Consider the following 72,089-nt stretch of genomic DNA (forward strand, 5'->3'; position numbering starts at 1 on the left):
GTTCTTTATAGTCTTTTTATGATTGCTAGGGACTCAATTCAGGCAAGTATGAAATGACAGAAAATGTACTGTATGTGTGTGGTTGCTCGGAGGCAATAAGACAGAATGAGAGCCACAGACTGGCAGAAAATTGCTGCCCTATCTACCGGGGGGCTTTGGCGAGAACATTTCTCAGTTGAATTTGCAGTGCTGCTGATAATGTCACGATTAAAGGCAGATAGGTTAATCCACCAAGCCTCTGATTCTTGACATTTCATGATATGAAGCACAGGCCGCCTGAGGGGAGGATCACATTTGTTTAAAGTCTCAGACGAGCAAAACACTGCTCAGATTCTCTCATCTCTTCGAGAAAATACAGACTTTGAAACGTCTTAATGAAGATGTCACAGTTTCTTCTCTCGCTGCTGATCTCTCAAGAGAAGCTAATTAGCAACCACGACCTGATCTCACTTTGACATTCTGTATTCACTCAAGCTGTTGACTGTGACTCTTATCTTGATGGAGTTTTGATTTGTTTTCCATTTTAATGAAGGTGCTCTGTATCTGATGGATGCTCTGGAAATGGAAGCGGAAGTTCACTTTTGCACAACAATAACAACACGAGCGGCCCGCCACTGCTCATTCAATCATCTAAACAACAATACAAACAAACATCCGCACACTTCATTAGCATTTCAGAAATCAGGAGCTTTATATAGAAGCGGATGACAAACAGGAAAAACATTAATTGTGAATACAGTAAATAATGCAGCAAATCTTTTCTGAGATCAGGGGACTAATTTAGCTACAGCTGAGAGGCCACCTGTTGACAATTCCTGCAGTATATGACAGAAGAAAATGTGCCTCAAAGGAAATGTAAAGATACATCATCTGTGTTACACGTATCTGAGGAATGTCTGCCTGTTATTAAAAACTCAGGAATCAGGAAAAGTCGTCATCAGTGACCGAATCCAGACATACACGGCATTCCTTCATCAAACTCTTCCTGTAAACAGTCAAGTGTTTCCTGTCCGGTGGCAGATGTGACTGTATTGCTGCCCTCTTGACTGTTGTTGCCCGTGTGTTATGTTGCCAGGTCTCGCTCCACATGCCTGGATCCTCCTCTGGCTTACGCTCACATCACAGCACACCGTCCACTGATACACTCTGAGGAAACACCATCTGTTACATTTTCATTACAGGCTTTGCTTCAAGCAAAGACAATTAAAGCTAAGAGAGTGCAAATGTTTAAGCCTGTACTGCCAACTTTAATATGTCTCACACATTCTTATCCATATCCATAGGACGTTTTAATGACTACTAAACCCACAGTCATAAATTATCATGGGCAGCACCTGGATTCAGCACATTCTGGATATTTGCCTCTGTTTCCGTTTTGGTACCCAGCTCATGCACATTAACTGTTAATTTGAAATAACTCTGCAGGCAGTTTTCCTGCATTGCTTTAAAATTATTCCTGAATGTTGGATTAAATTGAATTCTGAATTACCCCTAACTACTAAGTGGGCTGGTAATGGCACTATAATCCGCGTTATCTCTCATTATGCACAATTGGAAAGAATTGCTTGTGCTTTCTTGCAGTGATCAGTGAGCACCTTTGAGAAAATGCTGTGAACAGATTCTTTTAAAAGCACTTGGGCGAATTATCTTACAGCTAAAAAAAGGACAGGCTTGGATAAGCATCTTTAGCCCCCGGGGGCTTGGCCACCCCTGAGGTGAGAGGATTGCTTCACATGAAGTGAAGGCTTCAAGTGCTGCATGTAAAAATGGAAGGTGCTCTTGTTGTTGGATCTCAAGTGGGTGGCACAGACATGTTGCCCTCTGGGACCCAGAGCCTTAGGGAGACAATGGCTGGGCTGTGTGAAGCGGTAGCTGGAGAGTTGAGGGTCACAGGGCCCCCTCTTCTCAGGTCTACACCACTAAAGTGACTGTTTAGTGACAACACATAGAAAAGAGGTTGTGTGGAAGACATGGTGAGGGGGGTTTGGGGAGGTGTCTGGAGGTTGTGACCAAAGGCGGACCATCCATCATGTGTCACTGCAAGCCTTTGAGGACGTAAATCTACAACCCTAAAGTGAACTCGTGTCATATAATCAGTAGTTTACTAGATTCTTAACTTGAATGGTTGGTGCATTTTCTTCATTCACCTTCTTATATTTCACAGTTGTGTTGGTTGCGTTTATTGGTTCTACTGTTGACGATTGTCGACCAAGATCAGCGAATCCGTGTCATAGGGTGGAGTTCAAAATGTTGCTTTACATATTGTGTTTGCGTGGTTTAAAGTATACAAAACGTACGGTCCTTCCAAAACGATTTTCTTCTCAAGAGGGGGATGCAGAAACTTGTCGCCTTGATGTTGCTCTATGGCTAACCGCGATAAGAAAACTTGTTGTAGTTCTAGTGCCTGCATACAGTTCTCACAATTCAGAGCAAGAAATGCAACCTTTCCTGTTTATTGTCTGATAAACAAATGAAAAAAAAAATATGTTGACGTATTTTCTAGCTGTGTAGGGTGGTGGTCTTCTTGTGGCTTTTGTTAGTGGAAAGAATATAATCGGTATAACAAAATAAAACAAAGGCGCTAAGGGGCTGCGAAACAAATAGCACGAGTGGAGGGATCGGGCAGAGTCTGATAAGTTTTTTCCTGTGACTACTCCCAGTGTCACGGACGCTAACTTCAAACGGCGCGAATGATTTAAGCCATACCTTTAGTGAAATGGGCCGCCAGTGCCACTGTGGGTAAAGAATAGTGTGAGGAAGAAAGGTCTTTACAGCTGGCTTAGATACAAAAGCAGGAAAGCATGAACCTCATCTCACACCTTCCCTTCTTTCATCTACTTCCCCTCATAAGCTGGTATTTTGATTCCTGGATTCCTGGCAAGCGGCCCTGTTTGCAATTCAAAGAGTTTTCAACAAGAGCATCTGTTTGGGTATTATCATAAACCTGCATACATCCCCCCACCCTTCACCTCCCTACTCCTCCTCCTTCACCCCCTTCGCTCCCTCCCTCTGCCACCTCCCAGCCCTCTCTTTCCTTCAGCTGTGTGCACTTGCATGTGTGCATGTTTGTGGAAAAGGGGGTGGAGAGGGGTGGCTGACGGTGGAATAGGGGGGCTTTTCCGTGACCCACAGAGTCAATGATACATAAGCCACATGACCAACTAGCCTCTTTATCCAAGGCAAACAGGACTCGTACACACACTCAGGCACGCACGCACACGCCGACAGACAGACCTGCAAGCTGACTTCCAGCACACTCACAGCTCTACTGAACTTGGCTCATGCTGCCGTTTCTCTGACACAAGAAAAGAGGAGACACACACACACACACACACACACACCTCCGTGGGAGAGCTCAGATAAAGACGTGCCTTCAGTCTTGGAGTGGCGCTGTCACACACTGATATACAAATACGCATTTAGACAAATACACAGGCACAGTCAGGGAGCCACATACACATTTCCACAAATTGACACACTCACTTCTTACATACACATACACAGGAGAGCAAACAGTCTCTCTCTCTCTCTTTCTCTTTCTTGCTCGCTCAGCTGCTCTCCCTCTCTCTCCCCCTCTCCCTCTCTCTCTCTCTCTCTCTCCCTCCCATCCACACACACACACACACACACACACACACACCACTACAGTATATCAGCGAGTGACTAGCGGAGAGCCAGAGGGGAGTGCAGAAATGAATGTGAAGATCCTGACGCTGGTGATTGTGCTCTTGGTGTCTCTGCTGTGTTCTGCCAGTGCTGGTGAGTACAGGAGCGGCCAGCCTCGTCGCCGGTCACCTCTTTCTGCTTTCTATTTCTCTCCTGTTTGCCTTCTGCTCGTGCAGGCAGCTGTAGTTGATCAGTTACCCAGCATGGTTAGCCTTGTGTGGGCTCTAAAAGGCAGGAATATCAGCACCTGGTTGTGTACAGTACTGCACTGCAGTGGTTATACTGTATGCTATTGTACTGCCGTGGCTTTTATGGTAAACTTGAATGTGCTTTCTAGCTTAAGATGTATCATTTTCCTCCCTGTCTCACCTTGATGTAAGCAGAGTCTGTGACTTGCAGATGAAATATTAAGAGGTTTTTTATTGATGGACATTCATGTGTGTGTGAGAGAGAGTAGAGCTGCTCCTGAGTGATAGATAAGCTGGATGTATGAGTGACTGTTGTGGCTGTTATGAAATGTAAGATATGCATGGCACATGTTCTGTAAGGTGGAGTGGCAAATGGAGTGAATCTGATTAATTTATGGCTTGATGTATTCCATCTGACCCAAGTGCTATATGATTATTACATGACTTTGATTGTGCAGCAGGGCAACACAGCACCTATATATGCGTGTGTGTGCCTCCTGTGGTGATGATAATGAGGACTGTAATTGTTGTACGCATCAATGAGGGGAACACAGATCCCAGATGCATGGATCGTCTCTTGAGGGGCTCAGTCTTGATGCCTTGTCACAGTAAATTTCCGTAAAGTGCTGCTGCGTCTTTGTGGCCATTGTTGGACTAGATATCAATGCCACTATGGACCTTAAATGTCTAATATGTGGAACAAAAACATTGACTTGGGACAATTATACAGGGGCAGGACATATTCTCTCTGATGGCTCATGGGAGCAAAAGGGGTTTTGAGAAATGTGGCTGGGGGGGTTTAGTTTGGAGAGCAATGGCCAGTCTGCAGATGTGATGCAGGTAACATTGTGGTGTGAAAAAACAACAGTTGGGCCTGTGTAAATGTCTGGACCATTCTTGGGATTATCACCTACCTACCAACTACACTGGCTTAGAAGACACACACACACACACACACACACACTCACACAGGCTGTGTTTATATGTAATACTGTATGTGTAAGATGCAGATCAGACTCCATGTTATGGGATATAGATGGTATATTATAAGATGTTGCATAGACTATAATTATAAGATGCTGTGTACACTACATGTTGGAAAATAAAGGCCTAATTATATAGACAGTAAGATAAAATGCTGTATAGGCTGTATGTTGTGGTTGTGAGATGCTGTGTAGACTTTATGCTTGCAAGATGCTGTCCACTCTGTATCGATCCACGGCCACAGCACTCACAGTTCCCATGCTTCCCAGCACATTCGTTATAGCGACATGCTATTTTTGTCTGAGGCTCTCAGCACATGAGTAAATGGGAAGCAATTATCTAGCATCATGGTCAGTGTCATTTTTCACGCCCTGCGTGTGGCTAAGCATGTTCCACGCCTGAGAGCCCACCGTGCTACACCAGCGTCGGGGAAAACAAGGCTGCTGTGCCTCAGGCTTTCATGGGAGCTTATCCTTCTCAACGTTGTTCAAGTCATGCCGCTTATGTGCCTCTCTGTTCCCTGGCTGCTACTGTAGTATGAGAGCTCCATTGACAGAGAGGGAGAGAGAAAGGGATTGAAAGAGAGGAAGGGATGCAAGTGTGTTGCGGCGATGATGGGTGTGGGGAGGGATGCTAGCTGGAGTGTGTCTGCTAAACACAAGCCTCTGCTACAGTATGCGCTGTCGCGGGAAGGTGTCGGAAGAGCCTCTGCATGTAGGCAGTGGGTGTGAAGCCTTTCATCTTGAGACAAACGCTTTTCCAGTTCAGTAGGCTTTCTCTCTCTCTCTCTCAGGCATCTGTGCGTGTGTACATGTGTGTTTGAGAAAGAAGAGAGATAAACAGAGAGTGAGACCGAGAGAGCATGTGTGTGTACTTGCAGGAAGCGATGAATATAGGGCTGAATCTGACCGATATAGGGTGGGGAAGTGTGCAAGAGTGTGAGTCTTGGTTGTATTTATGGATGTATGTGCATATTAGCAACAACTCCTGGTGCAACAGGCAATTCACCTCAACAACCTAATGCTACTTCCAATATTCATTCAGTACACTAAAAAGAGCTGTGGCCCTCTCTCTGTAATATTAGCATCCTTTAGCAGCACACTTCAATTACCCATCCTTGAAAAGCACTCTGGCTCAAGAGTGGGCTCCAGCTTTAGACATGTGGTATCCATAATTCATCCCGAGGCCGATCACTCTTCTTCCTTGTGTAACTCTTCAGGCTGGCTTATAAACAGTCCTTATTCTCAAAAACACTCTTGTGTCTGTCACAGTCTCGTAGAGATATCAAGCCTCAATTTTTCTCCGCCGTGGAAACACTCTGCCAATCTTCACCTAGAGATGCACAGGATAAAAACAATAGCAGCTGGCTCAGACATGTGCACACACCTACCTACGCCACACATTTAGACAGAAGGTGTAATTGTGCTGCCTGGGTTGCACAGGTGAGGCGGTTGCGAGCGTGAGAGGGGCACGAGGCCCAGATCAGAGCCATTATCTGGCAGAGAAATCGACTGCTTGGGAAGGGGGCGATTTTATGAGAGCTGTCAGCAGTGCTATTATTCCATATTAAACTTTGATGTATTGTTGGGGCTGGCTGCTCTGTGGCACCAGCATGCATGCATACTGTACTGTAGCCGGCTTCACTCAGATGCTCAACGGAGTGTTACAGCTCAAAGTACAGCCAAAAGAGAAGGGCTACAGCGCTTGCAGCCACTCATTAAGGCACCTAGAGGCATAAAATAGTGCCTAGCTAGGTCTGATTATTTTGTTAAACAACATCTATAGCACTAAACCAACCGTAACCAGGAAGCTTTAAATCATAATCGGGTTTTCTAATGCATAGAAGGTGTTTGTGCCTGTGGACGTGATTATGGTGGCCGGGGAGAGAACAAAAGCTGCTAAACTTTTCCAGATGTCCAGGCATAACATAATAACAGTGGGCAAACAGTTGTGTCAAAGGGGGAGCAGTGGAAAGGTTATTACGGGATTATGGAGAATCACAGAGCCTGTTTTTTTTTTTTTGAGGCACAGAAGCTTGTGAACACCAGCTGGGTTTATGACACACACACACAACACACACTCACTGGGTCAGATGAAATCCATTTCATGAAGAACCTGGATTTCCTCTTCATGCAGCATTACGAGGAAATAGAGCCGGCAGCCTGCAGTATCAGTGTAGTTTGTCTGCTACAGACAAGACATACACACACACACACACACACACACACAAAACAGTCCCTGAGATGTGTTTTGAGACGCGAGTAAAGAGTGATTTGTTATCTTCCTGGTGATTTGCAGTGTCTGAGCCCAAATAGCAGCACTAGAACTACGTTTCACAGAGTATATAACCATTTTGCCTGGGTTTAGGGGTGGATGATGATTGAAAATACAAACTGTAAGATGATATAAATTTGTCAACCGTCAATGATTTTGCCATACTATTATACCATGGTAGCAAACAATTAATATCTCTGGATGTATTAGACCATTGTGAGCAATGTTGCAAATCAATGAGCGGGACTGTTTTATGGCAATATTGGATTTATATATATATATATATAATTTCTGCATCAATGTGATCAAGTACTTTGATCTGTCAGGTATTTCATTTGATGGGTTAGCCAAAATATATGAAATACTGTTAATATGATATAGAAATACATGTACCACCACTGATTTATCCATATTTCCCAGCCCTACTAGGGTTCATAATATATAACTGAGTGTAGCTGGAGGTTTCAATGGGGAAATTTTAAAGAGGCTTTTTGTGATAAACCACTTCACATCTGTATAATATCACCCAACATGAGCTTGGTGAATGGCACTCACAATTGCTCTGGAATGAGTGGGAGTTGAGGAAGAGATTTAGAGAAAAATCATAACTCATTTGGTAGGGATATAAGGCTAACCTTTGGGCTAACACTCCCTGGAGAGCTCAGCTGTTGAAGACTTTGGCATATGTGACTGCTGGGCTGCTGTAATGTAATTCAGAACCCTTTGAATGAATAAATCTACTCACTTAGATCTTCCCTTGAGAGCAAATGCAGTGAAGGGGAGAAAAAAAGCAAAGGGGAGTAAAAGACAGGCCAAGGGACAGAAAAATAAAAGGGCGGCCAGGAAGAGAGGCTATCTGGGAGTTTAGAGGTTGTGTAAGCTTTCTATGGTGCAGGAACTCACAGAAACATTTAAATTCTCACAGCTGGTGATCTAGTCCGCCTTTACAGATTTCATATGTGGGGAAATTACACTTCTTGGCCATAAATAAGTCGTCTGTTCTGCTAAATTACTTGTAAATTGAATTCTGACTCTATTTTGATTCCTTATGCATATGTCTGGTGCAGTCCAGGCCCCCCTTAGAGTTTTGAGGGCATAACCTGGAGGTTCAGGCACGAGGTTGAGGGGTGGGGGGGGGTTGGGGTCCTGTGTTAACCAGCCCTCATGTGATCACCAGACCCTATCCTCAGGCCCGGGGTGCTCCTTACAACTTAATTAGAGCCAGATATTTTTCAAAAACTGCCCTGTTTTCCACTAGTGTCCAATATTAAAGTGATTTATGACTCTCTTTTTGAACATTAAGTGTTACATTTATGGTGGTAGTCCTGGCAGATCAGATTCCTGATCAAGATCTGAGTGGACATTTTTATTAATGGGCTGCCAGACCGCAGAATAAATACTGTGGTCTTTAGGAATGCAGGTGCTTTAATTACTTTCATGCTCAATTTGGAGAAACCCTGAGTGGAAAAATATGACTTCTGTATATTGCTTTAGAGATGTCATTTGTGGTAGAAATTCATACTTCAGCAGCTAAAAAGCTATGTAGAAGTAAAGGAGAATCAAATAAATATGGTTTAGGGTATTGTCGCCATTAACGTCAAACCTCCATAGGCGCCATCATGGATCAGTGAGATTTCATATGTAGCTAAAAGCGCTGCACAGCTGGCTGTTGTTAGGCTCTTCTAAGTCAGAAAAGGGATTTCATTGCTGTGAAGATGGCAGAGTGGATTGGGGCTATGGATGGTGTAGAGGGACTTAGGAGATTTAGGGTTCATTTAGTGATGCCCCCACTGGGATCTGCCTAAACTCAAAGCCTAAGGCAGCAGGATGTGTGTGTGTCTCCCCTTGTTCTCAGAGAATTATAAGCTATTGTGGTGCACCTCATGCGGTTTCCAACTGTCATGTACCTTATGTTCTCGCCTTAAATGAAACGCTTGAAAAACGGAAATCACAGGATCTCTTCCATTTTCCACACAACTGGGTCCCTTCTGTGACAACACACAAATCATTCATTTATGAAATCATGCATTATTCATCACAATCGTCGTGTCTTTGATCACAAGTGTTATTTTCCCTGGGAGACTATTTCACACATACAGGTCTACACTTAAATACTGGTCAATCACATGATCTGCCACCGACTAATAGCCTGAATCTCCCCGCAGACTGTTTCCTGCATCCATACAGGGCCCCTCGCTGTGTCCCTCTATCTAACACACTGTAGAGAGGAGGCCACCCGGCACTCAGGACCCCTGAACATGAACAGATGTTTATAAAAATAGAAGAACAAAACAATATATGGAATTCATAAACATGCATCCACATCAGCCAAACAGTTTATCCTAGCAGTAGATGAAAATCTCGTAGACGCAGAGGAGTAATAAACACTGAGCTTTAGCTCACCTGCAGCACCATGCAGCTGAACCTGTCAGTAAAAATCTTTATGAATTTTATGTCTTCACTATATGTGTGTGACAGAGTTGCTTCCTAAGTTTCATTGCAGAACCTTTAACCAAAGGTGCTACTTTATTACAGAACATCTGCTCAGTATAGTAATAATAAAACAATGATTTAAGAGACATGTTTCACTACACATATATAAAAGTCCTAAAAGTGTACCATACAAACTGTGAAAATTACTGACAATTCAAAACAGTATTAAATTTTAAAGAAATACACTTCAGCTGTATTTAAATGTGTCTATATCTTTTATTAAATAAAAACATCAGCTATCATCATTATAGACATATTTATCTCTGTGCTATAAAGTATTGTTGTTTGTGCTACAAAACATTAAATCTCTCTAGCACCATGTTGTACCTACTAAAAAGCTTCCTTAAAGGTTATTCAACTGCAGCTTTCAGGGGTATTGTGATAATATGGTAATTTTGTATTATACTTTTTAAAAAGTCTGCTGTCAAAATGTATGATTCCAAGCAAAATATCATTAAAAACAAACAAAATCATTTAGTGAGGTCTTATTTGACATATTTGAATAGTTTTGTCTAATGAAATGCGATAACAATGGAACAGATCTCATCGCATTAAACATCAGTTTCATTACTTTGCATGTGATTAAGCATACATTTCACAACATACCAGTATCACTAAAATAGTTACTGCAGGTGATAATAAACCGTGTGAATTAATCTATCCAGTTTATCTTTAAGTGTCGGAGCCATTGTTTTATATTCTTTAGTTTGGTTGAGAGGTAATAGAGTCTGATGCAATGTTGCTGCTATTTTCCTTTAATAGTTCTGTATATGCTGTGGGGAGAGGCGATGGTCCCCTCAGGCATCCGGAGCTGCAGTGAACCCTGCACAGTGACGTTTTTCTCCCTCTTTCTGTTTCTCTCTTTCTCCACATCTCAAATGGGAGAAAGCACGCAGGTTCACAGCATGGGGGGAGTGATGACACAGGAGAGGGGAGGGGCTGTGTTTCACATCTGATTAGCGTGCCCATGGAAACGGATGGTTGGAGAATCCCTTTGCCCTTGACATGCAATCTCTGGAGATTAGGGCAATGGTTGGTAGCCTCACCTACCTACTGTACCTGCCATGCGCATAAATTCAGCCTGCTACTGTTCACAGAAAACAGCAACAGCAGCATCTCTCCTTTTCCTGCCCTCAACCTTTCTGACAGTCCTGGAGGAAAGTTTTGAAGAGGTTATTTTGTGTTTCCCTCTCTAACTGCTCATGTTCAGTAGGCTCCAACCTGCAGTAACCTTGTAGCCACAAATTCACCCCTCCAACTTGAGTGGGATTGTGAATAAACCAACAGGCAGTCAAGTGGTGAGGGGAGTCAGTGGCTTCATTAGCTGGCTCAATACTGCTGCCGGCCCTTTGAACTCACAGCGCTCTGATCATAGCGGAGTACGCACTGATCATAGCAGAGTACGCAGTCTCACACCTCATCATTTCATACACTCTCTAATTCAGGAGCATATAGCACCACACTTCACAGGCAGCTGACTGACTCAAAGGGACATCTGCAGAAAGCCAGAAACTAGTGGGCTGCGCAGTTTGTTTTTAATTTGTTCTGAGCCCTCAGTGAGAGTGGGGGGTTGCTTTTAGGGCAGGGTAAAAAAGCTGCACTAATGGGAGCAACTTTTCATGCACTTTGGTTTCCTCATAGGAGTTTGTAAAGACAAAGCCAGCCTTCAGCTCAGCCACAAGCCTAGCATTATCACAGTACAACAATGCTGCATATCAAACAGTCCCCGACAGAAATAAAAGAAAGTGCTCACGACCAAAACAAACCCCCCCTGAGACGAACACTCAGAGGCCAAGAGCGGTGGCCCCCAGAGGAGGTTAAAAACATCACACGCACAGTCAGAGGGCTGGTCATGAATTCAGACTGTGTGCAACAATGTCTGTAAATTGAGAACCTGGTCGATTTCAGCTGACAATGTCATTCTTTTTTGCTCCAAACTGAGCGCCTTTCATGGTGGCTGCCATGGTAACGTGGTCTGAAAGTCGGCAAGCAATTGGTACCAGTTTCTGCCAAGGCCCAGACTTACTGGTAGGCATGCGATAAGCAGAATTTCCGACACTAAATGTTGGATTGTGAAAGCTGAACAACAAGGGACTGCCTCCTTGGTTAGGCACCATTCCATATGTGGTGGATGAATGTGTGGGGAGGCTATCAGGCAGCTAACAAATCCCCAGTGCGATGCTATAGCAGTGCTGGGGCTTATTCTAGGTTAAGAGAATGTTTGGCACAATTAACACATCTCATCCTTGGCTAAATAATCCTGATCCTCTAATGTGCTTATGCAGTGGGAAGCATTTTTGCCCATGACATGTCTCAGTCTGGTTGTGTGGGTTAGTATGTCTGTGGTAATGGCATGCTATGGAGGGATTCATTAGCTAAAGCTACTCCTCTGCTTTTAGTGAATGAAGGAGGGAGGCACACGAAGGAGACAGCAGGCCTGCTCCTCCAACGTCATGGTAATAACCATGGCTACACACACCAGGGTATTTATTCTTCCTCTCTCCCACTAACACAAATATTGTTTTGTTACCCATAAGGATTACACACGCACATAATATGCTACAACTACCTCTGATTTACACACAAATAATGTTGCTGTCTTTATATTATGCTGTGCATGTCAAGCAAATATTAGTAATAGTGCCGTGTTTGTTTTTGCAATAGAAATCCAATCCACCATTATATTAGAATATGTTGCTGAGGAATGCTTTATTAGTAGTGTTTAGGGCATGTTAATAAGACATTTTATTGGGAAGAGAGGGCAAGACCTGTGACTTAGTTTCTGATTTAATCCAATTATACTGCTAACAGAGAGAGAATCTCAATACAGACAGAAAAAAGTCTGCAGCCACGTTAGCAGCTCTGTCAGACTGTACAGTTGTGCAAGTGGTAACACCAGCATCAGGGTACAAAATTAACTTTTTTGTCCACCGGCCAAATAGCTTATGAATGTTCAAATGCTGGTGAGTGAAAAAAATCTACCAGCTACTTGCATATTTTACCATTAATTGACTGGTGGTTGGTGCTAATTCTGTGCCCTGACCAGCATACTAACATGCTGATGTTTAGAAGGTACCATCTTAGTTTAGCATGTTAGCATGCAAATGTTTTTTAATTAGCATTAAACGCAAAGTACAGCTGATGCTGATCTATCTATCTACTGGTAATCCAGCCAATAGTTGTTGACATATTACAGTCTGGACCAAAGTGGTGGACCAACTAACTGACCATAGAGCTTTGCCACAAGCACAATCATATGTGTAATAAACTACTTTGTTCATTTACAATGTTTTTGATGCCGCAAGATGAAGTAGAAAAACACTGTGGGCTCATACAGCTAACTCCTCTCTTCTCCTCTCGGTCCAGCACCGACCTGTCCCCACTCCGCCAGCTGTTTGTTTACACATCAAGATACAACCGCAGTGAGCAATATTTGTGTTGCCGAAGTGTCAGATAAGTGATGTAGGAACAGTAAAAACAAAACAAACAAAAAAACAAACACAGAGGAGGTATGAAATGTTTTTGAGATGCTCAGCCAACTGTGACAATGGATCAATGAGATTGCACACAATTGATTCATAATCAGTGTGACTGAGAGTGATGAGCAAGACGAGTAAACAAACAGATAAGATTCAAGAGGACAGCAAATCAATTTGCGGTGACACAGAGAAAATTAAACACAGCATGGATTAAATTTTGGTGGCCATGCTTGACTGGTGCATGTTTACATTGGATGCAACACTTTCCTCTGTGTACTTGTTGCTGTAGTTAAACTCACATGCTGGTACAGTTTAATCTCTTACGTCCTAGTGGCAGAAAAACCATTATGCTGCGGCTGCATTTACAAGTGCAGACATTTGTTATGTGGTCGTTTTGGCAGTCGATACACACAAATCAGCTTTACAACTATTAATAAGCAGCTCTAGCCCATTTGCCATGCTGTCTGTGTTCCTGCATTGACACACAGCACTGTGATATACAGTTTGCTCTTGCCAGCCATGAGGGCAGTTGATGAACTTGGCATTAAACCAGAGGACAGCCATTTCTCTTCTCTGACTGGATGGACAAGTGCTGGGAGATGTATATCTCTCCAGGCTCCACTGATGGACTGTTGCAGATTCAACAGGGATAAGCTGTCAGTATTCCACTTTCCGCTGGGCCATAATAAGACAGAGCGCCGGCCATTTGAAAAAGACAACATAACAGATATCACCTTAGGAGGTGGTGGTGAAACTAGGGCGGGGAATTAGGGAGCAGCCAACCAGCTATTCATCATTCGTCTGGAGACTGGCCAGTTTGTGACACTGTCAACTATTTTCTTCTCTGCCTCTGCCTCTACCTCTCCTGTCCTATTCTTCCTCTTTTTAAAAAAGGAGGCAGTCATGCAACCAGTAGCAGCAATAACCAGGCATTCCTGAAATTCCCCCTTTATTAAACTTTAATTAGGGAATTACCAACCGGGGAAAGAAGTGTTGAGATTTGGTGGAAAGAGGGCAAAACCAGGGGCTCCAAGGTCATCAGAAGAAGAGATAAGAGGCTTAGTGTTGTGAGACATACAGTGTGTTATCCTACCGTTTTACTGTTTTACCAGCTGAACATAAACATGGGAATGTCTCATGGGAAAAGATCAAATGGGATACTACAGAGACTGGATCCAATTTCAGAGCAATAAGATAGCTGAGATATCTTTGTTTATGGAAATGAAATATGCATTATCCAATGATAGACCTGCCATGGCAACAATCAAAAGGTCTTATCCTGATGCAACAGATGCTGCCACATTCAATCTATACGTATTCCACTACAGATGGGTAGAGATATGAAGCTAGCTGTTGCTGTATGTCATATCTGTCACATTGTGATGCTCTCCCTACAGGCTGCAAGAGTTAATCTATACTGCCAGTGTTATCACTGGGGCCTAGCTTATTTTTAGCAGCTTTCATTACACTTTTCCATCCTGTAGCCAGATTGGATGGTTGAGATTTGTCAGGAGAATCACAAGATGTTCTCCCTTCAAAATCTCGGTGCCGAGCAGTGGCTGACAGCTTTCCATAGCAGGAGACATCTAAATTGTCTCATTATGGACCTGAGTTATAACAGCCTGAGCCACCTGGAGAGGAACAGCAGATGAGTTGTGTCAGCTGAAGTACAATTACTTAACCATCTCGCATTGCAGTGTGTGTGTGTGTATGTGTGTGTAGCGGCCGAGTGCGACTCCATGTATGTATTTGCGGCACCGTCGCTCAAAGATCAGCTGCAGTTGGGCGTTGTGTAACATAGTATTTACAGCAGGTATCGCTGTAAGACATTGAAGGTGTCAGTGTGCTTTAACGCAACGGTTGTCAAATCGTCGAATAGTATCTGAAACCCTTTACCCCTCCACATCTTTCTAACGTTGGATTTGGTAACTTTTAACGCAGCAATTGGTCAGGTGTGCAGAGATGAGACAGTTTGCAGGATTTTAACTTTTCTGTTCTCTTTTCTTTTCTTTTCCTCACACAATTACTTCTGTCACTTTCTCATGTGTGCAAATGTGAATATGTTTGAAGAGATACTGACTGAAAGCGTGACCGTTCGTAACAGCTAAAACAACTTTTGCCTTCAAAACGTGGTCCAACGAATGCAGCATTGTATGAACTAGTTCTAGCAAACTGCTAGTCTACAGCCTTGTGTTTCTGTCTATTCTACCTCTTAATGCTAAGGGTGTTTTTAGGGGCGAAAGGGAAGCAGGGCCTCCTCATAATACTTCTGTTAGCCTCAAAATCTACTCAAACACAGAGTGTATTAACATTCAACCCCTTGGATTTGAAAGAAATGAGCTGAATGCCTTCAGAATGTGTGAACGTCGCTCATTCACTCTGTATCTGGAACAATAACAAAAGGATAATGTGCAGATTAGTGCTCCTAGGGGCAAAGATGGGCTTTGGATGCGGAAATATGCAACAGAGACTTTTCCCTGCTGCAAATGAATTAGCCCAGTGTTCGCCCACAAATATAGTGTGTAATGTGCTCGCAGAAGAAGATTAGTGTGGAAATGGAACTTGAGATGTCTGGCGTTTCAGGGATATACATTCAAAACATTCAACAAGCTGTCTAGCTCAGTCATGCAGTTCACCATTGTTGAAAGCTGAAAGCTAGAAACCCTTCTCTGTTTCCTCCATTTCAGTGGAAGTTGTTCTTTTAAAATTTCCTTCAATATGCCACAGCTGAAGGTCGTTAATTAAGAAAGGCTACAGAGAAACGTTGCCTTGCTTCTAATGACATTTTGAAGTCTGCTCTTGAAGAAAGCTGCCCTCTATTCAAACAAATTGATCTTGGCTGTTAGAGAAGCTGAAGTGGTTTTTTACGCAGTAGGCAGGTTTTAGAGGCAGTTTTTTAAAGTCTCAATCAGTCCACGTTCATAAGGTCACAGCTGTGCCTTGTTCATATAACCACCAGAGATATCACCACTCTGCCACACATAAATATACTGAACTAAAATTGCTGAAAATAACTTTAAGGGACCAGGGAGCCTAGCATCATCATAGCTTTTGTAAGCTGCTCAAATGCTGTATTCAGTAAACTTGCTGCTTCTCCCCACCTCTGCAGTCGACTGGGTGACTTATCTTAAGCTGCATCCTCACCCAAGACCTCGTAAACCCAAAAAAAGGTCATTCTAAGACTAAAAATGGTGTCAGTGTCTCTGAAGAGAGGAGACTGGGATGTCATAACCCCAGATGAGTGATGTCAATCAGCTTTGACAGAAAATGCCAAATGGGAATTTGTAGTTCCTCTTGACAAAAAGTGGCCATTTGGCTCCGAGGAAGTTGAACATTATACGAATTTGGGAAAGTGATTGTTGCACGTAAGGATCAGTTTACTCAACACCATGAATACTACTCGACCTGTACAGTTGCATAATAGGGTGGTCTAAAAAGGGTAATCAATGCCGTGTTCATGACATATTGAAGTTACCATAATTACAAGTTTTCGACTTGTGAACAGTGTTCACATCAACCTCCAAGTCATAATTACAACTGGGAAACTGGGATTTTTCTGAAAGCTTTTATATACCCGACTTGATAATACGGAAGTGGCTGAAAACCAAGCAAACTTGGATACCTTGCGTTTAAGTCTGTTGTTCAATGTAATTAAACTTAAATTTAATGGATATAATGTAATTTTGCCAATACACAGTATTTTAAACCCTGATCCAACACAACTTAGATATCATACAACCTCGGAGTTACCAGATGACACTCAAAAGTCCGTGACATGGGAATCTTTCCAAACCTTCCCATCCATCTGACATAGCGTGAATGCAGCATAAAAAATAACGCTTTTGAGTTCCATTATGGGGAGTGCAGGATCCAGTGAGTCATGATAACTCTTCCTCTGTTACACTCTTTTGTAAATCTCTCTTGTGAGTCCCTCAACTTTACTAAAGTGCAATACTAAATAACAAAGTACCTCTTTAATCACATCTACACAGCTCCATTTCAGTAATTTAGATTGTTTATGAGAGTAATGAATGATTACGTACATTCGATTGTTCATTAAAATTAAAAATGGATCGCTCTATAAGTAACACCAACAATACCTGGTCACTGAGATATTTAATCACTTTGACAGGACCAAATAAAAAAATCCTGCTCTGTTTTTACTCAGATTTCATTGGACTAAAAAACTTGGAATAGTGTGAAAGATCACCCATGTGAAATCTCCCATTACAAGTGCTGCAAAACATTCTCTGGCCAGATCTCTGGTTCTCCAAGAGGGGGTCTCTCAGTTTATGATTGGCCCAAAGGTTATAGAGACACTTGAGGTGGACCTAACCGTTTGGAAAAGAGGGGCTTAAGGGGATCAGGCCACACTTATTGAGAGATGACTGAGAACATCTGGGATCACTCTCAAACACACACATGCACATGTTCACACACACCTAAGATATTCACACACATTCTCTGACAGACACACACACACACACACATAGCTATTAAGCTCATCTCTAATCTTGGATCAAACACCGAGACAGGATGCACCTCTGCAAGGTCTGGTGCTGCGTGGTGTTTGTAATCTTGAGGGAGAGTGACAGAGACATGAGACACGAGGAAGGGTTTGGGTTTCCTGCTTCAGCCAGGACTAAGACTATCTGCTGGGCTTTGGGTGCACCACACTGACTTGATGAACTACAATGCTGGGTGGGCTTTAAGAGGCCCACACACACACATACATAGTTATCTGTACATGTCTCTTGTTTCCTCATCCATTACCTCTGTAATCCCTCTTAGGATTTTGCATTTTCTTCAGGCACGGATGGACTTAACTCATAATCAAAATGTGATACTTTGGGTGAGAGGAGGCTGAAGAGGCCATTTTCTGGGATCTAATTGTTCTCCCCTTCGTGTGTGTGTTCTCCAGGTCCCATGGCCTCCACGGAGCATGGCAGAGAGCTGGAAGAGGCGGCTACGGTGAGAAAGCTGGTCCAGCAAAACCCTGCGAGGGGTGGTCAGACCCACAGACCAGCCGGCTGGAAGAGGAGACGCCCACGGCCCCGTCTTTCCCACAAGGGGCCCATGCCATTCTAGAGCAAGGTGAGTTTCTAACAGTCAGGGGTGAGAAGACGCTCGTTAGGTTTTGTTGGCAGAGCGTGCCATCAAACCTGTAGTAAAACAGTCAGTGTCAGGCAGTAAAGGGCAGTAAAATTATGCGCCTATATTTGCTGTGTTTGGCTAACTGACCAACTTTCTCTCAGAGTTTCTGTCGGGTCAGAGCTGCACATTTCTCGAGAGAAAAGGAGCAAAAACATTTCCCGTTATATTAAATCATAGCTGCTGACTAGTGGGGAAATACAATTACTTAGAGGAATTTTTAAAAGGAATGATGTTGAGTCCTGAATTACTTGGCAGAAACATTTCGGATGTTTTTGATGATGAATGGGAAAGTAAAACTCTTCTAGGAATACTGGAAAATCTGTTATGGACCATCACAGCTAGACTCAACCCCACTACAAGGATGTTATTGTTGGCTTTGGAAAAAGTGCATGTCTTAACAGATTATTGGACTTTAGCCTACCAGCTTGCCTGCCTTCTTAGGTTGTTTTTAAGGCTGCGTCATTTATTTCCTCATATGGGAGCCGGTTATAACTAGAAACATAACCTTTCAGTCAATTCAGCTGAAATAAATCTTTTCTTTCCATCTGATCAAGTCAATTAAAACCTTTTACCAAAGATAATACATTTCAGAGTTGGGTTTCCCAGCTCAGCCTCTTTGCATGAAGGAATGTTTAACTCACTGTCAAGTAAAACAATCCTTCATGTGAAAATTCTTTCATCCAAAATCAGAGATAATATTTTACTTATCACCTTTTCACAGTTTGATTTTCTATGCTGAACCAAAACAAACACTGTATTTCAGCAAAAACAGATCAAGCGACATTGAGAAACTAAAACATACAACCGCCAATTAAACAGCATGATCAAATTTACAGTATATACAGATTAAAACTGTCTAAGCACTTACTAATGTTAGCATGTCTCTGTGAATGAAAGGCAACAGCAGTACAATTATGTCCGTGCATTAAGAAGCACAGGAGCCATTCACATGTCTCTCCCAGACGCTGTGAGAGACAGGGAAACTCGACAAGACACAATATCCCTGCAGGAGGTGCCGACCATACAACACTGACCTGCAAAGGGCCGCCATAAATTAAAGCCGTAGTGAGACGAAGCTGCAGCCAGAGAGTGTCAAAGCATGGTTAATCAGTTTTAAGGAAAAGGGATCAAAGCCAAAGAAGTTTGGAAACTCTTTTCTCTAAGGTTTTACAATCTATGGTGAATTATGGATCAATGTTGCTTTTTGTGTTTTTGGACTTCTTTTGAGCTCATTCTCGTTTCCCAAACGGGACTTAAGAAGCAGCAGCACAAAGGGGAAAACAATGAGTAAGGGCCAAGCCAGGGCAGTGTGCACTTGAAGGACAACATGAGTCCTCCAAATTTCCTCGGACTGCCAATAAAATGTGAGAATCCTCTCTGCGAGTTGAGTGGTCAGTGCTTGTGTTCGGTGCCAGAGTGCCGGCCACACAATAAGGGGAGCTTCAGGAAGTTGTGAAGCTCTGTAAAAGTGAACGGCTCAGTGAGTCACAATGCTGTCTCCGCAAACACCTCTTAAACCACAACATGCTGATGATTTCCCTTTCTTGTTCACTTCCCTCTCCGGCTCAAAGTTCATCTCGTTCAAGGATTTCTGTGCATACCATTGCATGCCAGTTTACCCCAACCTGACAAGCGTGTGAATCAGGCTTTGCATTAGCAGCATTTAAGAGGAATCAACGACCACAGTAAATGATTCCAAAAAGTCTTCTGAGTTAGTTCTTTTTTCCCAGGCAGGATGCTATCTGACTGGAGGAATTAATTCTCCACAAGGCCTGATATCTAGCGTCAATCCATCCATCAAGTCGATCTGACAACACATCAACTTGAAAGGCTCTGCTCTACTTCTGATGATAGGAAAAACACCTCTGGAAGCAGCTGGTGATGCATTTTGTTTCGCTCAAACACAAAGTTTTATGATCAAAGCTAGACTTCAGTGGAGACACCCAGCTGAGGACCGGTGAGACTCATAGGCAGACAGACTGAATGTGGATACGCCATTACTGGCCTAAACCTAACTGCTGCTCTGTTTAAGTAGAGATTAAGAACAATGTTGGATGTGACAGTGCCCATCCTATTTAGCAACATCTCCCCATTTCAGTGTCAAAAGCAGCTCATCTTTTATTCTCTAAGACACCTGAGGCAAAGTTTGCCTTTTCATCATTACACATTCCAGATGTGAGGGACTCCAAGAAGAAAGATGGCGACCCCGGTCATCCTCTTGAGCATCTGAGTAGACTCAGATCCGAATGTGCTATTACAACTCTTGGATCTAAGCCATGCCAGTGACAGTCTAAAAGACGACAGGATATTACAGATTTAAAGCCGCAGGCAATTTACAAAAGCCCCTTGAGACCCTCAGTGTGAGAAAACTCGGTGAATGAGTCTTCCAAAGAGTTTTCCATCAGAAAAAATGTAGAGCAGGTCTGCAACTCCTCCCATACACTCCCTCTGTGACACACCATGACTTCAAGGAGCTGCTACACTGAGATCATCCTGCAGACCCAAACAGCACAAAAGACAGAACAACAAACAGCAATATAACTCAATGGAGATTAGATATACATACATCAGTTCTCCGGGCATTACATGACTTCAGAAATATGCCATCTCGAAACAAGAGCAGACTCTTATCGGTGAATGAACCTTGTTGTCATGCAACAAGGTTTGCACTACTCACGTGAAATCTCTGGAAATTATCACAAGACAGGACAAGATAAAAGGCGAAGGAAGATAAAAGATTTTCCCATTGACAAGGAGTGAGCCAGTACCCCGATTGTAGTATAATGTTGGGCTTGTGAATCACAGTGAGATATACAATTGTTTTTCTTTTCCCCTGCCTCACTTTTCTATCAAAGATCGTGATATCTGGTTGGAACATGTCCATGTCCACTGTTTATAGTTGTTCTGGTGCAAGATAACAGTAGAAATGCCTAGAGGGGCACCCTTATTGGGGAGGAAATTGAAATTGTCTGCATGACTCATGAAATGTTTTTTAGGAAACAAAAAAAACACACGCTGACGGCACTTTCCTGTGTTATTTTCTTGTTTTGCAGGCACTGCTTTGAGCGCCCTCCCCCAGGTTCTGATTTCTATGCTCTTCCTTTGCCTTGGGGGGCCTTGCAACGAAGGGCCTACGCTTGCCCAGCCTGAAGAGTGATGTCCATAGCACCTGCTGGTTCTTCAAGCAACTCTGTCCACAAAAAATCAGGACAAGCCGCTCACCCTCAGCTCTAGGAGGAATTGGGGGCAGGGAAGGGGGGTGGGAGGTATTTAGCCCGAGCTATCAGATTCTATTTCTCTGTCTCTCTCCTTCTCTCACTCCCTAACTACTTATCTATCTCTGTCTTCTCCCAAGTGTTTTTTTTTCCTATCATTTGCTTAATAGAGCCCAATCATAGCAGTCTCCCTGTGTGTCTCAAACACTTTGCATGACATGTGGTGGAGAGGGAGCCCGGTCAAAACAATCTGAGTCTTAAAGCATCTGTCACTTCTCCACAGTGTAGTTTTCCCATCTCTCAGATTCAAGGTTACTGCAGCCGCTAGTTTCATTGCTGTGTAGCTACTTAGTGGCTTTACTAGTGGGAGAGGGCTCTAATCATGCGGAAGGGCAGTGTCAGTTTTAATAGTTGACAATAGCAAACATTAAGTTCACTTGATACTCTGGATGTCTGCTGCGAAAAGGAATCAAATGTTTCATGTTTAATATGGAAAAGCAAGAGCGTTACATCTAAACAACATCATGACTTTGCTTAATTATCATTATTAATGGTGCTTTGTACCTCCTAATGAGTGCGTCCACATGCAAAGTAAAGTTGGACTGAAAAGAGAGCACATATTGTCAAAACAATCTATTTAAGTGACAGAATAATTCCTTCATTTAGGAGATTCTTTAATCCAAAGCTATTTTGGTGTTTCTGAACTCATTAACACCTTGGGGGGTTTACTGATGCGCTCAAGGTTACTGTAACATGTCCCACCTTGGATGAGTCCTTTGACCCCAAATCCCAATCCCAATCCTGTCCCCAATCCCCAGCCTTCTCACCACACTGCTGCCCTGCGCAGCTGCTCTACACGACTGTTAACTGGCAGGGGCGGTCTGCTCCACCGACAGGCCACCTTGCCTTTTAATGAAGTGCCAAATAATAACCTTCTCCACAATGCTGCCAGGAACGAAAGAATGAAAGGGTTAGGGAGAAATGAGAAACACATTACCTCTTGTTTGAAGTCTTGATACACTGACACATTATGCATTTTAAATTTCTGCAAACAGAAAACACACGTGAGACAATGTTAGCACGGAGGAGTTAAATTAGACCAAAAAAAAAACAAAACAGACAACATCACAGCAAGCATCAGCTCAGTTAAAATGCCACCATGATCAGCCTACCACTAGTGCTCTGGCTGTGTTAATATTCAGCATAAGGCTGGTTTGACCCTGTGACCGATATCTTTCACTGACGAAATGCTATGCCTTTCCATCATACTGGAATATATTATATTACTGTTTATGTTTATTTCTGTGTTTAAGTAGTTTTATTTCTTTTTTTCTCAGGGTGCTGTGATAGAGGCTTGTACTAGAGCAGTCTATTTTGCGCATTTATTTAACAAAAACACAAACATACAGTACATTTAAAGCTTATATGAGCATATTTTCGTATACTGTATCTTTACTCTCCCTCTATGTATACACCAATATAGCCATGTATCCAGATTCAGTCATTTTCCAGATCCTTTCCCTACATTATGTTGGGTACAGTTGCCTTTCTAGTCTGCCCTTCCACAGCACAGGTGGTCGTGGCTTTGATCATTACGCTCATTAAATCCTAGAGTTAATCTTTTTCAGATGGATCTCCCCAAGGCTGGCCGGGGCCACTTAGTCTGAGCTCATTGTTAAATTGGCTTAGACTGAAACCACACCCTTCCCCCTTTCCGATCCCCAAACCCCTGCTGATTCAGTGTGTAACCATGTAACATATTAACCTGTAGAGCAGCCACCTTCCAGTCGTTTGTTGTGTATTAGGTGTGCGTAGCAACTTCCTAATTTTTTTTTCATTCGGATTTGAACCTGATTTTAAATACACAACATTACAATCAGCAAACACCCTTATTCAAGGCAGTTTTGACCAGATAAGCGACTGGCTGGTTAAACTAGATTTCCAACACTCTTTCCCTCTCGCCATGTCTCATGCAAATATTATAATAAAATGCAGAGTCTTCTCAGTCCCAGCATGAGAAGCTTTTATTAAGAGAGCATCTAAAATCACAGTGGTAATCCACCCAGCCAAGCTCACCTTGATTAAAAATGTATTAAATCCTAGGGCACTGTGAAGAGTAATAATTTCAGTTCCACCATTATTTTTTCATACCCTCTCAGACAGAGATGTAGATTTCATTAATGCTCCTTGGGTATGAGACAGCTTTTCTCAGGATGTCTCATGTATTATTGGGGAAGATAGTAGGAAGATATGAGCTGGGGATGGAAGTTCTGAGCCGCAGGAGTTGGGATGCTGGAAGTAGACTGGGTCATGAAAAGGGGTTCAAATCAATATTTCCCCATCTCAGAAGTTATTGTTACGGAGCCGAGCAACGTCTGTATCCGCACTGTTCTTCATGAATGTATCCTCACCATCTGCACCAGCCATGCTGCCCTTTCAGAGACCAGAGCAAACCAATGTTTATGTAAAGTACCCTTTGAACCTTTGTCTGGTTATCAGTTGAATCCAAAAATCAAAGCCAAATATCCCACTGATCCAAAGCCTCCGGTGTCAACTAGTCCCAACAAATAGACGTGGCTTTGCTCCAAGACTTCTCTGTATGGGTTCGCAAGGCTGCACTTTTGCAATTCCATTATGCTGCTGGAAAAATACACCCTGAAAACAAGAGTCTCTTGGTATGGAATGGTTTTCCAGTGTATTGTGACAATTTCTTTGTCTGATTCTTGTCTAGCTGGTTGTCCAAAGCTTACTTTTTGAATACAGTGTGAAAAGCTGTATCTTTTGTGGATGTAACAAAATAGAAAAGTAGTCTGCAGCACAATATGTCGTGGACACGTGAAAGCTTTCAGGCATTCTTTTCTTGTAGATCATAGCCCACAGCCCTCCCCTGCACATCAGGTTAATGGGCCTTGTGGTGTGGAAGGACAAGCACGTCCAGGCTCAAACTGAAATGGTAAACCAATACATTATGCTCGGGGAGCAAAACCATTTTCCTTAATGTTCTTTTCCAGCAAGGCTTACACAAGAGAAACGATTCCTATCCTCTCAATGTTTCCTCTCCAGTTCCTCTTCTCTGTGACCATCACAAGGCCTGAGTAATGTTCCTATGCACTTGTTAGCATGTTTTCCTGGTAGAAAAAAAAATGTTTGTTCTGAGAACTTGCCCCTTTGTGTTTAGTTCTTTTTGTCCAAATGCATTTGGCTGGGAGTGTTTAAGAAGTGGGGATGAGCAGAGAGATAGATTTGTGTTACTGGTGGAGACGAGAATAAGCTAGCAGCAGGTTATAGAATATTAGCTTAGCCATTGGTCTCTGTTTCCCAATAGCTATAGACACAACCCCTGCACTAAAAGATCACAAAAAACACAAGGTTTTTATGTTATTTATCCTATTGTCATTCTATACTCTCAGTTCTCTACCGGATACAATTCCTTTAAAGTTACACTGAACCAAACATTTCACTCATTGTGGAAATGGAAACAGAGTTGGCACACTAAACACATTCCATGATTTTACCTTGTGAATCTCTAAGCCCATCAAACTGTATCATGTTGGCCTTCAGAGTGGGTGTCTGCAGGATCAAGTGGCTGATATTCAATCCAATGCATTCACACTTTTCCACCGGCTGGGCAATCCAAAGGATAACTAGATTTTATCTCCCATGGGAAATGGCTATGATCTGTCATAATCTTGGAGCCTCAAAATGAGACTTCCTACACCCAGAATAGCACAGGCCCCTCCTGCCTTGATTGTGACACATTCTCCATCTATATAACCACTGTTTCCAAAATCAGCTACATTCAGAACAATCTGAGGAGAGATGCAGTCTGCAGGCTTTACACGCCATCGCAACAGTGTTATTAGGTCTCAAGCAGATACCATTTGAAAGACAATGTATTACTCCTGAAACTTATATTCTGTTTATGGTGTGTGCTCATATTACTCACCAGGCCAAATGTACAGTCCCTGTCTCTGTTTTGATGTTGAACTGGGCAAAAATAAATGACATAAATAAATAAATAAAACAAGTGTATCAGAAATGGTTGAAATACTGTGTACATATTTGAACTTTTGGTTTCTAATTTATAAAAGATAAGCTTTAGCTCTTGGAGTACTTATTTTATTTTTTCCTTTCATGCGTAGCTTTGTGTTTTTATTTTCTATTTCTGTAAAGTGTGTAAATATATCTTTATGATAATAAGTAATATTAAAAATCTTATTTTAAGAAAACACGGTGTGTGTCAAATCTTTTTTGGGAAATGAAAAAAGCAAATTAAAAGGTTAACATATATCATATAGGGGCTCTGTGAGGCTGTACTTAGACACGTGGTCACAATGACAATGTCAATATGCAGATGTTTAGCATGTTTACCATGATCACCAGTCAGTTTAGCATGTCAACATGCAACAATATGCTAATTAGCTCTAAAAAAAATAAAGCACATGATGGTGCTAGATGGAAAGTTACCAAAGTTATAACAATCCATCCAGTAATTGTAGACCTTTTACTCAAAACCACAAATGCGAACCTCATGTGGCACTACAAGTAGTCAGGGGATCATCAAAGTCAGCAGGATAAATTGTCTGGGAGCAATGAATGTCTGGTGCCAAGCAATCTTGTAGGGGTGAAGATACTTAAATGGAAAAGTGAGAACTTCAACCTGCTGGTGAATATCTGTACCAAATTTCATGACAATACTTTTGTCGTCAAGACATTTCACTAAAAAACAAAAAACAACAACCTCATGGTGTTAGAGGAAAAGTTAGAGGATCATCAAAGTCAGCAGGATAAATCATCTGGGAGCAATGAATGTCTGGTGCCAACCAATCTTGTAGGAGTGAAGATATTTGAATGAAAAAGTGAGAATTTCAACCTGCTCGTGGCACGAGATGAAAAGTCAGATGATCGCCAAGGTCATGAGACTGTTTCTTCCAGGGAACTTGAACATCTGTTACAAATTTCATGACAATCCTTTTGTTGTCAAGACATTTCACTGAAAAACAAAAACGACAACCTCACATGGTGCTAAAGGAAAAGTTAAGGGATCACTAAGATCAGAGGGCTTCATCCTCTGGGGAACATGAATGTATGTACAAAGTATGATGGCAATTCACCCAAAAGTTGTAGTCCAGTCTGGAACCAAGTGCTGGACCAACCCAGACTGCCAGTGCCGCTAGTGTGTGGTTGTGAAAAAGGTGGAGAATAACAGATACAAGTTAAATACAGTGTACAATTGTTATAATGGAGTGAAATGTAAGGTTGACATTCATCCTCTCAGTTCAGCACAAGGAGTGACACAACCTAGTAGAAACATCAACAAGCCAACACACAATAGTTAAATGCAAATGGGATGCTCTGATCAGAAAAGAACAGTCTCCTGCTTACTCAACAGAAATTCTTGAGCACAGATGCTTTATTCACATTTTTTCAACTATTTTACTTCATGTCAACCCCTTGTTTGTGTATTCTACATTTGTGTAGTCGAAGCTGCCCTGAAATTCTACAAAAAACAAAAACAGCCATGTTTACTGCCATTTCCAGCAGATATTCATGCGCTGCTGTAGCCTATGCACATACCTTTGGAAATGTAAATCAACTCCTCATCCATTAAGGAACACATCACCAGTGACAGGGAGCCTTTCCAGAGCTTATAGTGCATACTAAGCAAGCTGCACATTAATGCATGGCAGCTGCTGAGCATGCATGGAGACTATAGATATGTCTAAAAGATTCAGCGAGCATACATGTCGTTTCTACATACAATAGAGCCTCATTTAGTGCTGCTTGACATTCAGAAAAGATTTCAGTAGAGGTAAACACACTGTGTCCCAACATTTATACTGTATTTCAAATTTTTTGGGAACACTACTGCTGGATTAAACCTGTCAAAAAATCTATAACCCTTTGCTTTTTGATTAAATATCGGTAGATTCCTCTGCTTATGATGTACGTACTCAATATTTATGGAAACACTGGGAAGATTTTTTAAAAAGTTGTACTAGAAATGACACATTTGACACCTTCACTCACTATTTTCTTATCATTATATTGTTGATGTATAAGCAAACCTAACTGAGGCAATGTGTTGAAATATACTGGACCTTGCATGGCAGCCACTCTTCCTCCTAAACCCCCACTGGGACCACTCAGGGAAGTGTCTGGTTAACGCGCAGAGCTGACATGTCATGATAGACAAGAGGTGCACCCCTGAGCCCCAGCAGCCCCCAAAAGACGCCCAAGGTTATATCATCAAGCCTGGGTCAGCTGTATAATTGGGCTTGGGGTCAGCGGGAGGATATGGAGCGTGACAATGAGGCTATAGAGTTACAGTTTGTAGCTGGGCAGTGAGGGCCGCCGGTGGGGCATTACTGCGAGGCCAGATGTCCCTTTAAAAAGTTCAAGGTCCATCTGTGAGAGTGGCTCCAGCCCTGTTCACTGTCACTGCTGGAATGTGTGTCACTGCCTGCCAGCCACTAGAGCACTGCTGGGAGAAAGGGAGAGGGGGGTGGGTGAAGGAGAAGCTGGGTATATTGGGTTTGTTGTAAGAAAAAAATAAAACTCCCAGGATGATGAGTGAGGTACTGTGGATAATGAGTGTCGGACACAGTTGCTAACTCTCATGAGGTTCTTTAATTATTGACAACATCCCCTCAGCTGGAGAAAGACGAAAAGCAGTGGGATTTACAGATCAGAAGTGTGTGCCTTCTGTACCATATGTACGTATGTACATCATGTTTGAATGTATACCGCAGAAACAGTCTGCGGGAGTAACATCTGGATTGCTCTTGGCACAGACTCCCAGAATCAACTTCTGCCACATCATAAAAACCATAAGTGCAGTTGGCTCTCCCACAATACCACCAACAAAGCCCACAGAACCGCTGACAAACCCAGCTCACTGCTGTCATTCAAACACCTGGTCCACAGGGACTCAAATTATATGTGCAAACTGGGATTGGAGATTAAGCATACATGTATCGAGCAGGTGTTGCAAAAGTTTTGATCACATTTTTTAAATTTATATCCATGTAATTCAGTAGTGATGTAGCAATAGACGGGTATCTGAGCAACATCATCAGTGAGATGTGTGCTTAAAGTGTAAGATATCATCACCTAAACCAATCCTGTTTACAATTTTACAGTCTCCCCTTTGGTGGTTGGTGGTCGTCATGTTAGCTATTGTTATAATGAACGACTGGAGGGACAACCTGCTATTCAGCCCCGAATGTCTGGAGATCCCAATTGAGGCAATTAAGACTCTGATGTGGTATTCTTAAAGTTATAATCCTTAAGATTTTAGTCCTGGTTGATTTGGCGACACCAACGGTTACCATGGTAACAGTAAGTGCAGCATAATACTATAACCATTGACTGTATATAAATATGGATGTTATGACAGCTCCCCAAAACATCTTGATGGCCCCCTGGTGGCTGGCTGCAATACAGGTCATAAGTCCCGCCCCCTCCATGTTAGCGGATGGCACATGAGCCCAACTAAAAAATCAAAGTACACGTCAAGTACATTTTTCCCAAAGTGCAAGTGCTCAAGTTTGTTTTTAATTAGTTAATTGACAATATAAAAAGGGGGTGTGACATCATGATTGACATCTGTGACAGCCGCTCTCAAACCTTCATTAGGCGGCGGGAAGGCTGAGGGTGCATCCAACTCTACTGCGCAGACTGTGGCTTCAAATGACATCACACAAGCAAGATGGCCGCTCTTTTGCATAGCGGTAGAAAGCGGAGATGCATCATCCATCTTTATAGACAGTCAATTACTACAACAAACACTCCTTGAGCAGCTAATTTGTCAGAAATACAACAGAAGAGCAACAGCTGTATGTCTTTACAGTGCAATCAAACAAACTTGTGTTGTTTTAATCATCAGTCAATAATCAATCTCATTTCATGCTGCATACGGCACTAGTAGTTTTCCACACAACAACAGCAGGGCACAATAAAGTTTGTTACCTCGCTGAGGAGGTGGAAGTGTGTCATCTGCAGCTCTTCATCTCACAGTTCGCAGTGGCTGCTCCTTCTTACTGCATTACTCCCTGCAATATTAAAGACCGATCTGCTGACAAAAGAGAAAATGTCCTTTTTTTTATAGAGAAATATTTGTTGCTGTCAGTGTTAACTTCTCTGACAAATACAATATGTATAATCCACACTGTCTTACACCACTTCAGTGCTTTACATGTGAAGCAACAGGAGTTGTTGAAGGAGTAGGAAATGTTTGGTACGCATTAGCAGTAACTTAATACGACTCTGATACGGCCGTGGGAGAGTAAACAGCAAACAGTGAGGCTGATATCAATGCAATTGAATTAAAAACAGTGATGCTGGATCACAGACATGCATCGTTTCCTGTGAGTCCCTTGTGTGTTGATCGACTATTTTAAATCCAGCATGGGAAAGGCCGACTCCACCACTAACAATGAAAACTACTGCACCACATAGAGAGGGACTATCAAAATGTAAATACATTGATGGATGGTTATTGCTTAAAAAAATGTCGACCATAACTAGTATCAAAAATGGGGTTTGTGTCCGTGATAATCTCAAGGATTTTAACTTTCAAACTTAAACTGAAGAATACTGACTATTATATATTATGTGCTTAAGTGTTTGCTGTTGGTCAGTATGCGACAGCTTCAGTATGAAATTACGACATACAGGGCTGGAAAATGTCATGCACAGTCAGCTAATGTTAATGACCGACAGACTCATCACTCTGAAAAAAAATACAAAATGCTTGCCAACTTTTTAAGTATCAAAACAATACAGTGTAATTTTTCTCTCTAAAAAACCATCTTTGACTGAGCATTAATCCTGCCCTTGACTTTATTGTGGACAATCTGCTGCCAGGAGGTTGCACTGTCAGGACATTTTATGTTTTTAGGCAGTCACTGTCGCAGTGGTGCACTGTGACTCAAACTCGGTGTATGTGTGTGTGTGAAAGAGAGAGTGAGAAAGTAGGTGCATTCACATCTCTGCATCAGCTTCTGAGATGAACACAAAAAAAACTCCTGGCTGCAAACAGAGCCTGGAGCCAGGTAAGGTAAGAGGCAGTAACAACAGTCTGTGTAATGCACCTCAGCTGTATTAACACCAGCAGCTCTGCAGTGGCGACGGATCACTGGAGTGGTCATAAAAACAAAGTCAGCAAACACAGGATGGGGGGGGGGGTAGCTTGTAGGAAAAAGCAAAACTTTGGATGGGGGTGACATGTGGCTGCTTGTGTTGCCCTGAATCTCCCCTCTACTGTTTGTAGAGGGGAGATTGTTGGAGATGTTTTGGATTTACAGTAATTTTGGAACTAGCATGGTCTTTTAAAACATCAATGGGAGAACATGATGTTTGGGATTTTGCACCTTTCTCTGAACTTGTCAATGAGCCAAGACTTCCTTCAGGATTACCCTATACCCTGTACAGATTAGCCACATTACCCTTAGCTCACAAGCCAGGAACAAAGCGAGTGCACAGGCCCGTAGGCTAATATAATAAGGGTCATAACTTTCCCATCATTAGAACATTATACATTGATGACGGATGGACTTGGGATATAAACTGTTACCTTCCTTAAGCCTTTCTTCAAGTGTCCTCTTCTGGGGCCAAAAGGACACTTCCTTTCCTATTAGACAGAGAAATGTTGGCCCCCGTCTCCCTGCCATTCCTTCCGAGCCGTGGTTACACAAGCATGAAGGTGTGTTGTCCATGGAGAGGCATGGGGTTATGAAAGAGGTAAAACTAGCTACGTTAAACCTTTATGATCTTATATTGGGTGTAAACGAGAAACCCTGAGGGAATGATGTGACATTGTAAAACTGTGCAAAGCCTTTATAGTGCGCTGTCCTGTTACAACAGCCTAAAACTTTTTATTGAGCAATGACCTTTTACAAGAATGTTTTCTATTGTTTGGATGCTGGTAACATTAAAACTTCCTCAACAAGTTATTTCTTACCAACATGAGATATAAACAGCTTTAAACAAAAATCTAAAGCATCCAGTTGTCTTTGAGGTTTTTCTTCGATAGGCCTATCTTTACCACATTACATAGTCCAGGCCTCACATGTATACATAACGTGCTCGGAGCCAGGAAGTGGGCAAGCTGATCGTAAGGGTGTCACCCAAAACGACATGTTTATCAACTGTGTGCATAGCACAGATTATCTGATAACACATCCTGAGCTTTACAGCAATCGTTGACGAGTTCCCTTTAAGGTCACACCAGCAAAGCCCACTCCTCTTTTCCCCTAACCCAAAAGCTTTTACAGAAACAATTTGCTGCCCATCAGTTGGAACCGTGCAGTGTTATTATCTTGTTAAGGCCAGTTAAGAGGCCGTGTCTCTGAGGGCTGAGCCGACCCTGTCAGGAAGGCGTCACTTTGCTCTGCAGGCTGCCATGCGACCACAGAGGCGTTAACGGCCCAAACCTTTCTGCCACATGGACAATCGAAGAGACAAACACATACACAGAGTCTCAAAGACAGACAGCTACACGAGTCACTTCACTACCCTCAAGGTATTTCACTGATCTGTCAACAGGATCAAAGCAGTCAAGTCTGCTGAGAGGAACTGGTGAACGTAGACTCAAGATGTTACTTCATTTACACCTCCAGCAGGTATAAGTCATTCCTAATTAACTCTTGTCATGGCAGAAGAGTTAAAAAGATGTAAGAGACTTATGTTAGATGAGCCAGAGGAAATTTCTCTTTGATATTTACACCAGGAGAACATACCTGTGACAGATATTGTGACATGTCAAGCAGGAAAAGCACTGGTGCTATTACTAACATTAATGATGTTATAGTAGTATATAGTACTATAGATGGTGGTATAGAGCACGATGGTTCACCAGTATGGCCATACAAATAAATTTGACTTGACTTGACTTCTTGACAGGTCAAAATGTGTGCTGTGAAAAAGATCTATTGTGCTGGAAATGGGAAATTGTAGCTGGTACCACATGGTTGCTTGTAACATAAACTAGTAGATGTTAAGGTGACAGAAGAAGTTTTCCAAAGACTTTTTTGATATTTTTATTATTTATGACCATATTTACTTACTTACATTATTGAAACATCAAAGTACAACAGAAGGGATTGATAAATGCCCGTTGAATTATTGATGTAACAGACAAACATGGATCATATGTTAGCTAATAGATGTGTGAGTGCACACAACTACTACGTTCTCTATTTCTCTTTTTCCATGACCAGTTATTAATGGATTTCATTCCCAAATTCATCCGATTAATGCACAAGTTAAAACATCACGGTCCGTGACATTTTTTAAAATTATAACTGACTTAATTAAGTAGAGATGGTACAACTGAATAAAGTGGTGAGTTAAATGCTGACTTTAAACTCGAACTTGCGATCATACGTAAGCTGCTGCAACAGGCTGCATGTTTACACATCTCAGGTATTTTCCACTTAAAGTTGTCACGTTATAGGTAAAGTGTTATGGTTCTCTCCCAGTCTGGCTCTATGTCCTTCCATCAGTCCACCAGATGCCCTCAGGCTTTTCTGCCTAAGACTGGACTGAGTGGGAAGAAGGACAGATAAGAGGTTGCAGATTATATTCAAGGACCACTTGAGAAACTGTTGCTTTCTACATTGACTCTCAATGGAATGAAGTGAAAAAAAATGAACGAAACTCTGAGCAACAGTTGTCTTTCAGTCCAAGTTATGTTACATGCAGCCTTAATAAGCAGACCACTGCGCTTGACAGATTTATTGGTTCTTGTGTGTCAACAGCAATTTATGTTTCTAGTCTTTACAGGTTCCTGGGTTGCCAATGTAATGCTGAAGTTTATTTGCTCAAGTTTACTTGCTGTGTTTGCTCAGTGTGATATGTGGACTTAGTTGAGTTATATTTGTGTAATTCCAGGACAGTTTGGTGAATGACGGTTTATATATGAAGAGGACTGTGCATGGTTATGTTGTTGACTTTTATTTGGCCCATGGATGAAGTTCTGCTTTTGGTTTGTCCTCAGCCCGGAGCAGCTATTGCCTATTGTGTTTTTTCTTGTTTTCCCCAGCTTGCTTTCCTCTCCACACTTGCCCTGCATTCAGTCTCGTTAGTCCTGCCCTGGACCTGTATCTTCCCCAGCCAATCAGCTCCAGGCCTGTCCTTGTGTCTCATCACCTGTTCCTTGTGGTTTCATTAGTTCAGTTTATATTCAAGTCCTGGTTTTCAGTTCAGTCTTGTCAGATCCTTTGTTCAGTCTGCTCTGTTTGCTCTGCCCTGCAATGTTTAGTTTAGCTCTATTCAGTTCAGTTTCGCTCTACCTGCATTCAAGCTTAAATAAATAAGTTATTCTTCAGCCATGCTCTGCCCACGCTCTCCAGCATTTGTGTCCACCTGCTCCACTCCACACATAAAATAAAGATTTATTTGACTAATGTTAGAAGCTTCACATTGGGAGACTGGGTGACCAAATAGAAAAGGAGTGTTTCATAGCATTATTCATTCCATCTGATGGGAGATTGTGGAAATCTCATTCCACTGAGATTTGGCAAGAGAGCGTTCTTCTACGTAAAACAACTCATACAATGATTCAGAAAACAGTGGTCATGTTGTTACTGGATTTCTTCTCCACTTTAAATAGCAAAGAGAAAAACACATACTGATTGCAGCGGGAGCTGGGCCTGAGCCATTCAAAGGGGGAGACAATGATGTCGTGACACACACTGACCTATAATTGCCAACAGCAGAGTGCTGAGGGGCAGTGATTGGCTGGCTCTTAGGGCCCTGTGGCCTTAGAGGATAAGAGCCATCAAGAAATTGCACAGGATCAGCAAATCACTGTCAGATGCCCACTGGCTAGATCACTCCAAACCAAAGCTATTTTCCCATTCAACCATCAGAGGATTTACAGAAAACAATAAAAGCAAAATGGTAACAATTAAAAAAAATGGAAGAATCCAGCATCGTATAGGCATGTTTCAACAAAAAGTGCAAGTCAAGAAGTACAAAGCGCTTTATGACTAAGAATGAGAGATACTTTTGTCTTGGGATTATACTCTCCAAAAATGACTTGTCTTGTCTTGAATACATTTGGTTGAAAAGAAACATAATGAATGAAAAGTAATGGGGCTAAATGTTGACTCATGGGTTTCATTCATTGAGTAACGCAGAAAAAGGCTGCGTTTGTACATGTCTAACAAATACATTAGTATGGAGATAGTCAGCTGTTAGCGAGGAAGCATTTAGGCAAAGTCCAGGCGTTTCTAATCTGCCAACACAGATTAGGTGAACTCTATTTAAACCATAATAGCAGATTTCCTTAAATCACTGCCAAAACTCCACAGTTTAACAAGCTTTTGAAGATGTTCTAGAAAACCATTCCTATTAGCCCATCCGGCAGTTTCTGATGTCTTAATGCAGGTCAGCTCCCAGACCTGCAGCTGCACGGAGAAAGACAGACTGGAGAGAAGAGGGGGGGGGGAGTGTGGAATAAACCCAGAATCAGCAGCTCTCCCTCTGCCTCCCCTTTCTTATCTGCTCGCACAGCCAGATGAGAAGCACACAGACACAGCACTCCTCAGACACAGCCAAGCTTTCCTGGCATCTCTCCCCCGACTACGGAGAGATGAGTTTGTCCTCCCATCTACACCTCTGTGTGAAGCCCAACACACATCAAGCAGCAGCAGCAGCCATGAGCACATTTAATTGGCCAGCTGTCTGAGTGGTCAGAGCTACTAATTACTCCAGAAACGGCAGACAGCAGTTTTTCCGACTGTCGCTCGATCCATATAGGAGCACATATTAGAACTGTACACAGGAGTGCAAGCATGAGCCATATGCAAATATCAGAGAATTGTCCTTGCCCCCACATTCCCACTGGAGCGAATCTGCACTTTCCCATTTCTCCTTCAGGACGTTAATTGATTAAAAATTCAACATATGGTAATACAAAGCTTGTGAGTGAGGCTCGGCTTGCAGGCAATAGTTGCAGTCAAGTCCCTGCAGTAAATCAAAGTGATGTCTTATCAACTAATTAGCTCCACTGAATTGTTTATCAAACACAAACCCTGAAGACTTTTTTTCTCCTCCTCCGCTACTGTTTCTGTGTAGCTGTGTGTGCGTGCACATACAATTGTGTGTGTGTGTATGTTAGTAGGTGACATCTCTGACTAACACTCCGTGTAAGGCTAGTAAACACAGACATCAGCAATATACAAAGCACACTGACCCTTGGATGCCACAGGGAGATACAATGGAGATGAGTCAGGGCGGCCGCAGGGTGGAGAAAATGATGGAGGTCCTGCAGGTTAATGCTGAAAAGAGAGCACATTTCTTTAATATGACATCTGCTACTTCTAATTAGTTTGAATGGAGGTCGCTTTGGACAAAAGCGTCTGCTAAATGAAGGTAATGTTGTATAATTTTGTATTGTTCATTAGTGTTGTGCCACTTTTTTTCTCCCAAAAGAAGGTTGGCAGTCTACTTAAGTTTTAGGGCGTTTTCAGACCTGCACTTTTTAGTCTGGTTGAATTGGACGGTAGTTTGTTTTCCCACTTGGTGCGATTTGTTTGGGCAGGTCTGAACCATATATTTTATATAAAGATGGATGACCCGTCTCCGCTTCTGACCGCTATACAAAAGTAAAGTGAAAATATCTCATCTCTGGGAGCTGCCATCTTGCTTGCTTGTGTGACGTTAAACCAGCCGGTAACTAGCAGCTACAGCTAGTTGTGAATTACAGATGAAAACAAACATTTGCATTTTGCATCAGAAGTTGCTGCAGTCACTCAGGTTTGAGGGAGGCTGTCAATCACAGCTGTCAATCATGATGTCGCACCCCATTTTTAATATCATCACATAACTAATTAAAAACAAACGTGTCAGAAAAATGAGCACTTGAACAACCTAAAATGACAAAAACCATCTTTGGGAAATGTGGTCTCAGCCTGGTCTGAAACTAACTCTGGAGTGGTTAATTTGTGGCGAGAACAACTACTAACTAACTACTAGGCGTACTCTACAAGTTTGAGCTAAATGGCTCCCATATCCAGGTGTGCTTTGCATACTGGGATGCAGATGACCGAAATCAACAGTTGCTAGCAGCTAGCCAGAGAATGAATTTAACTATCTGACCAAGCATTGATACTTTTCTTCTCAATAAATCATTGAAAATAGCATTGAAATACCAAGAAGATTCTTACAGACAACAGCTACCGCTTACATTTAGGAATACTCAAACTCCTCCAACCATCTGGATAAAAAATATTTGAACCCTTTTCAAAAATGTATTTAGATTTAGGAATTATAATCCAGACAAAGATGGTAGCCGGATATAACATATCTCTGTACATGCATTATTCTGTTTGAAAATATTCATAAAGCATAGTATTATTAAAGAAAAACTAACTGATAAACTTTTCAGTTTGGAAGAAACAGTTAGCATTAATGTAAGCTAACGTAACTAGCCACTAGCAGTTAATGTCTCTTGACAGCTAACGTTTCAGTGAGTTCTTTAAACAAATACTATACTGTAAATAACAGACATTGCAGACAAAGACAACACTGGGTTAAAGAATCACTTAACACTAGTCGACAACTGCTCTGGTATTCCTTGTACTCCTTTTTGTCCATTTGCTCTTTTCGATGCCTTTTGAGCTATGCTAACATTAGTTTCCAAAGCTAACCAAGTAACAAAATGGCAGATTAGATAGTCATTTGAATTTGAAACTGTCTATCTTCTCTTAGAGGCAGACTTACAAATAAATTAAGGGAAAAAAAATGCAGGCTATAGTTCAAACAAGATACATTGATTGTATGTAAGGTGGTAGTCTGAGCTCTTGAAACATAATGGGGAATTTTTATGCTAACGTAGTTTTTCACAATTTACCTAGTGTTACTTGGGAGATAGAGGTTGAAAACAGTCAAGTGGATATTAATTATATTAAATTATTGCAGAGCAGAACATAAAATCTAAATCTAATCTAAATCTAGATAAAACTTTAACCTATTTGGCTTTATGTGGAAAATCTAAAAATATCAGGATCTGGATTATGTAAATGGAAAATATATCTAAAACTGGAGAGTTTAAGATTATTGAAATTTACAAATTATACATGGTAGATGTAGACTTCTAACACAACTATTAACACTATCATACACAGATTTTTCAGTGTTGACAGTTCTGTATTGAACAACTGAGGAACCAAACTGTCCCTTTGCTAGGCAACCAACCATAGACTATACAGTCCCTGCAACCGATGTAATCTACAACAATAAATCTTGCATGTTCCTGTACAAAAACAGACATCCATCATTAACAATCAATAAACCATGTAAAATAAAATTTCAAAATAACCATAACCATTTAAACTACAACTTTGACTAAAGTTGAATTGTCTCTCAATTTTTTTCTTCTTTGTTGACATGTAGAATATATTTTACATATTTTTCATTGTAAATTCTTTTTTTATAAATTATTGGGGATCATACACAAACCATCAAAATATTCATCTTAGGGTTTGCAGAAGAAAAGTAAAAAAAAACAAACAAAACAAAAACAAACTCTGAGCTAGGGGGAGTTACAACATCAAGCCACAGCCAACCAATCACACATCAGAGACACAGCACTGTGCTATCCAGTGTACACACTGACTGATAAGGATGATACTGGATTTTGATTTGACTCAAAAGGTCAGGTGTGTGGGCGTTAACATACATTACCTAACTCAAACACGGAGGCAAAGCCCATATTATTATACAGGAATATTTAAGGTATCTGGCCTTGGTAATGATATTCACCTCTCTCGCTATCTCTATCTCCTATCTATATATCTATCTATATAAATATGTAATTTAATTTATTTTGTAGTTGTATGCAGAAATATGTATATTTGAGTATTAATGTATAATATTTGTCACAATTATAACTTCTTCTATGAAGACATATATTACATTATTACAACTGTATTTTATTACATCGTCATTCAGTTTATACACCAGCCTCCACTTATGGGTGAGTTATAGTTGTTGACAAATATGTAAATACTTTTATCTGCTTACAACTACATCATATTGTATAGTGCCTTTGGATGCTAAAGTAAAGATTTGACTAATATTCTTTGAATTTAAACAGGAGTTAAATTTAGTGACCTCAGAGGATGTAATGAAAAAAGCTACATCATTCTTGCCTTGTAGCTCAGTAGAGTTGGTCCACACGGGGCCATCTCTACTCCACTTATGTAAACATGACCTTCGACTAAGAGCAGCCTGAAAAAAAATCTAAAAGTAATCTCATTGCAGGGGTACTCGCTATAAAACCAGACCAGGCACTTTGAAAATCCCCAAGTATGTGTGCCCCAAACACACAGCTTAGCAGAGATAAAGAGAAATTCAGTGGCACATTCTCAACTTTGGTTTAAAGATAAATCATTGGTCTGTGTGGCTCAGCGGGCTGGAGGTGAACGCCATGTGTTCCTGTCATCACGGGTTCAAAACCAGCTCATGACCTCCGCTAGACATCATCTGTTTCCTTCCCATATTTCCTGTCATGTTCCACTGTGTACTATCTAGTGAAGCAGAGGTTTCCTTAACGGATAATACTGATGTTCGGGCTTTCTTTACATTATTCCTACTGGTGTCTGCATACCTTAAAAAGATGTTTGCCATCAGTCATTGTTGTACTGCATGAAAAAGAACTGTCACATTGTAGAAAATGTATCTTAAACAAAGCAATCCATCACAGAATACCCTTCAAGTTTTTTTTTCAGAGTTTAATTTTATTCCTCTGTGAATGAGTTGACTGTTTTCTTATCAGTGTGTGCATTATGTTACATTACGCTTACTGTCAGTCACCTGACAGCTGCAGGAAGGAATGGAAGTCGGATCCAGGAAATAATCCGTCACAAACATGTCAGTTTACAAAGTTTACTTGTCAAATCCACGTCGTCTTATTCAGAGGATTATTGTTTGGTGGCAAAGCAGCTCATTTCAAGCAAGATTAGCACCATAAAATGTTGAAATTTTTAAAACAAGAAGGAAAGATACAAGGTTGAAAGGTACATACAGCATGCAAAACCAACCAAATCTCCTAGAAATTATGTTTATGTATTAATTTGTTTTGCCTAATATGTTTTGAAGGAAACAATTAAGTTCACTGACAACATTGCATGCATGCAAAACCAACCAAATCTCCTAGAAATTATGTTTATGTATTAATTTGTTTTGCCTAATATGTTTTGAAGGAAACAATTAAGTTCACTGACAACATTGTCTGAAGTCAAGGAAGTGTTACATACTTGTACAACACAGAAGGAAGAGGTTGGGGTGGAAATCACAGGACGTTGACATGGAGACCGGGGCCAAAGAGCTTTCTGCAACAGAAGAGCTTAAGTTAAAGGGGACATATTATGTACATTTACAGGTCTATATTTTTAATCTGGGGCTCCACTGGAATATCTCTGCATGATTTACAATTCAGAAAATTTTATAAATTTTTATTTAATTCATACTGGCTCTTTTAGCAGCCCCTCAGTTCAGCCTCTGTCTGAAACAGGCCGTTTTAGTTCCTGTCTCTTTAAGGCCCCAGCCTTAGGCCAGCTCCTGAGGCTATGTCAACAAACCATGAAACAAATTATAGTAGTAGGATTTCACTACTTTTTTTTCATTCTTTACTCAGAATGTCAACTTGTCAAATACATCCATACTAGAAATCATTTATAAATGACATTTAGGTTGGTTTCAGTCACATCAGCTGAGCTAGCCTACTTGACATGGTGCTTCAAGTTCTTTGTAGTGAAAATATAGTGTAAAATTAAATAAAAATGATGGACCTACTGTCTGTGTTGGGCTACTTCCTGTTCAGTGCTGGGGTTTGTTATTTATGTGACAACGCATAAAAACAACACATAGGCTATTTCAGGCGTTAAATATTCATGTAGCCTACCTAAGGATGGAGAACATCAAACTAAATTTGTCATTGTGGAAGTCAAAACTACCGAAATCAAATATGTGTGTGTGTGTTAAAACAATCTACCTATAGCCTATATAAAACAATGCCTTTTGATGGTCATTTACAAGGTGCCCACTCATGTGTAATCAGGGTAAACAAGCAAGCTGTAACCATGGTAACAACAATTGCGTGACAGGGTAACACAAACTCAGTGCTTCAGCTCACATTAACCGTTTCAGACTCGGGTCGGGTTCAGACAGAAATATGTGGCCTGAGCCACACTCTAATCTGTACATGTTCGATCCAAAATATGAGACTGAACAACGCAAACAACACACAACCACGGAATGGACGGCCGTTTATGGGCATGTGCGACAAGCTGATGATGACTTGTCAGCAAGGTAGAAAAAAGCATCACAAACAAAGCGTTCAGATCAGGTTGAAGCCTGAGCTTTTGACTTGCAGGTAGCATTTCTATATACGTTAACCTCAAGTTTTGGAACTTTGACCATGTTTAACAGACATCTGACATCACAAAAATATATAAATAACAGAAAATCACAAAAAGCATAATATGTCCCCTTTAAGGTTAGTTCAGGGACAGATTGTGGTTTTGGGTAAATGTTAAAAAAGTAAATTCGTCCTGTCTCATGCCCCAAGTCATTGTTGACTTTCTGAATATTAATCTAAGACTACAATCTTTCCCTATAACCATAACCAAGTGCCATCGAGTATTGTTTGTTTGCTGTGTCTGATTCAGTGGAAGTAACTTCATGGTCACAGCTCACTGCAAACACACATTATAATGACCTCAGCCTCTGGCAGCTCTCTACAGACCTTTCACCATGTGCCAACAACACAACTCAAAAGGCAACAAAAGAGACACCCGAACAAACCTCTGGCTCTTTGACACAGTCAGCATCTCCTGAAAAACAGAGCAGCTCTGTGCTCAGCCTGGATATCTGACAGGTTATTATCCCATTACATATGCTTCATTTACAGTCCAGACAATATACGCAAGCAAGGGCCAAACACAGCTGAGGAGATAGAGATCTGCTGCTGCTGGCTGTGGTTTTAAACAACCAATGTTTTTTTTCAGCCTATTAATGACCAATTCTAACTTGTCTCAGTGGTTTTTATACAAACAAACACTCAACTTTTCTTCACCATTCTGTCGTAACTATTTTGATAATGATTTTGGACAAGGGTTATAAAATACTTTGTATTTAGTTATGCCTTCGATTATGGGACTCGTTAGCAGAACACAATTCATCTATTAATGGTTTAAAAAGGCTTTTACGTCAGCTCTACCCCAGCATATAGTAACTACTTTAATTGTGTCATGGTCAGAGCTTTTAGGCTTTACGGTAAACTTCATATAAACAAAAGTTATGTTCATTAATATTACGATGCAACAAACTGTGCACTTGTGTACCACAAATATTTTTTTAGGACAAGACATTTTAAAGTCCTTCACCTCAATTGCACTACTTACATAGTTAATGGTGTTTGGCCATAAATTATATTATCATAAATCATTTTAAAACATTGTTAAAATGAGGCCACTGCATGCATTTCAGTTACCCGGAGGTCCTTTCATTTTCAGCTTGAGCAAATTGTTCTTTATACAGTATACTCTGAATGTTTAGAGACTCTGTCAGCATCGGACTGATTGTTCCTCCGTGTAATGTAAGGCATGAAGTGGGAATGTGAAACATGTTAAAGAGTGTGGAGGTCTCTTGGATGCCATGTATCTACAGATCCCTGAAACATGTTTTGACACAACAAGATGAGGGAAAGGCAGAGTCCTGAATGTTACATGAAGTTGGAAAGGATTCCAAGTCACTGGCTGAAAACATGACAACATGCAGATGTTTAGTTTGATATATACAGTAGTAATATTAATGGTTAATTTACTGATTCTTCATATAATATTTATAAATCCTTAAAGAGACAGTTCACCCCAAACTCAAAAATACATATTTTTCCTCTTACCTGTAGTGCTATTTATCTATCTAGATCATTTTGGTGTGGGTTGCTGAGTTTTGGAGATATTGGCCGCCAACCATAAGTAGCTTCCTTCTGCACGGTGAGACAGCTGGTCGGTGTTGTTCGGTAGAAAGAAAATAGTTCCTACATGAAACTGCTCACAACAAGGTCCGTGGATTATCTTGAGTAGTCAAGTCAAGTGGGTTTTCTTTTTGGAGCTTTGAGCACCACAAGCTGAGAGCCACCCAGTTCCATTGTATTCAAGAGAAGGCAGAAATCTCTATGGACGATATCTCCAGAACTCAGCAATTCACACCAAAATGATCTAGATGGATAAACAGCGCTACAGGTAAGAGGAAAAATATATATTTTTGATTTTGGGGTGAACTGTCCCTTTTTAATACCAGCTGTGGGGTTAAAAGGTTGTGAAACATCTCTGGTTGTCAGTCAAGTCATTACTAAGTCACAGATAAAGGGAGAAGAGTTTCTTCCTTTTTATAATAACCAATCAAGTCCACAGTTACAAGTGTCAGCAAGGCATTATCAAAGGGTAATTAACATCAAATTCTGAATTTACAAATTTTAATAAACTCATTAATAGAGGGTTTGAGTGTTTCCCTTTTTCTAACAAGCCAAAATGAGCTAAAATGACAAAATGTCAAACACCAGCAAAATCCTGGTAATCCATATGTTGCATATAACTATTTTATATAGCATTCGAAAATAATTTAGCAACCATTAATGAAGCCGTTGAATATAACTTAGAAACACTTAAAGGGTACTTAGTTAGAAATTGATGCAGTTAAAGGAATAGTTTGACATTTTGGGAAATACAGTTATTTGCTTTCTTGCTGAGAGTCAGATGAGAAGATTGATGCCACTTTAGTCTGTAGGCTAAATATGAAGCTACAGCCAGTTAGCTTAACATGACTAAAGACTGGAAATACAGGAAAACAGCTAGCCCTATTCAAAAATATCTACCAACCATAAATACCTCAACAGAAAAACAACACTTTACTAATTAATACATTGTCTTGTTGTTTTAGTTTGTATGTTAGTAAGTATAAGTATAACAATTTAAATTGCCATTTTATTGGACTCTTTGTTAGCCAGAATCAGTTGCCAGGCAACCATTGGAGACTCCAGGGTTACTGCTTTCTGCCAGGAATTAGTTCGGCACATAACCCTCCATTAATCACAAATTTTAGTTTTTACACTTCGGTTTTTTTATGGATTAAACAAACAAGACATAACATGTTAGTGAGCTAGAACAACTAGGTGATTCCCCTTGTTTGCAGCATTTGTGCTTAGCTAAGTTAACTGGCTGCTTGCTGTAGCCTCACATTTACCAATACACACATGAGAGTGGTATCAATCTTCTCATCTAACTCTGGCCGAGAAAGTGAGTAAGCATATTTAACTATTCCTATAACAACACATTACAGCATGTGCAGTTTCTACCTCCTGCCATCAGATTTCACACATGTCCACATCACACATAATGTGCAACACTGTGCACAGGACATACTGCAGTCTGTATGAATATGGGATCTAATGCTCTCAGTACAACATGTAGCTCTCTCGGTCCACTAAGCAGCAATGTGGACATACACACAAGCCGGGTGTCTTCTTATATATAATAAATTGCAGCCTTGTATATTCCCTTAAGACCCTCCCTTGAATGGGGAGGCAGATGTTTATGCGGTTGCCATGGCAAGGGGTGTCCTTTAGTGCGGGAGCAGCAGAGGTGTCGCACGATCCACATCACCCTTTCAGGAGAGTTATTAGACAGCCCCGGTTGTGTCAACCACTGAAATACCATCCTCTCAACAGGGTGGGCGCGCACATTTGAGAATGAGGACACGTACTGCAAAATATAGACAGAATTTATTTTTACATAAATCGCCTTTTCACCCCCAAAATAATGAGGGAGTTTTTGATCTGCACATGATGAAAGATAAATATTCCCACAAATGAAAATGACACTGAGCTGAAACAAATACAGTCAAACTTCAGTCTGTTAGGTTTGTATTATTGCTTATGTTTTAAGTTTTCCTCCTCTGCAAGGTATTGCATTTCCTAAGAGGTTAGACAAACATAATATATACTATAAAAAAACATTTTCTCATAGAAATAATAATAAACAGATAAACTTGGACTAAAGAGAAAACTGGCTTGAATTTCCTTTTGTCTCTAAAGTTAGGAGTGCCTGGGATATGTCCATAAAAATTCACAAGGATGTTGCGTGGCCATATTTAAGGAGGCCATGGGTCTAATTATCAATTAAATGGGTTATTATTCTCTCTTAACTCAGTCAGGCGGAACATATATGCAGTTATGTATGCAGGATCCTTTGATTGCCGCTGATAAAAGGCGCTTTTTTTTACTTTATCATTCACAAGTAATTTCCTATAAAGGTTGCAAAGCATCCAGGTTTATTGTTCATTTCATGGTTCAACAATGTTTTTGGAAACTCGTATGAAAATAATTAAAACATATATAACCTACTCTATAATGATGCTCAAGGCTGTTTGCAAAAGTAAAAGAAAATATGCACCTTTGACATTCTGTGCTTAGAGTTGGCCAATAAAATCCGGGGTTTCAACGCTCTGATCTGCCACTCTGTTTGGCCCCTTCTCCAAACATTTGTCTTCATCTTCAGGATGGCTGCTGGTTCTGGTCTTTGCTGCCAGCTCCTCACAACTTGTTTGATGATTAAATACAGTTTGATTTGCCGGGCCGTGTTGTAAACTTCCTGTGTGGTTGCACCGTCAGGTCTCTGTTCCACACCGGTGCTCCCCAAAGGCCTTGTGTGAACACCATTATTATCCCTGCAAATTAGCCCAGTTAACCTGCCCCCGCTCCAGCTCACTCTTTGTTAACCCCTCATTTTACACCATGTCTGGACGGTGGACCAAGGGATTGTAGAAGTCGGGTCCCCCTCCCCACCATCCCCATCCAGCCCTGTCCTGGCAGATCCTAACCCCTGTGAATATTAAACAGCACAGACTGCAGGAATGCCTCAGCTAAATTGGCAGCAGATGTTGTTGAGGGGATTTGGTTGTGAAGTGTTTTGTCTGCAAACTGAGCTGTAAAACATCGCAGGGCTGACAGGTCCTCTGGTGAGCATCTAAGGTGAAACGGCACAAGGGCAATACACCCCTGTAGTAGCTCTACTGAGACTCACTGGTGGCTGAACACTCAACCATCCATTTAATGGTCACTTATGAAAGGTTTCGGGAGACGAGCTGAACAAAGAGCCTACTTCGGGTTGTAGTGCAACAAGGATTGAGTCCATGTAGAGTAATTGAACTTCCCCAGCACCAATTATAAATAACGAAGTGGAGAATTCCATGATTAAACTGGAGGATAACCTACTTAACACCACAGCCTAATCTTAATTTGGTCCATATGTTGTTGTCCTTTACATGACACTGAAAGGTTTTTCTCAAATAAGACACAGATTTCAATTCAAGATGTGGAAATCATGTCAACTTTCAAGCAGATTACATTTTAATGTATGTTATAATATAATTTTAAAAACCCTACATGCAATTCATGAATGGAAAATGTTGCTTACCTGCCGGTCATGTCAGTTTGAGAGGAAGCAGGCCTAAGATGTCTGGGTGTCTGGGAAAAAGATGAATGACTGGTGCGCAAAGAAAATGATTTCGTAGTTTGTTCCAAATTCTGAACCAGCCGTTGCTCCAGGCCATGACTGCCGACATAAACTATGACACATGTGATTTCGTACTCCCAGCCCAAATTATGATAGTTTGGACTACAGGCGGTCTGGCTCCAAGAAGCACAGGAAGAGGAATTGGTTGTTGGCTTAAATAAGTCAATGGATGTTAACAGGAATAAATGTTTTCAATGAGTGAAATTTCACATGCAAAACAAAGGTTTTGGAACACAACACATGACCTTCTTTTGATGATTTAAAGCTGCACTAATCAATGTTTTTATATGAACAATCAGTTTGATGGATATGTATAATGTTAAAGGTGTTACCCCTAATTACAAATCCACAGATAATTATTTGGCTGTAATTTATCGGTTTTTGATTCACTGTCTCAGCTACTTAGCAAAAAGGGCTCTGATAAACCCTCTGTACACTACCTGCCCAGCACCAAACAACAGACAGACAAAGTTAGAAACTAGCTGGTAAACATAGTGGAGCATTTAGTAGCTAAAAAGGTGGATATTTCCCTCAGGAGTTGGAGGAGACCAAAACAAGAGTGAATACTGGACTTACATTCATCAGTTGGACGCAAACGCGGCTCCTAATGAATGCTAATGTTGCTCCTTATCTGCTGCATGTGTAAATAAGCAGCAGTTTGCTAACATATTTACAACACCTCTTTTTAAGGTCAATATTGTGTTTACAGGTTGTTGTGCCGCCCCCAAGTGGTCAAAAAAATGGAATAAATGCAGCTTTAATAAACCATAAATAACTTATACTTTTGGCCAAGTTTGTCTGAGGTGATTGTGGTCTATTATTTCAAACTTAGAGCCCTTCTGGTTGTCTGCATATGCACTTATGATGTTGGATGTTCTTAATTCTCTTGTTTCTTATATCATTGTATATGATATAATCCAATCCCTTTTTATTTCCACACACTTTATATCAGAGTATGCCATCTACACAGAAATTCCAGAAAAATCATTTTAAGTGCTTTAGGTGGGAGGATGTCTTGCAGCAACTACACAGCATGTTTTTTTTACTAATAAGAAACCATTACAATCAAGACATAAGATCTTATATGTAGGATAAGTGGTAGCAGCCCATTTACTGACGAGGTGAAGCTTAACATGAGAACTAAGTTCAAGGGTGGCCAAGATCCATGCAGGCCATCTGCCAAGAATCCAATACAGCAAATGGTTGGATCCGTGTAAACCCTAAGCTGACAATAAAGTCACTATGCTTAAAAAGATGCTAACATCCTTTAATGGGTATGAAAGCCACTGCAGCAGAATACAAATCCTGGTTGTTTTCTCGTGTTCCCTGTAGCCCCGACTTTTATCCTCTTCCATCCAGCATGCCCTGTGAAGTTGAATAATTGAACACTTGGGGACAAAAGGGAATCTTTTATCAACTTTGGCTGTGACTAACCCACTGTGTGGAGTTTGGGGAAATCAACAGACACTTTAAAAAAAAAAAAAGCTGCTTTGCTTTATCTCCTGATCACAAGACAAGTGAAGTGTTTGCCAAGAAATATAAAAAGAATTTACAAACTGTAGAAGGCAGATTAAAGATATGAAGAGTGTTGTTGGTGGTGTTTGCCACCTGCTTTGGGACAGACATAAAGGGAGCGTGGGGTAAATGTGGGGTCACAGCTGTCAGCAGTCTCTCAGTTATACAGGCCAAGTGGGACTGCAGACACGAGGAGGGCAGAAACTACAGCGATGACATGGTGGGGGACCTGGAGGTTATACAGTCACACTACCACCATCTTCATATAGCATAGCATGCTGTATAAACTCAGTGTATGCTTGTTTGGGTATGTGTGTAAACATTCCTTTAAGGAGTCTTTCTCTCAGGACTCCTGGTTCTGTGTTGTGTGACGCTCCCACAGTGGGAGCCTGTCCACGACCCCTGTAAAAAGAGAGCGATGCCCACTTCCTGCTACCCTCAGGCGTGCCAGTCCTGCCTCAAGGGAGAGGGGCCCCATAATTTATTATTTGTTCCCCTCTTGTTAAGGAAATACTTTCTCAATAGCTCTTTCTCCTTTGTATATTTTTACTATTCTTATTTTCTTCCTTGATTCAACCCCGTCCTCTCTTATTTATTTGCTTTCTAAACACCAGCTTGGTTCGTGACATCCAAACTGCCATGAGGAGACTTTAAAAAATTACTTTTGTCCTCACTGAGGACAGTGTTTATTTGTCTGGGTGAACTTGAAGGGATAAGAGTATTTTGGTGATACCTATGTATAGGTGACAGCTGAGTTGCGTCATACAAGCTGACCTCGGTTACCATTACCTCAGGCCTTAATCAGATTCCTATGCTGCAGATTGGAGATATGTGGACTGATACATTGAGCTCGGATGTCATAATTTATAGGCCTGACCTGCCACTCTTAATGTAAAGACATTCTTTCACCATGTGAAGTTAATGGGATGTTATGTCCACAACATATGTTGTTTGAAATGGTTTCCTTCAGCACGAGCAAACCATCAATGGACTCATGCTGAAACATTCAATCTCACAGCGAATGTTACCCAAAGGGAGAAAACTCTCCCAGCAGTGACTTTCAACTATTTGTTGGTGTTTGTCAGGTTTTGCTGCAAACCATCAAGGCAAAAGGGATGAAAAGGCCAGGGCTCTCACTGACCACTGACTCAGCTTTGAAAGCATTCGCCTTCAAATCAGATTGTCCGGCTTCAAGGAGCAGAGGTGTCACAGCGCTGCCCTGGGCCACTCAGTGTCACCGGCCAGCTTTGAGGGGTTAATGCGCATTTTTCTCAGTTGTCAAGGACTTGTGATGGGGGCAAAGGAGTACAGAGGTCACCACACTCACAAAATATCAAGAGGTCTTTGAAATGCTTAATTGTGTTATAAAAGAAACTGGAAATACCAACTCTCCAAATCCGCACATTATCATAGGAGCACATCTAGATTTCAACACACTTTCAAAAGGTTTATTGTTTTACTCTTGGATTATTTCTCTTTTCATCATAAGTTAGTCATTGATAGGTGATTGATTATCATGAGCTTTATGTTTAAAACGTGTTTCATATTTTCTAAAAGTCTTGTGGTTTTCTTTGTCATTTTTCTTTTCTTATATTGTATTGTGGATGTTCACTGGATTATAGACCTACATACAGTACTGTCATTATTAGAATTAATGTTCTATAGATGTTGTGTGGTTTCCGGTTAATTAGTTCACTGCTTTGTATTTTGTGAGACTATTCTTGTATATTCATTTTTTGTGGTTAGTGCTAATTAGCTTATAATGACATGCTAACACGCTAAACTCAGACTGTGAATATTGAAAACACCTGCTAAACCACTTATAGCTTTTTAGCTTTGTCATTGTGGGCTAGTTAGCATGCTGACGCTAACATTTAACTCTGCTGTACCCACAGAGCCAGTAGCATGGCTGCAGACTTTTAGTCTTGTTCACGGATATTTAACTGGTTTGGTCACTAGTACTGGTTGTTGCTCTTTGTGATAAAATTGTGCAGGGATTGACTTTTGTTGCTTGGACTAATCACTTATTCTCCTACATATCTGTCTGAATACAGGTGTACAAAATCTTAGAAAGAGAATTAATTTAGTCTGAATTTAACTATCTAGGTTGAGTCTATTTCATGTATTTACTTGATTTTCATACAGTCCACCACCTTTGCTCAAGAGGCACAGCAGAGAAGATACAATGGAGAAAACACAACTCTCAGTGCAAGAAAATTACTCTTTTTCTTAATTTTTCTTAGATATTTTCATATTTACCACAACGCAAAGACAGTTTAGTCCCGTGAGATCACAGACATTGGGTGGTTTGTAGACTCTCTTTATTTAAGAGATACAGAATGAAGCACTGAGGGAAAACATGTCTTTGAGCTCTTCTCTGAAGTCTTGAAACAGACATAGCAGCTTCCTCTGGGGTCCAGCCATGTTTCATGTCGGGACAATTAAACAAGTCACCGTGGCCACCCAGTCCCAGCCCCCTTCTCCAGACACTGAACTCAATTATTACAGAGGCTAACTCCTCATCACAAGTTCACCGACTGTGGCTAATCTTATCTGATCTGTTATTAGCCGCATTTTTCATCTTTATGGCAGAGCTAACAAGCCTTTCAGATCATTAATAGCTGGGAATGTTCAAATCTCACGTTAAGCATGAAGATGAATGAAAGAGGGATCACTGAACATAAATCACTCTACTCCTTGCATAGTTTTATTGTGCAGGGAAAATCTTAAACCCAAGGATTCACAACCAGTTCTCATGAAACACAGATTTTCATGAAAAGAAATCAAACTGTCTGAGATGATCTCTTGAGCAACTAGTTTTATTATATTTAAACCTAAAGCACATCCTGATGCTTGTGCAGAAGCAGGAACCAAAAATGATTTATCACAGACAGCTTTAAAGTTGTGTAGAAAAATAAGGAAAAGATTACAGAAGAATGTATTACCAAATGCTTATTCCTGAAATGACAGAAAATTGGGACATTGCTTTCAAAGAAGAAATAATGAATCATGCAGGCTTTTCTTTCGAGAAAGATCCAGGTGCACGTTCTGTTCTGTTAGAGCGGCAGAAAAACAACTTCATGAACCATTTGCAAACCAAACACAGGGCACGGTGCACTTGAGCGTCAGTTATATGTAAAACCAACATGAATGCATGACTGTAAAAGCAAAGAGAAGGTGAGATGCTTTTAGTTACCGAAGAGAGAGCTGTCACTATGTTTGTTAACAGCGGAGAGGGTAAAGGTTAAGAGCTGGTAATCAGTCTATGTTTGAGTGATGGACGAGGTGTATCATGGAGGGAATGACTCCCCGGAGCCGTACAGTTTAGCTTGTGTTTCTGTGTGAGACTTGTTCAGCAGAAAAGTGACAAAACATTTCTGAATCATATCAGCGAGCAAGTATAGATAAAACCCACTTAAGGAAATATCTCTGCCAGACACTGAATGGATACACACTCATTGCACAGCCCCTGTCCTCCCACCAGTCTCAGACAGCTCCATCTTTCTTGTAGTCTCGGGGTCATCTGCCAGCAACCTGTTATCAATGGCCCGGCTTAGGCCTCCAGTCCGCATTAATCCGTCATGATAAGTTTACATCTGCTCACATTGCTGCGTTGGTACCTTAAGCTTCATCCTAGTGCTGATTTGGGTCTGGTTTTTTTTGCGTTCTCTTTGTGTATTTTCTGATCTGTGTGTGTGAGAGCATCAAGCCTGTCTGACTCTCCGGCCTCCAGTCACAGGTTGCACAGCCTCTCCTCCTCTCCCTCCACCAGACTCCTGAACCAGAGAAATACACAAAAACACAATAAGCAGGTGAACAAGGAGAAACACACAAACAACTAATCACTTGTAGTCCAAGTTTACTAGAGAGACGATTTGTTGCAATTTATTGAGGTTCAAAGTTTATTCTTGAGCGTGGAAACACAAAATTATATCATCTCAAGGTCCATTTTAGGGGTTCAACTAGCTATTACTGTCAGTGTTATGTTTACATGTATTATTAATATGCTGATTGTTTGGTCTATAATAAGAATTTTTTGTAAAGCTGAAGTTAATGTCTTCTAAATGTTTTTAGGGTCCGACCAACACTCAAAAACCAAAAGATGTATCACATAAGATGAAGAAAAGAAGCTCATCCTTAAAACTGAGAGGCTAGAGCTTGGGTATATTTGGCATTTTGTTTGAAGAAGTGCAATTATTTGACTAGTTCTAGTCTATTTAGTGGCTGTTTTAGAGCTTTTAATCATAAACCTTGATGATGGCCCTTGAGGTCAGATTGATTTATCAAATGCTGTTTCCAAAGAATGAACTTTGAACCTCTGCTTTTAAGCCAACACGAATGAGTAGTCCCTGAAGTGTTCAGAATCAGACACTACCTGATTTCATCATTAGTGCTTTTCTGATTATTTTCATCACTGTATATTCATAAACTGCTGTTTGATATGAATATTTTGAACTTGCGATAACTGATATTTTTGGCCACTTGGGGGCTGTAAACACAACACTGACATATCATCACCTTTTTATAAAGTGGATATGACCAACTTGTTAGCAAGCAGTTGTCTGTTTACACACCCAGCAGATACAGTTTCTGTTTACCTGATGAATCTAAGTGTAAGCTCTGGTCTGGTATCAACTTGAGTGAAATATCTGTCTCTTTAGCAGTTGAATGCTCCACTACTTTCAGCTAACTTTGTCTACTGTTTGGTGCGGGGCAGGTAGCGTTCAGTGGGTTTATCTGCGCTTTTTTTGCTGAAAACAGCTGCCTGCTGCGTCTGGAAACAAGGTCGATAAGAGCGAGGAAATGGATCTTGTCCTCAGTTGAGCTTCAGTACCTGTTGCTGCGTCATGCAGCAGCGTGAGGAGACCGCAAAGAACAGCAGAATGAATTACAGTGTAATATGGTTCACATTATCAGTGAGCAAAAGCAGTGAGCATCTGCCCAAACTGCCCTGAGATGCTTTCACAGGCGATAAGCCATCCAGTAATGGCAGCTCGGGGTCATTAGGGTCTGTTGTGCAGACAGCTTGCCACGGCACGGAGAGCATAAACAACCACCATTTTCATTTCTTATTCATGGTTTTAATCACAGATGAAAAAACATCCAGTAAATAAAGAAAGAGAGAGAAAAAAAAAGTTGGCAATGACTGTGTGTCTTTCCTGCGCATTAAATGTCTTTGGGTCATTCTGTTGGGTAACGAAAGGGTATTAAAACTGTGGCGAATCTGGAAATGTGTGTAAGGGGTGAGGCGGGTGTGTGTTGGGGGGGAGCTCTGACATTAACAGGCTGGCCTGGAAAAGAGCTGGCAGAGGCCCAGCACACAGCTCTGACAGTGTGAGGTCCTCTTTGCCCATTCTAATGAGGTACTGTGAGGGTCTGAGCTCAGGCCCGCAGCAGGGCCCCCTGGGGGTCAGATGCAGTCGGATGGGCGATGGAGGGGCCGCAGGAGGAAGTCCCTGGCAGCGGGCTTAGATGGTTGAAGTACGTCACTCCACATACCAGGATGGCAGATGGTCAAACAACCTCAATGCAATGATATGAAACGTCTTCAAGGTCGCATAAAGGAAACTGCATCATATTCAGGAGCCGTTTCCTGTGACCCCAGTTGTCCTGTGATGTCAGCCCTTTGTTTGCAGGAATATCTTATTATGGACACAGCAGATGTCCAGATGACAATATGTGACAATATTGGACGTATACACAGGATCTTACAGAAATACTGCTTGTGTTATTCAAGGTGACGCTTATGCAGACAATGGACGCGTCATTTACACATCACCAGACGTGTGCTTCAAGATTTGCTCATATGTTAAGAATGTCAAAAGCAAACAGGACATCAAGTTAATTTAAATCTAATGAAAGCATCCCATGAGTGTTATAATTCTCCATGACAGGTTTATATAATGTGTGGCCATAGGGAATGCCTGTTTTCATTTGAACCCCCTACAGCGGAGATGGGAATCTATAGTTTATGTCAGGGTGTCCGCAGGTTTGAGTTCTAATCAGAAACTACGATAGGTGACTTCATGACGTGAACACATTTAACAAGAGAGGACAAACTAATCAGTGAAATCACCTGCTGGAGTGTTTTTGTTGAAATGAAAACCTCCATGTTCTCAAGCAGACATGGATGACCAACAAGTAGGTAACAATTAGGCCGCACTGTCAAAGATTTTTGATCTTCTGTATTAAAATTGTACCGTGCTGTCCATGACATTAGGTGCTTGTTAAATTTCAAGAGTCTCATTTAAGAATAACAACCTGCAGCTCTACTGAGATGGAAATAAATTAGAGTTGGACACCAGTAATTGCTGTGTCTTTAAGGCAGCTTTTCATTCAAATGTATTAAAGAGAGATGGACTATCATTGATACATTACGGTCTGTTAAAGCATATTGAGGACTGGTTTTGAAATTATCTTCCTAAAACTAAAACATGTGATCTGAAAGACACTATTCTACACAGAGCTGCTTCATATTGTAACATGTTTCCAACTCACATCAAATACCTGCAGATTACTAAAACAGCCTCAAATAGAAATGGAATTGTCATGACTGACATAAGCAGCTCTGCGTGCTCTCATAGTCCAAGACAAATTTCCCTTCAGGGACAATAAACGTTATCTTATATTATCTTTTCTCAATTTTTGCTGCAGTTTACATTTGTCACATTAATGGCATACTATGCAGGATTTTCCTAAAAATCAATGTATAGACTCACAATCCCTCTAAATCATTACTTAATTACCCACTAGAAGTGTGTGGCGGTGTATGTATCTACAGAGACTCTGCCCTCTGCCTGTATTTTCTTATTATTTTGCTGGGTTTGGGACACTTCTGGGCTTGACTTTGGGCAGTGGATGTGTAGCCCCTAGCCAATAACAGCGTGCTGAGTGTGAGGTCGGGACTCTATAAAAACGTAACTACCAGGTTATATTGCTGTCCCCATCTCTCTCCTCAGCTCTCTGTCTGTGTGTCTGTTTGACTGAGGGCGGAGCTGAGCTACACACACACAGAGCAGAGCCGAGAGGCCACAGCAGACAGGATGAAGCATTCACACAAAATTCAGCAATGCGGCACCTTCCTGCAGGGTTATACAGGTGTGCGGAGGAGTGGGCATGTTTGTTTGTGCTTTAGAACATAACCACTGTGAAACAATCAGAAAATAACATTTTATTTATCTGATTCATGGCTTGGTTCTTGCTAACGCCGCTCCCTCCCTCACTCTCTAACTCGTTTAACCACTGCTGCTCTCTCTCTCTCTCGCTCTGGTGTCGTTGAGCTGGGGAAGAAGGGCCAACTTTGAATGTTTTACTTACAAACACAAATCAAATCCTACATTGTATGCCTTTAATGTCAAGATTTTTATCACAGTGTATTTGTGTGTATCAATGGACCCCATGAAGACTATCACTGCATCAGCTAATGTTAATGGGGATCCTGTAAATAATAAAGAATTGAGAGAATCACAGGAACATATTTGAAAGTAAGTTTAAGGTACATTTTAATCTTTGAAAGCTTAGCCCAGACCATCTATTATTAAACAGACAAAACACCATTTCACAACATTTACTACCCCAGCGGACTGACCTGTAGGCAGTAATCTCCATGTCTCTGGCCATCTTCTCCCTGAGCAGCTCCTTGTAGGCTTCACACTGCTCCTTCATCTGCGCATCGAGGTCGTCCTCCTGGTGCCTCATGTCTTCTATAGTACACTGCATAATATGCACACAGACATATAGTGTGAGGAGGGGGAGGTTTGAGATTGAGATAAAATGACAGAACTGGTCCAAACCACTGGTCCGTTACCGACTGTGATTGCAATAATCAGTCCACGCTCATACCTCCAACTCAGCAATCTCCTCCATATATGCAGCCTTCTTCATGTCAACCTCGTCCTCCAACTCCTCACTGTACTTTTCAAGCTCAGAAAGCTCCTTTTGTAGCTCTGAAATCTGCAGAAAAACAAGACGGCAAACAGAAAATGGTTACTCATTCAGAACATATCCACAAACACAAATCTCTTTAATCGTCTTGGTAATAATAATGGTCTTCATGGTCATTTCCAGCTCAAGAACAGCAGCCCCAGAGTTGGAAGGAATTCAGGGTCTTGCTCAAGAGCACTTCAGCTGAGGAGGTGACTGTCAACAAAAGCCTTGAACCTGAATCTTCTTAGTTTAAGAACAGCTTAATTAAAGCTGCATTAATCGGGGTTTTTGGGCCACTAGGGGGCGGAAGAACTGCACAACAAGCTGAAAACATCATCTGACATACAAGTTGATATAGCAAATGTGTAAGCAATATTTACTCTTCTTTTAGCTTTGTTTTGGTCTCCACTTACTCCTGAGGGAAATATCAGTGTTTTTAGCCATTAGATGTTTGAATTTATTCACCATCTAGTTGCTAACTTTGTCTGTTGTCGTTTGGTGCAGAACATTTGGTGAACGGTGGGTTTATCAGAGCTTTTTTTGCTGGGAACAGATGCTTGCTGCTGCTGGAAACAGGGATGATGCGAGCAGAATTTGCAGCCGTAAACCAAAACAAAGAGCTAAATCAGGCTACAAGCGCTGTAGAGCTGGAAACTTCAAAGTTAGGTGATAATTCTCTGTTAATTTGTCAGTAGGAGCTGCTCTTATCCAGTGTGGAATAATTCAGATCCTTCATGTAGCAATACCACACTGTAAGAAAAGTATTTTAGCCTAATTTTACTACAAAAGTAAAAGTTCTACACTGAAAATGTTACTTGAGTAAGAATATGAAATTATTATCAGCAAATGTTACACTATTATAAATTATGTGAATGGCATCTTACTGTTTTTAGTTAATTGAGAGGAGGCTAATTTCACCAACTGTTTAATCTGGAGCTGATTAACTATTTGATGTATTGATAGATGTTTTAATCTATAACAATACATCATATTATATGAGCTGTTATGTAACTGTATGTAAAATATACGTTTTTTTAAAAGTAGTTACTTTTTTTCAAAAGTAACTATATATAAAAATTTCTATCTGAAATGCCGAAGACTTGAATTATAACATAGTATAAAATGAAAAAAGTATCTAAAGTTTGTACTTAAGTACATTTATTCAAGTACTCTACTTAATTACATTCCACCTCTGCTCCTTTCACATTGCACAAAGTATTTTAATCCATTGTTCTCATTGTGATTTTAAGATGAACTCCTGGGAGATTAGCTTTAAGCAAAAATAAATAAATAATATAAATAATATTGATTAATGAGGCACATAACAGCTGTCAACTAAAACTTGAGTATTTCAGAACTATCTATAATTTTGTCATCCTGATTCTCCAAATATTTTGGTCCACATAAAGTCTATTGCATGTCTGTCCGTCCTGAAGACAGATCCCTCCTCTTTCTTCCACTTTTTCCCCCATTAAGTTTTTTTTTTTTTTTGAAGGTCTAAGGATAGAGGGTGTTGTATGTTTTACAGATTGCAAAGCCCCTTGAGGCAAATTTGTGATTTGTGATACTGGACTATATAAATAAATATGAGTATTCCCGTCAACCCGACCAACGCGGATAAAAAAAGGTTACTTTACTTCTATCACAAACTAATGCAGGAGCATCCCTCCTCTTGTGTCTGAGGCGCGGTGTCCTGCTGTGAGTAATTACAGCAATCACACAAGTTCAACAATTAGCTGTCAAAGCCAGATGGGGGATCCAGGCGGTCGTGCTCGTCTTTCAGCGAGATCATGTGAGCGGAGGAAGACCCGGTTACTACTCACAACCTGGTCAAGTCATTTACTCATACACTCCTCCGTTCTCCCTGGCATGATAAGTGAGGTCTGGGTGGCAGCGAGTGCGTACAACCTCCATCAGTGCCTGCTCTATTATATACAGTTCTGCGTCAGGGCTGATTTCACTGCAATCTGTTTGTTTGGCCATGTTGTGTCTCAGTGAGAAACCAGACCCGAGGCATCCATCACATGCAAGAGAGGAAACAGAGCAGATCAGGCCGTGCTGTCCATCCGTCAGGCTGGACTGAGCAGAGCTTGTGTGCTGCATTTTAGATAGAAGGTAGATGATGTTGGGAGAGTTGTGCTGTGGTTACAGAGGCTCGCTGTTTATTTAAAGAGCCGAAGGTACTGATACAACCACAGTAATGAGAACCAAACCGCCATGTTTGTTACAGATGTGGTGAAGGCTCAGCTGTGGTTTGACCACTAATGGATGAGACATGGATGTAAACTTACTGTTTCCTGGAGTCACAAGGTGATTTTACTGGAGTCACAATTTTCTGTCTCTTTTCTGTCTACTTCATTAGAAGCCTGCTTGCTTTACTGGCATTTTCTGCTGGATGGATCAGAAATATCAGTTTTATTTCCTCTCTTTCATTTAAAAGAGGAAGTCTCCAGTCTGTGTGTGAAGTTTTAAGACGTTATGACGCTGCAGCCGCTGTGAAAGACTGCTTAATAACTGAGGGTAATAAATCCTGTCTGAGCTGAAGCCGAGGCCCTTCACATCTCCTGCTGAAAGTGTCCGCAGAGTAAACACTCCGGTCAGCAGGATCTCCCACACTGTTGCTCCGCTGTCACTCACATGCTCTCCACTCCCTTCGCCTGCTGTGGGAAACCATTCATTTTCACCATTAAGTTTGATTTAGGAGCTGATGGGCAACACAGAGCCAGTTGTGGGTTGTGAGACTCCCCTTTTCTTTGTAAGTAAAGTTGTGGGAAATATATTATGGGAAGCTCTGAATCAGTTGGTAGTGACTGAAGGTTTTAAAGGAATTGTTCAACTTTTTAGGAAATACATTTTTTTCAATTTCTTGCAGAGTTAAAGAAGATTAATAGCACTTATGTCTGTGTGCTAAATATGAAGCTACAGCCAGGAGACAGTTAGCTTAGCTTAGCATAAAGACTAGAAGCACGGGGGGAACTGCTAGCCTGGCCCTGAGTAAACAAATTCTGCCTACCAGATCCAAAAAACAAAACAAAGTAAAGGCTGATTAATGGTAGGTTGCTCGACACTTTTGATAAGCGTCGCTCGACAGAAATTACTTCTTTTCGACAGAAAAAAATCGTCACTTGACACTTTCATTTCATTTCATAACAGTCATATTTTGTCGCACAATGTGATTGGATAGTGTTACTAACGTCGCCATGGAGATTGTAGTTTTCACTGAACTTCTTTATTGATATTTTGGTCTGTAACTTTAAATAACTTGTAATGTCCTTGTTCAATTAGTCCTGGTTGGGATGATATAATGTAACTAAACAAGGAGCATACTGTCTGGTTACCATGGAGACGACTGAAACCTTTTGCCGAATTATAAAATGAAAATGTTGCACAACTCTTTTATTTCTGTTGAGCAACACTTCTCAAAAGTGTTGCACGACCAACCATAAATCAGCCTTAAGAAAGCTAAATTAAAACTAAATATGAAGCTAGTGCCAGCAGGCAGTTAGCTTAGCATAAAAATTGGAGGCAGGGGGAAACAGCTAGCCTGGCTCTAAAGTTTACAAAATCCGTCTTCCAGCAATGAAATGTAATTTTTAGAGGTCTTGGTGCTGGTAGGTGGATTTTTTTAACATCAGAACCAGGCTAACTATCTAAGCCAAGCTAACTAGCTGCTGTCTGTAGCTTCATATGTAGCGCACAGACATGGAAGTTGTATTGATCTGCATACACATGAGATTTAAAGGTTCAGTTCAAAGAAATTTAAAAAACACACTCACACATTTTCTGACTTACCTGTTGTATTGTATTTAGACATGCAGATAGTTTTGGTTTTATTTGCAGGGAGAAGTTTTTAGTCTGTTTCTGAGATTTACCAATTCAATGCAGTGCAGGTGAATGTGATGCTCACAGCACTGAAAACTTACATTTAAAAATTCAACAGTAATGTATTTCTCCAGACACAACGTCCACCAAACACACAGTTAAGTTTAAAGTTTAATGTTGTTGTTTTTCTTTTTAATGCTGTGAACACCACAAACTAAATTTAATTAAATTTTCATTCATTCAAAATGTGTTTGCTGTTTTTTGGGGGGTTTTTTGGTTTGTTTGTATGTGATTTGGGTGACTGATGGACCCTTTATAAACTGATGAGAACAAAATAAGAGTCCACTCACCAGCATCTTCATTTCACTGATGTCCTTTGTCTTTGACCCCACAGCTCCTCCCACTCCCACTTGTTTTCCATCCCCACTGGGAACCACAGCAGAGGAGGAGGATGCACCTCGCTTGAACTGCAAAGACAGTGGAAGAGGAATCAGAGCCAGTTTGCAGGAATAATGAAAAAACAACCCAACTTAAATCTCAGGTGGACTACATATGCACAAGACTGTGCAGCATGTTGCTCTCTTTTGGGCAGTTAAGTGCACTTTGACAGGGGAGCAAAGAGCAATCAGAATATCTCTCAGCTCTGATGGGTAAACCTCTCCTCATGTACGCCACATTCCTGATTAGATGGAACAACTGCAGCAGAAACAAGCAACATGAGGGTGCACAGGTGTGTGGGAGTCAGCCAGCAATCACCATTACTGTTCAAACCCAATAGCAATCATTTCAGCATCGAGACAACTGCATCTTGTAATCGAGGCCAGGCACAGGCAGGACCGCGTCCAGCTGGCGAGGGAAGAGACGGGAGGGAGGGAGAGAGAATAGACGGGGTTTGAGGGAAACAAGAGTGGCTGGCTCCAAGAGACACACCTACGCATCTAGACAGACAAATATATAATACAAATATATATAAATATGGTGGATCGCCTTCAGCCTTGCCTCTAAATAACAGACACACACACACACACACACACACACACACACACACACACACACACACACACACACACACACACTCCAGTGCTGCTGAGGAGCCTGGGAAGGCGGCCAGCAGTCTGATTACAGCCCTGACCTCTGAACCGGGCAGACATCCTCACCCCAGAGGAGGTCAGACCCACCGGAGCTATAGTCTGACCCCAATGCAGCACCTCTGTGCATGCAAGACACACACACACGTACACACACACACACACACACACACAAAGACATTCTGTTCGGGTCCAAAACTGCCCCTCCGATTCTCAAGTTCTTCCCGGGTGTTGTGTTAAGAGGGAAAGCAAACAAGAGGGAGTAACGTTGTGTGATTTGTGAAAGTTGAGATTTACATCTGGATCTGACCGGGCAGTTTCAGAGGGAGAGGAGGGTGATGTGGTGAAAATAGGAGGGGTCAAGTGGTCAGTAGGAGGATGAAGATGGCAGCTGGTTTCTGGATTGTGTGCATGACGTTAGTCTGAATCCATTCATGTGAGTGTGTGTAGCCTAATGCCAAAAATAGGATTGTGATTCAAAAAATGTGCACAGGCTTGCTACTGTAAAACATTTGGCACAACAAGGTTTCCACTGCATGACATGTTTATGTGTTTCTATGCTACATTGTGTTGTACCTGGAGGCTCTCGGCCAGCTGGCAGTAGTACTCCTTTACATCCAAGGCCGGAGTGATGTCAGGGCTGCCAAATTTAAGAGCCGCCACCGCTTCTGTAGTCTCTTCAGCTGGCTCCAGCAGACTCTCCACTGCCTGCTCATGTAGACCATACATACAGATACACAGCGAAGGAGTATTCAGATACTTTACTTGAGTAAAGGTAGTAGTTTTTCTTTTCAATTAATTAATGAGTTATTTGGTGAACATGGTGAAAAATGTCAGTCACTTTTTCCCAAAGTCCAAGGTGAATCTTCAAATGTCAAATGTCTTGTTTTGTCCACAACCCAAAGATATTCACTTTACCATCATAGAAGACTAACGAAACCAGAAAGTATTTAAATTTGAGAAGCTGAAATCAGAGAATTTGGACATTTTTCTTATCAAATGAACATTTCATTGATTATTAAATTAGTTGGCGATTAATTTTCTGTTGATTCATATCTATGAAAATCTTAAAGGTATACTTCAACATTTTGGGAAATATGCTTATTGGCTTTCTGGTTGGATGAGAACTGAGTTAAATGAGCTGAGATGAAAAGATTCATCATGCCACTTTAATATCTATTCATTAAATAAAACGCTACAGTTAGCAGACGGTTAGCTTAGCTTAGAATAAACACTGGAAATAGGTGGAAACAGCTAGATTGACTCTGTTTTAAAATTAATAATACTAGAGTCTTTGTTTAATTTGTCCAAAAAACATAAAAACAACAATTCCCCATTTACGGTGGGTTATGTGCCAGACTATGTCTTGGCTTGGACCAATAACTTCCTCGAGTCTCCGCTGGTTGCCTGGCAACTACTCAGAGCCAAGACACAGTCCGGCACATAACCCACCATAAAAAGGCAAATTGTAGATTTCACACTTTGGTTTTTGTACGAATTAAACAATATATAATGTGTTATATGAGCTTTGGAGCTGTTGGTAGGCGGATTTTGTTGCCTTTGGAGAGATCTAGGCCAGCTGTTTCCCCCTGCTTCCACTGTTTATGCTATGCTAAGTTAACTTAACTGGCTATTGGCTGTAGCTACATATTTAATGTGGTATCAATCTTCTCATCTAATACTCCGCCAGAAACAGAATAAGCATATTTTCCAAAATGTCAAACTTTTGCTTTAATTTGTGAAGTAACCACTACGTATAGCCTCTTGGAAATGGAGATACTCAAGCACAGTGTTTGAATAAATGTACTTACTTATATTCTACCACTGCAAATACACACAGAACATTTTCATGCATTTACAGACACATCAAAGACCTCAACATGTATGTCTTCAGGTTGTAATATGTCTCTCCTCTAGAAAAAAAAAAAACCCACAAGGAAAATGAACTGTTACAGAGCCGCAGTGGCAGTCGTTCATTTTTCTCCTTTTTGCCTCCACCTGAATAACGACATGGCTGCCGATTTGTCAGGGGAATGTGGGGTATCTGGAGGTGCTGATAATAACAACAGTTAATAAAACAAAGGGAACTTCTGTTTTCATTTGGTATTCAGTCGCATTTCCCGGACTGTGAGTTATCGAGCGTGTCCCAGAGGGAGTGTGTTAAACGCCAGGCGGCCCGGCTTTGCAGAGAAAAACACAGTGTGATGGAGTTGCTCCTGCTTCAGCTGCCTTTCTTTCTCTCTCTCTGCCTACAGCCTCTAGATCTGATACTGGGGTGCGTCTGTCATCTCCTGGCAAGGCGGAGAATATTGTAGAGCAGGGTGTGTGTATGAATGCAATATAGGCAATGATGTGTGTTGCAAATGTGACTATCTTAAGAGCCTTGGATAAGGACTCAACTGGGCGAATTCTGATATGTTACACAATTCACTGAGGACTCCTCTTCTGCAGCCTCACTAGATTACAAATGTTGTGTTTTAATCTCCTCATATCACTACATCTCCTGTTAACATGGCTGTTTTTGGCTACATGTCTTCAGCAAGGTGACTGGGGTCATCACAGCTGTGTTTGTCACCACAGGTCTGGGCATTTATCCAACACTCCTGTCTGACCTAAGCACTACATTTTGAGTCATTTTATGGCTGTACACTTCCAAGTTTCATCACACTGTAGCCATATATCTTCTCTCTCTCTCACCGTCTTGTGCTGGGCCTCCATGTTGGCCAGCTGCTCCTCATAGATAGCCGCTTGCTCCCTCAACGCCAAACACTCTGCTGTCACAGCATCCACTTCCTGCACAGCGGAGGAGAAGAATCAAGTTAACAGAAAGTGAAAAGTGAAGAAGTTCAAGTTAATTTGCAGAGATGTCTGACAGGAGCACTCTGCAGCGATCCATGTGATACAGTGCAGTTTGGGAAGTAAATCACACCACAGGTTGAATTAAAGTACAAAAACTCCTCGTTTCCACCCTGAACACCCATTAAAAGAACCATCAGCACCACCACATTCACCCTGTTTCACTGAACAGCAAGTAGACACTGCAATGCAGAGGAAGGGGGAGGAGGAGGAGGAAGATGAGAAGGAGCCTAACTAGACACAAAAGCCCTGTCCACCAATCCATTCGCCAGCAGTGGCTCGTATCTACTCTTTTTTTTTTCTTTTTTTTTCTTTTTTTTAAAGAACCAGATTACTTGGCATCAGATGCAATTACTGTGGGTGACTGTGCTAACATTCGGAAACACACAGAGAGGGTTCGGTGGTGAAGTTGTGGATCCTCGCTAGGAGGGAGGCAGGGTCCTTGATGGACAGCAGTAGAGCACAAGTAGTCTGTCTGTCTGCTGACTGTGTTCAAATATCAGCCAGCAGCTGGAAAGTATCATGTTGTAAATCACATTCTGCGCAACTTTAAAGCAGTAGTTATTGATCTTTTGTTGGCCACTTGGGGGCAGCGGAACAACACAACACTGACATATTATCACTGTATAAAGTTATAGTTGACTACTTTTATCATCCGGGAGATACAGAGCAACATTAGCGTTCATTTGGAGTCAATATTTACTCACCTTTCAGCTCTATTTAGTCTCTACCGACTCCTGAAAGAAATATCTTTAGCTGATAAATGTTTGACTATGTTCACCAGCTAGTTGCTAACATTGTCTGTTTGCCATTTGGTGCTGAGCAGGTAGAGTACAGCTGTTTTGAGCTTCTTTTTTTTTTTTTTTACTGAGACGAGGCTCTGAGATTGAGCCAAAGTAGTAAAGTTCCAGGTCATAAAACCAAAACAATGAGCTGAAAGCCACTAAAATGCTCTATTGAGCATGAGGTCATCTGCAGCATCGGGTTATAATTCTCTGTGGGTTTGTTACTACAAGTGAAACCTTTTTATGTTACTCAGTTTTAATATAAAAATATTGATTGGTGCAGCTTTAAATTTCCTTAAAACTGCATTTCAATTCTGGTGAATGGACTTCACAGTGGTTTTTCCACCTTTGCAAAACACTTTGATTCACAACTCTCCTGTCGTTCATCCATTCAAACACAAACACAGCGCTGGCAGCAACTTGGCGTTCAGTATCTTGGTCAAGGACACTGAGAACCACCAACCCTGCAACGCTATCAGACCAAATCATCTAGATGGATAATCTTCAGTATCCATAGAGTCTACTGTGATAAAACTGCATTTTTATACTCTGCACCCTGAACTTGGACAAAAATCAACATCTGGAAACGCTGCCTTCATATCAAGAATCACATTAAAAAATATTTCATGAGAGATGTAACTGTTTTAAACAGCCAAGTTTTATCTCCCACATTTCTCAGACCCTGTTCTGTTCTCATTGTTGTATATTAAATGTGTTTTTATGTAACTTTGCAACACCTATTGTTCAGGTCTCCCTTATAAAAAGAGATAAAGTGTCTCTGGAGACTTCCTGGTTAAATAAAGGTTAAATTAAAGTATATAAATTGATGGACAACCCGCTCTAGATCACTCCTGATTGCTTCAGCCTCTAGAATATTAAACAGGCTGAATTTAAAAACTGAATATTGTTAAACTCAATTAATTTGTGCAACATGCAAGACATGACTGAATATAGAAATGTCAGTCTCATGTAAGAAATCACTAAGATAATCTAACAAGACCACGTAGGCCACGTAAATGGAGCATAATTGGCAGGAGAGAAGCAAGAATAGTCAGTCATTTACTTCAAAACAAACCAAACATGTCTGGTTTCATCATTGTCAGTCTACCATTATGTTGAGAGAACTGCAGCTACAGTAGTTGTGGGTTGAGCAGTGTAGTATTCGCTCCTCTCCTCCGCATCTCTGCTCTTCTTCTACCTTCCCTGCCGATTTCCCACCAAGTCTTGTCACCCTGCAGCTGCTTCCAATTCAACAACCAGAGAACTCAGAGCCAGCAGGAACATTACGGCACCATATCACAGCCTGCATTACATCTGTATGGGAGAAATTAAAGCCCCCGTCACCCCACCCCTCACATCTGGCCCGGCTAGGAGGACATGGGCTCAGGCATGTGGGAGGGATACGGGAGGGGGGGGGGGGTGGAGAAGTTGGTGGCTCAGGTTACTGTGCGACTGCTGGTGATCAACACCCAACAGTGGAGCAGCTGTGCAGAGTTTCAGTTGATTCACCAGGAGGCAGAGAGAGAGAGAGAATAGGCCGAGAGACGCTTGACAACAGTGACACCTAGTGCTGAATGTGTATTATCACAACAAAGATCTGATAATACTCATAAAGGTTTTATAAACGGTCACAAATAATGAAATATATCTTTAATTGACTGCTTTAATATTATTAAATATCTCTATTCTTAACTTAAACTTATCCATCTTCAACTTTAAATCTAAATGTAACCATATCAAGGCTTATTCTGTACTTAAACATTATTAATTTTAAGTGTGAACCAACTTCTACAGCCAGCCATAATCTAAAGTCAAACAGTCCATGAGGTGTTTAAAGAAGTGTTAATTATTAATGGCCTTCAGTGATTTATAACAGCTGGATTCATGTTTATTGTATTGTAAAAAAAACCCATGACTCATATGTTCCACTGCGATACAAGGAGTGCCCGCACACTCAGTCAAACTCCATTTAATAGTATTTTTTATGTTATTACAGGTCTTCCTCAGGAGAATTTGATGAAGACCGTTAAAGATTTGACTGAGGAAGACCTGTAGTTGCTTGAAACTTTGCAGACAAAATTAAAGTTTAATTGAATTTTGTATCCAGCAGCTCTCCCACTGACATTTTGTGGATATGCAGGCGACTATTCTGACTTATTCAGTTTTACAAGCCATAAAATCTTTACTTATAAATGTCAGTAAGTTGTCAGTATTGTTTGTTGGCTTTTAAGCCCTCCAGCCTTCTCCAAGGAGGTTTGAATATAATTTTGTCTACAAACAGCCAAGTAAAAATTGCAAACAGTGGTGGCTGAGAATATAATATAACATTAAAATAGTTGTGACAGTTAGAAACCCTTTATGGGTACCACTATATCATGAGTCTAAGTTTATTTTTTTTGTTTTATTTCTTTATGTTCACTATCTTTGCACCTATATTGTGTGGTTTTGTATTTGGTGAAGCACCATGTAACTCTGGTTTTGAAAGGCACTACAGAAATAAATGATTGTTATCATTATTCTTAGAAGTCATACTAAAAAAGTTGGTAAATCAAACCTCATAAGATGATAGTGATGTGTTTTAGCCTCCCTATTTTGATTTTGTGACAAGTTAAAGCTCTTTTGGATGAGGGGGTTTATGTCATTTTGTCGTCTCCTTGTCAGCTGGTGCTGGGCTTCCACACTCGTCTTGAAATAGGTCATTAGGTTAATTATTACCTCAGCAACATCTTGGCGTTCCTGCTGGAGGAAGATCCTCTGCTGAGAAAACTTCTCATACTCCTGCTTTAGACGATGCAGCTCTCTCTGCAGCTTTTCTGTGTCGCACAGGATCTCATCCTGCAGAGAGACGCAGCGATGACAGTCATGCATCTTGACAAGGTCACATATCACACCTGCTTGTCACTGTAAAAACTGAAGTATAACTGATGGGATGTGAAATATCTGCATAGCTTGTGCATGTGGATTCATATGAGGTGTCAACAAGAGAACTAATTTAGGCGTGTCGCACACAGAGAAACATGCAGCAGACACACCCAGCGGTTTCATACCCTCTCCACACGCAGTCTGTCCACCACTGCGTCCAGGCTGTAATCCAGTCCTGCCACAGTGGTGGTGAAGCTGGAGGAGGCTTGTCGGTCGCTCGGCTCGTCCTCCAGCTCCTCAATCTGACACTCGAGAAACTCGTTCTCCTCCTCAAGACAATGGGCCTAAAGGACAGAGAGACAGATACAACAGAGATAAAGTCAGAACAAGTTCATGCGGTTTAAAGAAATACATTCACAGCATCATTGGCCAAGAACAAAGACATGACGCAGCAGAGGGAACATAAAGTGCTTGTGTGTCATCGGGACCAATCACAGAGAGACTTTCCCTTTAGCAAAGGTAGGCAACTTCCTGGTGCCGCCAAATAAAAGGGCCCCAAACAGCTATAGCTTTATTATGATGCTTGGATAAGAAAAATATTGAATTATGTTACCATTCTAACTGAAATAACTTACAAAAGGCCCCCAAAGCACTTTAAAAAAAATATGCAACTGTATACTACTTACTTACTGTTTACTTCTACTTCAGAGGAAAACATTGTACTACTACTTTTACCTGACAGATAGATGTTACTGGTTACGCTGCAGATTCAGATTTTACTCACAAAATATAACAATTATAACATGATGCATTATTATTCATTAAACTATCCAGCATCATAAATTAAATAAATGTAGGTACATTAAGATGATAGAACTGCACATTTTAGGACAATGAAATTAGGAAACACCGAAAAATGGGATTTTCATTATACAACAACAACTGCAAATGAATTATACTTCATGCATGGACACTAATAATTCCTCTTTCACTCTTCACTTTTTGTAAAAATCTGATTGCAGGACTTTCACTGTGTAGTATTAATAGTTTTACTTCAGAAAAAAAGTATGGAGTACTTCTTGTTGCCAATAGCAACATTCCCAGTTAGAGAAAGGGTGAAAATAAAGCAAAACAGTGTTTGCCTGGGGCCACCAAATCTATAAATCCACCCCTGCTCACAGTGTTTGTTCTCACCAGTTCAATCAGCCTGACCAGTCGGTCGTTGAGAGCAGCGATGACGGTGCGGTCTTTGACAAACTGGTCCAGACCCTCCTTGTTGAGCTCCCTGGCAGCTATGAAGTCTAACTTGTCACAGTCACACTCGTCAGCAGTGGCACCCCTGTGAGAAGGACACACAGTACAGACGACTGCGGGGAATGTTTCAGAGGATCCTGGAGATTAATTGACCCTCCTTCAAAGAGAGTTAATGACTTTTTTTTCCAAGTAAACAGTAATAAAGTGACGTCACTACAGTGAATAAATGAACTACAATAAAATATTTCAACTAAAGCATCAGGAATGCTTCAGTGCATTTTTGCCCAACCAGTCACTACATATGAATGTTGTTAGAGCATGACGTCATTTTTTTCCATGAGCACAATAGGAATTTGTCATCTTCGTCATCATCATCATCATCACAGACAAAATTAGAGAAACACATCTGAATATATTCCACATATCCAACAAGCGTGTATATTTCAAGATTTTTAGATGTTGATGTTTTTTTCTGCATGACTGAACAAGAAACTGAAACTCATCTGTTCTATATTTGCTCTTATAGTGTTTCAGTCTGGAAAGACTTTGACAATCATATATTGTGCAAAACAACACGTGATTATCAGTGAGGGGAAAAAATATCACTTATTTTGAATGTAAAGATAACAATTTATGCACTATTGTTAACTTTTTTATTTTATTAGGTAAATTTAATATCCATAAAGCTGATTTTTTTAATTCAACCCCATCTTTATAAGTTGTTTCTAATTGAAACTTAATGTTTTGAATTTGTGACAAGAAATGCGTTAGTAGTTAAAATTTACTCAGAAATGTTTGCCTGACGAAGTTTCACCAAAATGAATCTATTTTTTTTTTTTTTTAAATCATTTTATTCTATATTACTATTGTGATTGTTCTTTTGTTAAATGAACTGGTAGGACTGACGGACTGTTTGTACGTTCTTACAATAAAAAAAGAAGAATTTGTCATCACTGAGGAATGAACCTGAACTACAAGTTCAATAAACCCAAAGAAACACAGAACACCCAGCTCCATTAAATAAGACATTTAACACTCATGAAAAACATTTTTCTGACATATTTAATCATAGAATAATTGAACTTGTCTCTAACATCTTCATATTTTAAAGTTGGAAAGTCCAGAGTTGCCCACACTGACCTGGCGGAGGCCTGGTACTGCTCTGCACACTGCATACTGGATCTTCCATTTGGACTCCAGCTCTGCTCCTCAAACAGCTTGCGGTAAGACGACACTCTGAGCATGGCCGCGGCTTCGGATGCTGAGCTACAACACTACAAGCAAATAGTGGCAGCAGGTCTGAGGTGGCGGTTTTATATTTGCAGCGCATGAGAATGTAGCACAGTGGTGAAAGATCTCTCGTCGGCCACTGAGGAGACTAACTATAACGTGAACATCAGCCAGTAACGATTTCACATTTACCTGAAGAATGAGCCTCAAAATCCATTCTGCAGTTGTGTTTTCTTTTTATAATCTGCCAGCAGGATTTCCACACAGCATATTTCAACAGGAGGTGTTGAATTAGAACACGAAACAACTTTAGACATTTTATTTCTGTTAAATAAATTAAAAGTACCAAAAAAAAAAAAAAAAAAAAAAAAAAAAAAATCAGAAAAGTTGAAAACAGGTGCAAGTGTTTTCTTGTGTACCTTTTTCAAACGTACCTTTTAAATTTATGAACAAAAGTGACAAAAACTGAAGACAAAAAGAACAAAAAATCCACACAGATACAGTTGATTCAGTGACAAAGGACATGATACTGATTATACTGATTGGTTTGACATCTGAGTTTTGTTTTTCTCAATAAATAAATTGTAAAATCTCCCAAATCAACTTTTCCTTCAGGCCCGAGACACCTTTCTAGCAAAGCTCGGCTAGACGAAGGCCAACAGAAGCATCTATTGTCTTGATGGCAATAAGGCAGAAGAAACTACAAAAGCATAGAGCGACATCAGCTCTACAGGCTTATCCTTTATATACCATGATTGTCAGCAGTGTCACATTACATCATGAGCTCACATCGTCTACAAAGATGAAACATTTGAGTTCCTGCAGCGTCAGAGAAGAAAACCTCTTGAGTTTTTTCTGGCATTACTACATTTCAACAGATGCTGAGCAAAAAGGAAATGAACATCATAAATGCTGCGAATATTTTTTGTTATGGGGAGCTAATGATGATTTCTCTGGATACAACTGTTTAGAGGAAATACTCTTCATTATACACAACATAGGAGTTCCTTATTTCAATAAACATAAACATGTTTTACAACAGTGACAACACAAAGAATGTTCCTCTGTGGCACAAATTAGAGAAAGTGCACAAAGACACAGGCTACGTCCTGCAGAGTAATGAGCCATTAAATCTTCCTGAACTCGCACTCAGAAAATGCTGCATCACTTAGTCTGGAGTTAGCATGAGGAACACAGTGTTGGTGCCTTGGCATCATAAAAGGCCTAAAGCAATGAATCAAGAGCAAGAACTGTAAGCTGTAAGATGTGGCAGAAATGAGGAAAGAGAGAGACGTGTAAACAAATACAGACGTTAATAGTTCCAACTTCATGACAAACATAACAAAAATGTAGACACCATCACAGATTTGCACCACCATACTGACAGTCAAATACCCATGAAAGCCGACAGGGGAAACAACCACTATTTACACCATTTAAGACATCAACAACCACAGAGCGTAACTCTTTGCTCTGTTCCGCTTGACCAGGAAGTTAGTGTGTTAACAGGCTTGTTTTGTAACTCAAGAGGAACTGGCAAAACTGGATGTAAGGCTCACGGTTGGAGTTGCACGAAAACACGTCAACAAACAAACGACAAAGTGTTTTCTATAACAGGATGATAAAAAAAAAAAAAAAAAAAAAAAAAAAGTGATGTGATATTTCCAAAAGATAAAAACCGAGGCAGAGCTGAAAATAAACCACAGTTGAGAAAATCTGTTCGGGTGGTGCAAAGTTTGTTGAACAGGAAAAAAAATATATATAAATAACAGTTAAAATACAATGGAAATGATGACAAATAACTCTAGCAGATATCTTACTATTGCCCCCTCTGCTAAAACGCTGCAAAATGAACGATTGTCATGATTTATCTTAAGCTTAAACATTCTTAGTGATTTTCATTTCAAACTATTTACCATTTTGAAATTAGTTATTCAGTCTGCATCTTACTGTAATCTTCTTGTTTTCCTCTCTTTAGTGTAATTGAGTCTCTACGGATACGTAGTGTATTCACGTTCATACTTCTCACTATTATTTTGGCATGAGCACCTACAATAACCTCTAGTCTGGAGGCACAGGTCCTTTAGGTCAGCAGAGGTGCAAAGGCATCAGTTCAAACCTCCTCTGAGTACTTGCAAATCCAGCGAGCGGTCAAACTATGAACAAAACTGAAGCAATGACACTTCAAATCATTGAAGTTCAAATGGAAGCCAAAAAAAAAAAAAAAAAAAGTCTTGCGGATCTCTAACATGAGAGTTTGTGAAAGAAAAGGGTGCAAAACAACTGCACTGGTCTCCGATAGATGACAAAATAGCAAGTGAATCATGTTACACAGTGTTCTACAGGTCCGCTTCCTTTGCGGAGAGGGAGCCGGGTCGGGAGTCAGCTCGGTGCCCAACTGACGCCGTGAGGGACACTTGACCTCCGTTACTCCTCGTCTCCCGCCATCAGGAAACCCAGAACGAAGTCGATGGCTTTCTGCCGTTCATGTGACGTCTGCCTGGCCACCAGGTTGGGAGGCGGTCGGATGAGGAGGCTGGCGAAGAGGGTCGCTGAAAAACAAGAAGAGCGGGGGAAGAGGTGATGAATAAAGACTGACATACAATATTTAAAGACTAAGTTTAATCAAATATAATACAAGATGATGATAGTACATGTTCTCTATGATCAGCAGCGTCAACACAACATTAGCCATTAAAATATTCATG

At 40.9% G+C, this 72,089-nt stretch overlaps 3 protein-coding genes and 1 long non-coding RNA gene across 8 annotated transcripts in view; 1 reads left to right on the forward strand and 3 right to left on the reverse strand.

Annotated features, from left to right (window-relative positions):
• The first annotated feature begins 12,550 nt into the window (after positions 1 to 12,550).
• apln (apelin) lies at positions 12,551 to 25,682 on the forward strand. The gene is given in 4 exon segments (XM_042418135.1): positions 12,551 to 12,568; positions 14,435 to 14,472; positions 17,995 to 18,178; positions 21,292 to 25,682. Coding segments are annotated over 3 exon segments (234 nt in total). The 3' UTR covers positions 18,173 to 18,178; positions 21,292 to 25,682.
• Positions 25,683 to 26,900: 1,218 nt separating this feature from the next.
• Positions 26,901 to 37,186, reverse strand: LOC121901388. Its single transcript, XR_006097274.1, has 3 exons — positions 35,657 to 37,186; positions 29,425 to 29,527; positions 26,901 to 27,937 (listed from the first exon to the last, which is right to left on the reverse strand). It is a non-coding gene; the product is annotated as an uncharacterized LOC121901388 (long non-coding RNA).
• A 12,664-nt stretch (positions 37,187 to 49,850) lies between these two features.
• vimr2 (vimentin-related 2) lies at positions 49,851 to 69,855 on the reverse strand. 2 transcript variants are annotated; one of them, XM_042418134.1, is made up of 11 exons: positions 69,574 to 69,855; positions 69,292 to 69,425; positions 68,092 to 68,236; positions 67,083 to 67,241; positions 66,751 to 66,870; positions 63,092 to 63,187; positions 60,971 to 61,102; positions 59,657 to 59,773; positions 55,401 to 55,511; positions 55,147 to 55,271; positions 49,851 to 51,334 (listed from the first exon to the last, which is right to left on the reverse strand). In XM_042418134.1, the coding sequence occupies exons 2-11, from the start codon at positions 69,393 to 69,395 to the stop codon at positions 51,292 to 51,294; spliced, it is 1,152 nt and encodes a 383-aa protein (XP_042274068.1). In that variant the 5' UTR covers positions 69,396 to 69,425; positions 69,574 to 69,855; the 3' UTR covers positions 49,851 to 51,291. The 2 variants fall into 2 exon arrangements, with proteins under 2 accessions (XP_042274068.1, XP_042274067.1); XM_042418133.1 differs by having other exon boundaries at positions 69,292 to 69,855.
• A 90-nt stretch (positions 69,856 to 69,945) lies between these two features.
• The window catches only part of ocrl (OCRL inositol polyphosphate-5-phosphatase), a 21,327-nt gene continuing 19,183 nt past the window's right edge, over positions 69,946 to 72,089 (reverse strand). For all 4 annotated transcript variants that reach the window (XM_042418130.1, XM_042418132.1, XM_042418129.1 and 1 more), the window contains one exon: positions 69,946 to 71,933. In XM_042418130.1, coding sequence (XP_042274064.1) covers positions 71,809 to 71,933 — 125 coding nt within the window. In that variant the 3' untranslated portion in view covers positions 69,946 to 71,808. The remainder of the gene's footprint in view (positions 71,934 to 72,089) is intronic.

Source organism: Thunnus maccoyii, chromosome 8 (genome assembly GCF_910596095.1).
Source record: "Thunnus maccoyii chromosome 8, fThuMac1.1, whole genome shotgun sequence".
In the NCBI taxonomy this organism is placed as follows: domain Eukaryota; kingdom Metazoa; phylum Chordata; class Actinopteri; order Scombriformes; family Scombridae; genus Thunnus; species Thunnus maccoyii.

Bases quoted from the DNA above. Each gene is read 5' to 3' on its own strand.
- vimr2 (XM_042418134.1), bottom strand. From the start codon at position 69,395: ATGCTCAGAGTGTCGTCTTACCGCAAGCTGTTTGAGGAGCAGAGCTGG. The intron at 55,512-59,656 runs GTGAGTGGACTC...GTTTTTCTGCAG, and splicing joins TCAGTGAAATGAAGATGCTG to ATTTCAGAGCTACAAAAGGA. The intron at 55,272-55,400 runs GTATGAGCGTGG...CATATTATGCAG, and splicing joins AGGAGATTGCTGAGTTGGAG to TGTACTATAGAAGACATGAG.